A 72089-nucleotide genomic window follows, 5' to 3' on the forward strand; every position below is an offset into this window, starting at 1 on the left:
AAGGAAGCTTATGAGAGGGCTGGGAGAGCTGAGAGGTTGGTGGAGATGGCTCAGGAGAGGTCAGGTGGTGAGAAAAGGAAGTCTGAGAGCGAGGGTGGTGGCCAATCTAATCACAAGAAAGGCAACCACAATCAGTCTAAAGGGTTTTCTTCTGGGTCAGGGTTCAGTGTTGGGGCTTCCTTTGGGCGTGGCCGTGGAAGTGTTAGTGGTAGTTGGGGAGTGACCTGCTATAGTTGTGGTGGTGTAGGCCACAAGAGACATGAGTGCACAAGTGCACCGGGAACTTTCCAGAGACCTGCGCAGAGCTATGCGAGCAATAGACCGGCTGGGTCATGGCCAAACCGGGGAAGTCAGAGCTACCAGAGTGGAGGCAACCGCAACGGCGGTAATTCTTATCAGAAACCACCAACGAACAACAACAACAATCAAGGGTCGGGTGCTAAGCCGACCACATCATCACCAAGATCTTGTCGAGAGGTGGACAAGACCAGTGGAAATTTATTCATGATGGAGAAGAAAGCAGCTGAGGAGGATGCACACGTTATCACCGGTACTTTTCTTGTTAATGGTATTCATACCTTTGTTTTGTTTGATTCGGGGGCTTCTCAGTCGTTTGTATCTTCGAGTCATGTTAAACGGTTGGGTTTGAGGGTATATGAGTCTTTAAGTGAGCAAGTTTTTATACCTTCGGGTGAGTCTGTATCTTGTGGGAGGTTATATAGGGATGTACCTATGATAGTTGGGCAAGTTGATTTCCCTGTAGACTTGCTAGAGTTTCCTTTTGACGGTTTTGAGATGATAGTTGGGATGGATTGGCTGGGAAAGTATAAAGCTAAGATAGACTGTCATCAAAAGAAAGTGTCTTTAAGAGGTCCTAAGGGTGTTAGTGTGTCTTATCGTGGGTTGCTAGTCAAACCCAAAGTTAAGTTGATTGCAGCTGTCACTTTGAAGTCTTACCTGAGGAAGGGATGTCCTTTGATCTTGTGCCATGTGAGAGATGACCGGATAGAGAGTCCGACAGTTGATCAGATACCGGTGGTGGGAGAGTTTGAGGATGTGTTTCCAGAGGAGATTCCGGGGTTGCCGCCGAGAAGAGAGATAGATTTCACAGTAGAGTTGAAACCAGGGACGGGGCCAATCTCTAAGGCACCGTACCGTATGGGTCCTAAGGAGATGGAGGAGCTTAGGAAACAGTTGGATGATCTGATAGAGAAGGGATACATTAGACCTAGTGTATCGCCGTGGGGAGCACCAGTTCTTTTCGTGAAGAACAAAGATGAGAGTTTGAGGTTGTGCATAGATTACAGGGAGCTGAACCGAGTGACGGTGAAGAACAAGTATCCTTTGCCAAGGATAGATGACCTGTTTGATCAGTTGAGTGGTGCATCGGTCTTTTCCAAGATCGATCTGAGGTCGGGGTACCATCAGGTGAAGATTAGAGAGGTGGACATACCAAAGACTGCTTTCACGTCGAGGTATGGCCATTATGAGTATGTGGTGATGCCGTTTGGGTTGTCTAATGCACCGGCAGTGTTTATGGATTTGATGAATAGGGTCTTTAGACAGTTTTTGGACAAGTTTGTAGTGGTGTTTATCGATGACATCTTAGTCTACTCTAAGACTAAGGAGGAGCATGAGGAGCATCTAAGGATCGTGTTGCAAACTTTGAGGGAGCATGAGTTATATGTTAAGCTATCCAAGTGTGAGTTCTGGTTAGAGAAAGTTGCTTTTCTGGGGCATGTGATCTCTAAGGAGGGAGTAGCTGTGGATCCGGCGAAGATTGAGGCAGTGACAAAGTGGGAAGCACCAAAGAATGTTGCTGAGATCAGGAGTTTTCTGGGTTTAGCTGGGTACTATAGACGGTTCGTGAAAGATTTCTCCAAGATAGATAGACCTATGACAGCGTTGATGAGGAAAGAGAACAGGTTTCGTTGGGATGAGAGTTGTGAGACGGCGTTCCAAACGTTAAAGGAGCGTTTGACCATAACTCCTGTCTTAGCATTGCCTGAAGGGATCGAGAACTTTGAGGTTTATACAGATGCCTCAAAGAACGGGTTGGGATGTGTGTTGATGCAGAACGGTAAAGTGATTGCCTATGCTTCTAGGCAATTGAAGCCTTATGAGGAGAACTACCCTACTCATGATCTGGAGTTGGGTGCAGTGGTGTTTGCTCTCAAGATATGGAGACATTACCTTTATGGAGCAATATTTAAGGTATTTTCTGATCACAAGAGTCTCAAGTATATTTTCACTCAAAAGGAGTTGAACATGAGACAGAGGAGGTGGATGGAGCTGATTGGCGATTATGACATGGAAATTATCTACCATGAAGGGAAGGCCAATGTAGTTGATGATGCTTTGAGTAGGAAGAGTGTACATTCTCTGTGTACAGCTCTATCTTTGATGAGGTTGAGAGATGAGGTAGCGAGATTTGGGATACATATGATGCAGAAAGGAGATGCCATGGGTGATATGACAAAGGTGCGGCTTGAGTTTTATGATGACATTCGAAGTAAGCGGCGTTGGATCCTAAGATAGTGGAGTGGAGAGCTGGAGTAGAGAAAGGGACAGTGTCTCGATTCTCCATTCACACAGATGGTAGTTTGAGGTTTGACGGTAGGTGGTGTGTTCCTAATGATGAGGAGTTTAAAAAGACTATCATGACAGAGGCACATTGCACACCGTATTCAGTACATCCAGGTGGTGACAAGCTATATAAGGATTTGAAGAACACGTTTTGGTGGCCTGGGATGAAGAAAGAGACAAATGAGTTTGTGGCCCGTTGTTTGACATGCCGAGAGTTAAGGGGAACAACGACGACCACAAGGTAAGATTCAGTCTTTAACGGTACCTGAGTGGAAGTGGGAATCCATTTCCATGGATTTTATCGTGGGTTTTCCAAAGAGTCAACAAGGTAATAACATGATTTGGGTAATAGTGGATCGACTGACCAAGTCAGCTCACTTTGTTCCAATGAAAGATACATGGACTAAAGCACAATTGGCTATGGCATATCGAAAGAACGTGCTTAAGTTGCATGGAGTCCCTAAGGACATAGTGTCTGACAGAGATGCGAGATTTATATCAAGGTTTTGGAAAGAGTTGCAGGAATCGTTGGGAACAACCTTGAAGATGAGTACAGCATTTCATCCTGCGACAGACGGACAGACTGAGAGAACAATCAAGACTCTTGAGGATATGTTGCGAGCTTGTGTGATGGATTTTGGTGGTAGCTGGGAACAGAGGTTGGACTTGATAGAATTCTCTTACAATAACAGCTATCACACTAGTATTGGTATGGCACCGTTTGAGGCTTTGTATGGGAGGAGATGTAGGAGTCCGATTTGTTGGGACGATAGTCTTTGAGGCGGTGGTTTTAGGACCAGAGATGGTGCATGAGATGGTGGAACAGATTAAGATGATCAGGGAACGGATGAGGGCAGCTCAGGATAGGCAAAAGAGTTATGCAGATCTACATCGCCGGGACATAGAGTTTCAAGTGGGGGACAAGGTTCTTTTGAAAGTGTCTCCTATGCGTGGAGTTATGATATTTGGGAAGAAAGGCAAGCTAAGTCAGAAGTTTATCGGGCCTTATGAGATCTTAGAGCGAGTTGGGGAAGTTGCATATCGCCTGGCTTTACCAGCTGCGCTAGAGAGAGTACATAATGTGTTTCATGTATCGCAGCTGCGGAAGTATGTGAGTGACCCGTCACATGTGTTAGAGGCAGAGAACTTAAAGCTAGATGAGTCCTTATCATATCTTGAGGTGCCTAAGCAGATTCTTGACCGAAAGGTTAGGAAGACCAGGAGTGGTGAGACGGTTTTGCTTAAGATCCTTTGGTCTAACCACGAGACTGAGGAAGCTACATGGGAGCCAGAGGAAGCTATGAAAGAGTGTTACCCTTTTCTTTTTGATCAGGTATGTATGGTTACGGGGACGTAGCCTTGTTTCTTTTAGGGGGGTGTGTAACACCCCCATACTCCAAGTGCCTTACCAGGACCACTCAGGTATAAGGATACTACCATCTCGGTTGCCCGAGGTACTGAATATCATAAGACAATAAAGAAACGTACTTTTAAAGTAATTATAGATTAAGTGATTACATGTTCAAACCAAAACTAATAAAAGGAATTACAAGGTTCTCATACGGTCTACAGCTAAAACTATCAAAGCTACTAGACTTCGTCGACACACAAAGACTTCTAACCGCCACGTGATGCCTCATCCCGGCTATCCCATATGCGTCATATCACACTCCGCTCAATAATCGCTCACCACCCCGAATGGATCACCACGCTTTTTAAAACATTTAAACGGGGTCAGGACTAATCACACAATTCAATACATATATCAACAATAAGATAAACAGACACTTAACCGTCACACACACACACAACCACCCAATTCCAATCATCTCAATCATTGATCGTCCACCGGACCAGCCCCGCGCTGGGGGACCGCAGCCGTTCCCACCTAAGCCCCGCTCATCATACCGAGCGATAACCCCGTCCATTAATGTGCACATCCCCTTCCGTGGCGGGTTCCACGAAGGGCGAAACTAGGGCGTGAAGCCACTCCCGCAAGTGACTCCACTCACCCGAGAACGCATCTCGAGAACCATAGACAACAATTACAATCACAATCACAATCACAACAGTCACAATACAATTACTATATCAAACAATCAATCTCAACACATCAACAATCATCCCATTATGGGACTAATACCGAGTAGGAAATCCTACCCGGAAAGCACAACAATGATCAGACGGTATCAACAAATTTGTATCAAAAGTCTCTTCTACGAACCCTCCTCCTATCATATAACACATAGAGGCTACACATCACAAACTACACACAAAACCCCCAATCTCTAAATTAGGGTTTAACCAAACTTAACAAAACATTATAAAAATTATATTAAAAGCTTACCCTCGACGCAAGGAACTCAACGATACGAATAACGACAAGAACCGACCGTCTCGAACTCCGGAATTGCTAAGGATGCGATTAGGAAGATGAACTGGTTGCTTTCTCTCTTAAACAGGGTTTTAGGTTTTGTAAAAGTGATTTAAAACAATGACGACTATGTTTAAATACCTTAATCGCATAATTAACAAAACCCGAGAAAACTCCCCGTAAAACCGGACACTCGATCGAGTACCCAAGGTACTCGATCGAGTACCCCCTTACTCGATCGAGTACCCCAGCTACTCGATCGAGTACCCAACAGGTCAGAAACTATTTTATCTCGCAACCTACCCTTACTCGACAGAGTAAGGGCTACTCGATAGAGTACCCCAAGACTTATAAATACGGAGTATTAGGTCTTCCCTCCCTCCTAAAAGGAACTTCGTCCCCGAAGTTCAACCCATACATAAAAACAACCATACAGACTCGACCAAGACACAACAACTTAGCTAAGGACTCAAGAACTCGACCGAACATAGAACATGAACTCTTAACACCCACTCCACCAACTATGTTTACTTCCACAACATGACTCACTATATCGTATTTACCACATATATATCTCTCACGACACCAACTCCATACATAACCAACTACCATCCTCTAATGCTGCTAGCTCTATAATATCATCAACTATCAAATCCAATACCAAGACACTCATAGACATCAAACGGGATGTTACATTCTACCACCCTTAAAAGGAACTTCGTCCTCGAAGTTTACTCACACTCGTAACCTCATCATCCAACTCACAATACTAGCGAAATATTCTCACACTCCTAAACATCACGCTACTACAAGCACGGTCATGACCTTTAATAAAATCACCCACAACACGAATCGATCTTTTATTCTACATCAAGACTCAACTTCCGAATATATTACCATATGTACAACCATCAAAATCTGTTTTATCGCATCCTACTCCTCTTAAGACAAATGTTACGTCCTCGTAACTCACTAATACCAAACCATATCTATATCTCATTACCCTCCGTACCACCACATGTCAAAGATAACCGTCTATAAACCAAACACTCACCATTCTTATATCCAAGGCTCCCATACATAAACATTTCTCATTCCTCAACTCATTCGGCAACGCACCTAACCTATACCATAAACTCGTAGCAAATCACCATACCCACTCTTCATTATTATCGCCAAACAACATACCTCTCTACGTAAGGCACTTATCTCCCAGAAGCATAACTCACGGTCCGCACTCGTTACGTACACGCACACTAGATCCTCAAGTTCTTTCTTTCATTACCGCAAAATTCATACACAACTTAACATGACACTAATTTCCCCAACACCCTACACTCACTGTCTCAACAAAAGATTATGAACTACCCGCCGCTTTGCTCATTACAACACATGTTCCACGAATCATTTTCCATTACCATGTCTACCGATGTCTCATCTGAAACAAGATCAAAATTACCGTAACAACCTCTCACAACCGTGTCCCATCAACAGATTATCACTATCCCATGACAACAACGAAACATATACAACTCTATTTCACATCATACTCTACCTCATTCCCAACTTAACCTGGTAAAGAAAACATGAATAAGCAAGACAACTGTCTATCAGCACAAACTGACACTCGCAGAGAGCAACATCAAACAAAACAACAATCTATGTATAACTGGTATGTACTTTCGAAACCCGAATCATAATCATCCCGCCTACTCCACCACAACCGGTGACGGCATCACAACACCGCCACCAACAGCCACACCGTAGTGCGAAAGTACCCGCATCACAGCACTATGTACCGTGCCCGGATCACCACCCGAGGCACCACAACCACACCGATAGACATCACAACTGCATACAATTCCCATAAATACTGACTTAGCATAACTTCTCAGACAAAAAAAAACTTACTCAAATCCACTTTATTAAATCACCACGCAACATATTATATGGATAAACAGATAAGCATCTCATGAACATCCTCTCCGCCATTTCCTAATACACATGTGTTATCAATACACATAAAATTATAACTAGCCATGTCAAATCAATCAAATTATTACCTTTTTGGATATGATTAAATTAAATTACCGTGTCCAACATATATATTACCGAACATTCATAAAACAATTTTATAATTATCATACCATGCCACTTCTTGTGAGGTCAGAACCTCACACAAACATTTACACAAATCACGGACCAGTAATCACAACCAACTAGTCAATCCCGACCACGTAAGTCACCACTCGAAAAAGGTTACCTCGCGCCCCGAGTTTAACTCATATGCCTCTCATAACATATTCCCCCATTCGCACAACCATCACTTCCTGCCAAATATAATCACACCTTCACTATTCAACTAATAGCGTCCGCCTCATCTAACCACATCTTATACCCTCTCACAATCATACACAACAATCAGGTCCCTACCAAATCAACCTCTTTAGAATTGCTACCTTTCTAATATTCCATCACTCTTAGCCATTAGTGATAACACCACAATGCCACCGCTGCTCGTATATCAAATCTCTTACACTCATATCAAAATAACATGGTTTTTCTACCATTTTTGGTTAACATTGCAAATAACAGACATCAAACCCATCCACAAAATTACCTCAACATTATTCCCAATGCAATCTTATTTGTATTGTCATCCAACTCTCCACCAAATATCTCGTATCGTGCCAATACTCCACCAATTTCTTACTCCCTTAATTCCTCGAAACTCATTACCAATCATGTTGCCCTGAAACTCCTATATAACCTTTAGCTAACATCCTCGTGATACCATCACATATTTCGATGATTTCTTATCTTTATATCACATAGCTCCGGTGAACATTTTCCTCAGCTTACTTTTATCCTTCTTTTCTCTTTACACTCAATAATACCAATTAATAGTTCAACTCCTTATTCCTTCTAGCTAACTCTTTAGAAATCTGGTTACCCCTTCGTTGCTCCAAAACTTAATTCCATTATTTTCTACCGACATCATCTCACTCTTTCTTACCATGGATCTTCTCTTATTATGCTATCACTCATACTTGCCACTAATCTATCCATAGAACCAACGTTTAATGTTCAAACAATTGCATCCCCCTTTTTACATCTCTAGAAGTCAGAATTCATTTAATACCGTTAATTACCCAAGGAAATCACACAGTAGTTTCATCTTTTAATAAACCAAACCTCCCAAACTCACTCACTGTCTACAAATACACCTCGCGACATGTCTCCACAAAGTTCACTATATATTACTCTTCTCAACCCCTTTAAACGAACTTTCACTACATAAATCCATAACCCACATGACTCCTAACCATTTCCCTCCTTAACTCTTTACACATCTCAAGCGCCACTATCCACATTCTTACTTTCAATCTTTTCATTCTCACGTTCATTATACTCACATCATCCCTTGTCTATATTCACTTATTTTTACATTACTCAACACACAATCATATCACTCATCCCGTCTCGCAAAACGTGCGCCATGCCTCAATAAACTATACCAATCTTCCTTTTCTTTTTCCACCATCTATCATAATCACATATAACTCATGTCCTCCCCACCGAACTCATACTCATCATAGTGCCACTCTTTACATCATAAGATTGGGTAACTTACGCTTCAAGACCAACACATACGTAAAACAATGCATAAAGAAGTAATACAACACCTTTGAATTAAACATAATATGCAACGAATGTCAAAAGACAAACATATGACCCGAAATACGCATATGACCTGCATGACCCCACTCGATCGAGTACCATAACCTACTCGATCGAGTTGAGGCTACTCGATCGAGTGCCCAACATGCTCGATCGAGTGCCCCGACTCCGAACCCAAACAGACCTTCGATCTTCGACTTACTCGACCGAGTAGCCCGGCTACTCGATCGAGTGACCTCATACTCGATCGAGTGCCAGAGGTACTCGATCGAGTGCCCAAAAACACGATTCTGGTAAAAAAAAAAAATAACGACAAATACCCACTCGATCGAATCAAACCCACTCGATCGAGTCATGCAGACTCGTGAATACTACCCGAATGTTATCTCACATAACCAAACGTACTATGCATTCATTATTATTTCAACATTATGATTACAACTACGCATTCAAATCTGTGCGACTCCTCATACAATTAACAAAATAATCTACTTCGTGTTATCAAGTGCCACGTTATAAACAACCATCATGCTTTTCATCCAATTCGTTATATAAAACACATATCATTGAACCTCTATTCTTCATGTTACTACTTACCAAAAGTCAAACATTACCATCTATCATGCTCATATAACATTCAACTTTCAATCATGTATTACCCGCATGTTTTAAATTTTCATAACTTTTCATAACACAAACCACACCCATACACTACAAATCCTATTTCCATGTTGCTAATACAACAACATTACAAAATCCACTTCATCACACATCATCATATACGAACTACTTTCTTTTTCTACCATATCATTCATCATTCTCATATACTTTTCCAACGATTCCAACCAACATGTCAACCAACTATCATGCAACAAGCTTTCAACAAACCATATACAGCACAATTAACATACACGTCGCACATATACACACGGACTCCACGTTCCCATACCATGTGACTGGCTTAAGTATCATGGGGCCAAGATTTTGAAGTGAGGGCGCCTACTAACCCAAAACCTAGCATCGGTAGGGGCTCCCATTACACATACACCAGGTTCATTTTATTAGACTCCCTATGTTCATTATGTTCATTTGTTACAGTTCCAAAATCGTCGCTCTGATACCATTTGTAACACCCCCATACTCCAAGTGCCTTACCAGACCACTCGGTATAAGGATACTACCATCTCGGTTGCCCGAGGTACTGAATATCATTAGACAATAAAGAAACGTACTTTTAAAGTAATTATAGATTAAGTGATTACATGTTCAAACCAAAACTAATAAAAGGAATTACAAGGTTCTCATACGGTCTACAACTAAAACTATCAAAGCTACTAGACTTCTTCCGACACAAATGAAGACTTCTAACCGCCACGTGATGCCTCATCCCGGCTATCCCATATGCGTCATATCACACTCCGCTCAATAACCGCTCACCACCCCCGAATGGATCACCACAGTTTTTAAAACATTTAAACGGGGTCGATCACTAATCACACAATTCAATACATATATCAACAATAAGATGAACAGACAGCTTAATCACACACACACACACAACCACCCAATTCCAATCATCTCAATCATTGATCGTCCACTTTGGACCAGCCACCCGGTGGGGGACCGCAGCCGTTCCCACCTAAGCCCCGCTCATCATACCGAGCGATAACCCCGTCCATTAATGTGCACATCCCCTTCCGTGGCGGGTTCCACGAAGGGCGAAACTAGGCGTGAAGCCACTCCCGCAAGTGACTCCACTCACCGAGAACGCATCTTGAGAACCATAGACAACAATTACAATCACAATCACAATCACAACAGTCACAATACAATTACTATATCAAACAATCAATCTCAACACATCAACAATCATCCCATTATGGGACTAATACGAGTAGGAAATCCTACCCGGAAAGCACAACAATCGACGGTATCAACAAATTTGTATCAAAAAGTCTCTTCTACGAACCCTCCTCCTATCATATAACACATAGAGGCTACACATCACAAACTACACACAAAACCCCAATCTCTAAATTAGGGTTTAACCAAACTTAACAAAACATTATAAAAATTATATTAAAAGCTTACCCTCGACGCAGGGAACTCAACGATACGAATAACGACAAGAACTGACCGTCTGAACTCCGGGAATTGCTAAGGATGCGATTAGGAAGATGAACTGGTTGCTTTCTCTCTTAAACGGGGTTTTAGGTTTTGTAAAAGTGATTTAAAACAATGACGACTATGTTTAAATACCTTAATCGCATAATTAACAAAACCCGAGAAAACTCCCCGTAAAACCGAACACTCGATCGAGTACCCAAGGTACTCGATCGAGTACCCCCTTACTCGATCGAGTACCCCAGCTACTCGATCGAGTACCCAACAGGTCAGAAACTATTTTATCTCGCAACCTACCCTTACTCGACAGAGTAAGGGCTACTCGATAGAGTACCCCAAGACTTATAAATACGGAGTATTACAGTCTTCTCTCTTTAAAAGGAACTTCGTCCCCGAAGTTCAACCCATACATAAAAACAACCATACAGACTCGACCAAGACACAACAACTTAGCTAAGGACTCAAGAACTCGACCGAACATAGAACATGAACTCTTAACACCCACTCCACCAACCATGTTTACTTCCACAACATGACTCACTATATCGTATTTACCACATATATATCTCTCACGACACCAACTCCATACATAACCAACTACCATCCTCTAATGCTGCTAGCTCCATAATATCATCAACTATCAAATCCAATACCAAGACACTCATAGACATCAAACGGGATGTTACAGGGTGTGCACATTAATGGACAGGGTTATCGCTCGTTATGAGGAGCGGGGATTTGGTGGGTACGGCCGCGTCCCCATCGGGCAGGGATCGGTCCAAAGTGGACGATCGGTGATTGAGATTGTTGGAATTGGTGTGGTTGTGTGTGTGTGACGTTAAGCGTCTCCTTTTATCTTATTGATGATATATATTGAGTTGTGTGATTAGTACTTACCCCGGTTGTTGTTTTGTAAACTGCGGTGATCCATTCGGGGATGGTGAGCAAGAATTTGAGCGAGTTTGAGTTGAGTCTCGGGATAGTTTGGGAGGTGCCACCGTCTGACGATAGAAGTCTTCCGCTGTAGTCTTTTAGTTTTATGACATTTCAGTATTTCAGTAGACAGTTGATTTTAAGAACTTGTACCCGTATTGTGGGATTTGGTTTCAGTTGTACTTTTCACTAAAAGTTATATCATTTAAGTTGTTTCGTTATTGTCTTATGAATATCATGACTCGGGTAACCGAGATGGTAATATCTTCATACCTGAGTGGTCCTGGTAAGGCACTTGGAGTATGGGGGTGTTACAAATTAGCCTTAATAATTGTTCTCGGTAATGACAGCCTACCCTATTAATTAAAAATAATTTTCTCCTAATTTTTTTTTATTTTAACTCTATTTTATAATTAATACATGTATTTATGTATACATTTTTTTTTCGTATATTTATACAGAGAGGCGTATACATTTCTTTTTTATATATATTTGTACTTCAGCTTATACGATATTAATTAGCCCTTTATGTATTTTCTTTGTAATTTTTTTATGTTGTATTATTAATCAATATTAATTAGCCCTTTATATATTTTTCTTTGTAATTTGTTTTTATTGTATTATTATTTACGGTGATTATTTTATCTTTGTAACTAGTCTTAAACCCGTGCAAATTGCACAAGATTGCTATTTCAATTTTTTATTATAAAAATTATATGTAAGATACATTTTCTTAATAGTCAATTATCTCCTTCAAAAGTTGTTTATCATTAAAAATAGAGTTATAAATAAAAGCAATAAACTCTGTCCACTTCTTGTTTAATATTTTCAAATCACAAATGTAATAGTTGAGTTATAGACTTATAATTGAGTTATAAAGTCATACTTAAATTTTTGCCAATTAATATAAATGATGTATTAGGGTCAATTAGCAAGTAGTTATTGCAGTATAATATACCATCTTGTTAACTAAATTTAAGTTACTACTTTAACTTGTTACTTAGGCGACAAAAAGATCTAACTTACATATCAAACAAATTTATTCAGCTAAAAATAAAACAAAATCGGTAAAAGTGTATCGGTCTGAATAATTGGACCCGTGCAAATTGTTAAATCTGTTTTTCATTTAGTCAAATTCGTGCTACTTTGTACTACTCGTGGAAGTTTAAAATTAAATTTTTGACTCGTGCACGTTTGAAATGAAAATTTTGACGGTGGACGTTTAAATCGAAACTTTTGACCCATGCACGTTTAAAATGAAGATTTTAACCCATTTTTCTTTTAATATCGATTTGATTGTTAATTAATGAAACATGACAACATAAAAAATTTGACTCATGTTCAATTAAAACGATTTAATCGAGGTATTAAACATTCAACTCATGATATTATCTTACAAATATTTTGTAACTAAAAAATAAACAATAATAATAATAATAATAATAATAATAATAATAATATATACTTCATAAATTTTATTAAAATATAAAACGCACAATCATCACCTCCTAAAGGGTGGTTGGCCTAATGTATGTGGTTTTCAGGCTATTACGTACACCCAAAGGTTTACCCAGTGCGCACCAAAGGTAGCGGCCGCCCCTTTCCACGTTGTCCAAAAACAAAATTAACGTTATTAACAAACAAATATTGTTCTTTTATAAAAGCACCACTTGTAGACCTGACAAAATTAACCTGACCCGAATAAGCTGCCCGGACACCTCAACTCAAGACCCGAACCCGAATTGAGCCGACCCAATATAAGTCGAATGTTTATTAATGCAAATTGATTATTATCCATAAATAATTTGATAATAGTTCACCTGAACCCGAAATTACCCTATTGTTTAAAAGGTAATATTAAATTTAATTATTTTTACATTGAAAATTTCATTTTTAAGTAATATTTTTACTCTTTAATCATTACCTATATTATCTTTTTTATTTTTAATTATATTTTCACTTTTCTTTTAATTATTTTTGTTGTCATAGTTTTTACCTTTGTAGATCTGGTGCTTTCATCAGTATTGAAGTCATCCCTAATTTTTTTCCACTCTTTTTTAATTTTTTGTTTTAATTATTTCCTGGTAGTTTTTTTATTTTAAATAAATAATTGTCTTTTATAATTTGTAAGCAAAACCCTTTTTCATAGTATTTTTTGCTCTCATATTTATGTTATTACTTCGTACTAAAGCGACTATATTGAACATGTTACTGTTTTTTTTAGTTTAGAATATTATTAAATTGATATACTGGTCACCATTTTAAATGTTTTATTTTAAATGTTTCTATTCACGTATTGTAAACAAATTTGTGTTTTATTTTATAAATGCTTGTATTTTTTACCCTTCAAATTTTCTTATGGTCATGTTATAAAAATTATTAAGTCTACTATTAATGGAATATACAATAATGAAAAAATTGTTTTAAAATTTCTTTCCTTTATTTCTAATCATTTATTTACTTATTTTTTATTTTTAATATTAATGGAGTATTGAGTATATCACTTGTATAAAGTGTCATTGAATCTCATCATATTCTTATTTTTTTGGCTTTATCATTCAATCATCACATTAACACTATTAATTAATGACATAAAATCAATAATTTAATGAATTAATAAGAACTATCATATTTTGAACATTAATCATATTTAGTATTTTAGGTAAATAAAAAAGTTTTATAGAACATGGGTATTGTGGTGGGGCCTTTGGAAAAAAAATAAAAAAAATTGAACTTTCAACCACAGGCTGACACGTCAGCTTTGTGGTTGTTTGTTTAATAAATGGGATTTCTTTGATATAAGGGGTTGTTTGGTTGCCTCAGAAAAACACAGGAATTCCAAAATCCCATGAATTGGGATTTAAGCCTCTTGTTTGGTTACCCATTTTTTTTCAAAATGGAGGAATCTAGAGTTCCATAGGAACTCTAATTCCTACATCATGTAGGAAGTGGCTGACCAACACCCCCCTTGGTCATTCCCAACTCCTGTGTTTTTTAAAGTAATATTTTACTATTCTACCCCTATTAAAAACACAAGTTTAATTTTCTACCTCTTCTATCAGCCGTCATCTTCTTCTTCACACAAATTTTTTTTCCTCCTGTGCAATTTTCATCATCACTTCAGCAGGTACTCTCTCTTTCTCTCTCCCCTACTCCCTTTTTTACCTCAATCTTCCATGTTTTGTTTTACTGTTGTGCTCTTCTGCTATCATTAGTTTAAGAAGTTATGCTACTTTAATGCATATGGTTTTACTTTATTTCATCTGCACAAATACATTAATGTCTAATGAAGGGTAGTTGACCAATTTTCACTCCTGGTAAAATCTCATTGCCATATAGATTCAAGGAAATGTCGTTGAGCTGTGGTGAATAAAAGAATGTGGGAACTTGGGTAATTTTTGCTCAGTTCCCAAATTAAGCAGTCTTGTTTAATTCACAAAATCTCTTTTGTGACGGTGATATCCGTCACAAGCTTGTGACGGATACCATTTCCTCTCACAAAATACCCATGAGAGGTGAGTGGGGAAGCACATGAGGGTGCCCCACCTTGTCCCCTCTCCTTTTTTGTGAGAGGTCACAAGCTTGTGACGGGAGTAGCCCTCCCGTCACAAGCAAGACGCTTTGTAATTCACAAACAATTTTTATTCGTCATGGTTAATATCTATGCTTGAAATAATATGTTACTCCTTATACAGTTGGTTTTTCTTAAGACGGTTATGTTCATCTCAAGTGTTAAACGAGCCAGATACTACCCTATATAGGATTAGATTGAGAAGTACATGATTGATTTTCTTACATCTGATTCAGGGCAATTATATACTCTTTTTGTCATTGCTGCCTATATAGGATTCTTGAATTAGTAGCTATAATATGATAATTGAACACTTGAATTCCAAAGATGACTTGAGGCACATGATTATTTTGTTAGACCCGTATGCAGATGTCCCTCATTCATGATGACAAAATAACATTGCAGTCTGCAAAAACACCCTGCAGAAGATTTTTCTTCTATATCAATAATATAATTTAGACATTTAGCTAATGTTCCATGCTCCTTAATTTGTACTGTCCTAACATTTTCTTTTAGTGTTCCCTGTCTGTGTCATTGTTATGTTAAATTTCTCTTATGCTTACAAGAGGTTGATTTACTTTTTTTTTGTTATCTTATGCAAGTTATAAGACTATGGCGCGCTTACCTTTGAATAACCGGAAGAAGATTGTTGTTTCGTGTATTGCTATATACAGACATATGCTTTTGATGGTTATTGAGACTATTGTCGAGCTCTTATGCCATCTTTCTAGTTTAAACATTACAATTCCTAAGCCGATAACATATACGTTTGACAACTCCATTGATGAAAGAGTTCAGGCTAGGCTTTTTAATATTAGACCAATGATTCAAGGGAGTGATATATCATGCCTAGACAACCTTAGGATGGATAGAGCATGTTTTGGTAAGTTGTGTGAGATGCTAAGAGATGCCGGTAGGCTAGAAGGAAATAGAAATACAAGTTTGGAAGAAATGGTTGCATTATTTCTTTTTATATTGTCTCATGATACAAAAAATAGAAGAACTCAATTATATTTTAGAAGAAGTGGTGAGACAGTATCTAGACACTTCAATTTAGTCCTTCGCGCGATCCTTAGATGTCATCATCTTCTGCTCAAGAAACCCGAGCCAGTGACCGAAAATTGTCAAGACGAAAGGTGGAAATGGTTTAAGGTAAGATAGAAATAATGGTTACATAGTGACTTAATATGACAAACTGTTTTAGTTTTATTAACATTAGATTATTTTTTTGTAGAATTGTTTAGGTGCTTTGGATGGAACTCATATTAAGGTCCATGTTGGAGATAAAGATAAAGTTAGGTTTAGAACTAGGAAAGGAGATCTTACAACAAATGTTTTAGGGGATTGCACTCGAGATTTGCAATTTGTTTATATTTTACCTGGTTGGGAGGGTTCAGCTCATGATAATAGAGTTCTCCGCGATGCACTTTCTAGAAAACATCCTTTGAGAGTACCCCAAGGTAAAAAAAAACACAACTTAACCTTTTGAATTTGTTTACGGGAGAATATCTCCTTTTTAAGTTATAGAACGTTAAAACTTTATTTTGTTACTTTTAGGGCAATACTATCTTTGTGACGCTGGATATATGAATTGTGAGGGATTTTTGACACCATTCAGAGGCCAACGATATCATTTGAGTATTTGGAAGAATGGTGCTGAACCAACATGTGCAGAGGAGTACTTTAATATGAAACATTCTCAAGCAAGAAATGTCATAGAAAGAGCTTTTGGATTGTTGAAAATGAGATGGGGTATTCTAAGAAATGCTACTTGGTACTCTAGAAAGACATTTAGCAAAATCATTTTTGGGTGTGCATTAGTGCATAATTTTATTCGAACGTATATGAGCATAGATCCATTCGAATCTCTTATCCAAGATGGGGAAGAAGAAGATGATGACAATTGCATTGATATTATGGAGACTAGTGCTGCTTGGACTCAGTTTAGAAAGAACTTAGCAGATCAAATGTACAACCACTGGCTACAAACTAGAGGCTGAAACATTATGTTGTTTTATTTTGCTAAGTAGGAAAAACCAATAAGTTGTTGTGTTTGATTGTTGCATAACTTAATATACATTGTTTTATGGATTATTTTTTCAAGCACACATAAATTTAAGTGTTATATGTTTGGTATATTGTATTTCATATGCGTGTAGTGATGGCTCAGTCCAATGAAAAAAGTAAGGATGCTGCAAGTTCGGTAAGAGTTTGCTCAAGATGGTCGCTTGAAGAAGATCGTGCACTTGTTAGTGCAATGCAAGATCTTCTTGATCTTGGAGGTTGGAAAGCAGACAATGGTCAGTTTAAAAATGGAGCTTATGCTAAAATCGAATCTCTTATGGAGCAAAAATTGCCCTAAAAGTGGAAAGAAAGCTAAGCCTCACATTGAATCAAGAGTCAAGACTCTCCGAAAACATTATGATGCAATTACTGACATGTTGAGCCCACAAGCTAATGGATTCGGTTGGAATGACGAAGGAAAGTTTGTGACCTGTGAACAATCTGTTTGGGATAATTGGCTGAAAGTAAGTTCAATTTGTTCAATTCATATTCTTTTATTTCAATGTAAAATCAATGTTTTTGTTGATCATTATTTTATTTTATATATGGCAGAGCCATAAAAATGCTGCAGGTCTGAGAAATAGACCATTTCCCCTGATTGAAGAGATAGGAAGAATTTGGGGAAAAGATAGAGCTACAGGATTGGAGGGTGATAGTATACAAGATGCATTAGAGGAGATGGAGGATCAAGAGAGAGACGACCAAGAGGAAGAGCAAGTGCCTTTATCTAACACTCAAGAGGTACCAAACCATACAGAGGTTGAGCATTCACCTTTATGTGAGCCTTCAAATAGAAAGACCAAAAGGGCTAGAACTGAAACTATTGAAGCTTTGAGACAGTTCTCTTCTACACTTGATAAAATGAGTAATGTAATGGAAGCTGCTGGTGAACATATGGGAAGACTTGCTAACTGCTTTAAACACGAGTCTGAGTCAGCCGATCGAAGAATGCAAGTAACTTCAGAGATAATGAAGATTGAAGGGTTAACTCCCGCTCAAGTTATATCAGCATCAAAACAAATAGCTACAAACCCCCTTGAAGTTGATTTTTTTTTCAACCTTCCAGATGATTTCAAATTTGCTTATGTGCAAGGCTTATTGATTCCTGATCATGCGAATAAGTGATAACTCACTTCTTCTCGAGACATTGGATTACAAACTTACGGATTATTATGTTTTTGAGTTGGTTTAATAGAACTCTTTTAAAGGTTATGTTGTTCTTTTGAAGAGCGTGTTGTAATTAAGTCCTAATTTGGAACATGGTTTTTTATAATTTATGCTACTTTAATTTATTTTTATTAGATTTTCTGATAATAAATGGGAACATCCGGACATAGTCATTTTTTTCATGTTGTTAAATCTTGTAAGCTAAGATCAAATTTTGTATGTCATATATATGAATTAAGGGTGAAGTAATAAATTTTAGCAAAAGGGTAAAATAGTATTTACAACAAAAATTCATAGGAATTGAGTTATCCAACCAAACAACATACAAGAATTTATTTCATGGGAAGTGTCAATTCCTTGATGGCAACCAAACAAGTTTTGGGTATTTCCCATGAATTACATGTAAGAACTCAATTCATGTGAATTCCTACTTCCCACATGAAATTAATTCCCCCATGAACCAAACAACCCCTAATTCTTTTTTTATCTTTACTTTTTATTGACTTAAAAATTAATTATTTAAGATTTTCATTGTTAAACTTTTGGAGATATGATATAATTTCAAATAAATTAGGTGTAATTTCAAGCGACTAAAGTGTAATTTTGAACGGATATTGTGTAACTCCCAATTCACAGAGCAGTACTGAAAATTTAAAAGACTCAATGGTCTACGAAAATATTACCATTGCGTTGGGCTCAAAAAAATAATAAATTTAGGGTTTTGTTTCACTTTAATCGGAGTCTGAATGACGATTTACGGAGTCTTTTACGAACCCGCTTTTATTTTATACGGGTAAAAAATTTCGTTTTTTAAATCCTATATTTTGATATTTGAAATATAAATGGTAGCATTAATTTAATAAATTATTTGATAAGAAGAAGAAAGTAAAATTAATTAGATAAATGGGGAATTGAAATTATGAGAGACAAAGCATTAATTACATGTTGGTCAGTATTTTTTTGGTTTTAATCTCAACCATTCATCGGTAAGATCTAATGGTAGCGATGAGGATTTAGGAACTCAACTAAATTTGGTTTTTTTTACATGTTGCATTATTAATGAAACATTATTTCCTTCTCATCTTACCTTTTTTCAAAATTATCTTTATAAATTAAAATAAATAAAATAACATAAAAAGTGACCCTTATCATTCTCGAATAAAATAGAATTAAAAAAAATGGGTAACTCTTATCATTCTTCATAAAATTAAATTATGAACGTTTGACTTCCCTATGCAGCTTAATTTATTTTAGAGAAAATTACAAATAACCACCACGTATTTGCGTCTTTTTACAAATTACCACCACGTATTTACATTTTTACAAATAACCCCCAAACTTTAATGTTTATTCCCAAATCACCACCGTATTTTTACCCTGAGTTTCGTTTTTCTTATTTTCCGACTTATTAAGTGACAATTTACGCGAAATTCCCAAATTACCCTTATTTACATACAATAGCGAATATAGAAAAATTTCTTTCCGGGGTCCGGATTAATATTTAAAATCTATATACACATAAAAAAGTTATAAATTTATTTTTTTAGCCTGAAAATTAGACAAAATGCGCAAAAGAAATTCTATTTCCAGTGTCCGCGCACCTCGGAAAGTCCTTCATAGATCCGCCGCTGTTTACATATTACACATACTTACCCAAATACATTTCATTTTCCCCAATTTGTTTAATAACCCCTTCTCAATCATAAATTTCCCCCAATGCAAATAATGAAATTCATCTCCCCAATCCAATTTTCAAAACAAAATATGAATTCAAATCAAATAAGCAGAAAGTATAACCCATTTTCTTTCAAAAGATATACATCTGCAATGCTTTACTTCCATCCAATTCGACCATGTTCAGTCATACATAAAATTGATGAACAAAAGTTTGGGAGATTCAAAAATATTCCAGATCTATTGAGCTCTTAGTATTTCCGTACATGGTTATTTTACACTTCTGAAATTCGTTGAAAACAGTTAACAGTCAAAATATGTGAAATACGGAGTAATAGTTAGGCGAGGAACATTCTTCTTGATTCCTCTTGATTTCTGTTAAATTCCTCTTATTATTTTTTGTTAAATTCCTCTTATTATGTCACCAAAATTAACTTCTTCCTTTGTTAAATTAATTCCTCTATATTTTTCCCAACGGCTTGAGTAAGAATGCACATGTATTTGTTATGTTTTGTCACTACACTAGCAGATGGAAAGAGGCTCAATGGAAGATTCATAGATAATTGGGGAAATTTGTGGTGTGAATTTGGAGATTATTGAATTGGAAAAAATGAAATGTATTTGGGTAATGAGTATGTTGTAATAAGTAAATGAGGGTAAATTGGGAATTTTGCGTAAATCGCCACTTAACAAGTCGAGAAATAAGAAAAACGATGCTCAGGATAAAAATACGGTGGTGATTCGGGAATATACATTAAAGTTTGGGGGTTATTCGTAAAAACGCAAATACGTGGTGGTAATTTGTAAAAAAACGGAAATACGTGGTGGTTATTTGTAATTTTTCCTTTATTTTACATTAATCGAGAACGTATTACAGTTAATTGATTTATTTTGTTTATTAAATGAAAATATTAAAATATAAATTATATGTTTGAAAACATAATACAAATGTACTCCGTACTACATAGCTCGTTATGTTCATCCAAGTTTTAGCCCATCTTGGATTTGTTAAAATATAATTTTAGGGTTTGTAGGGTTTTTTAGGGGTTTAGGGTTTGTAGTGTTTTTTAGGGGTTTAGGGTTTGTAGGGTTTTTTAGGGGTTTAGGGTCTGTAGGATTTATTTGGGGTTTTAAGGTTTAGGGGTAATTGTCCCGATGAACATGGTACGACTAGTTATTGTAACGTTTGATCAATATGAGTTTATATACGATCGGAACGTAAGACTTAAGATTAAGATGTCACGCCACTTATGGTTTAAGATGTTATCGATCATACGTTGTTATTGACTAATCATAACAATGTATGATCAATACGGGTTATATACGATCGAAACGTAAGACTCAAATTTAAGACTTAAAGTTAATATGTTATTCTACTTTATTTTAAGATGTTATTGATTGTACGTTGTTATAAATAGTAAATTGTCTCGATCAACAATGTTAGAACAATCATAACAATGTACGATCAATACGGGTTTATATATTATCGGAACGTAAGACGTAAATTTAAGACCTAAGGTTAGGATGTTATTCCACTAATGGTTTAAGATGTTATCAACCGTATGTTGCTATAATTAGTTAATTGTCACGATCAACAGTGTATGACTAATAATAGCAACGTTTGATCAATATGAGTTTATATATGATCAGAATGTAAGACTTAAGATTAAGATGTCATGACACTTATGGTTTAAGATGCTATGATCGTACGTTGTTATTGACTAATCGTGTAACACCCCGATTTATTAAGGAGCCTTTAGCAAGACATTCCCTAATAAACCGGACTGTTACCATCTCGGTTTCCCGAGGTAGTGAATAACAAATTAAACTCCAAGGCAAAATATATAATTACTTTAACTTAATTATTACAAAACCTCTTTTACATCAAATTACAAGGAACTAACATAAATGAAAGTGAAAGTCTTCTAAATGATGATCTAGCTACTAAGCCTTCGATCCAAAGTGTCTCACGCCCATCAAGCTCCCAACCTATCTCATAAACTCCGCAAGCCTCGCTCCCCAATATTTGGATCGTCACAGGTGTTCACGAATACACAGGGTCAACCACGAGATTGAGTAGAGAATACAATGAAACAACAAAATATGATATGCATGCTCCTCCGTCACCTCCATCTCCATCTCAACTCATATCTCATAACCCGGAACACCCAGCCATACCGATCCCCGGTAGACTATATATCAACCGTAGCCGATCTCGCTCACCATTTTGAGGACACCAGGGCAAGTCCTGCAGAACCCGCCTGGGCCTTATCACAACATCATCTTCACCACACCACATCACCACAACATCCTCCATCTCCAATGCATATGAATGCTCAAAAGAAATTAATGCAACACAATATATATATCTTTGAACTGATCAATCATAAAATCATGCCGGTTACCAAATGTTGTGATAACATACTCAATACGATCAATTCAGTCAATCACCTTCCAAAGATATGAATCATAACGTAAATCAACAGCCACGAAGCAAGTCAACGTTCACAGTTTGGTCATACGAAACACAAACAAGTCAACACAATTCAACATCAACGATAATAAGTCAAGTGTATTTCCCTACCTTTTCGCAATCCAAGCACACACAAGCAATCACTTATGATCCTTCACTTATCCATAACCTACATAACATAATTATGTATAATTACCATCTACTTAGTCAATTAATTATGCACATAACCTAGACTCATCATAACTTAATAGGAATATCAATTTAAAGAACAAACACGACTTTTCCTGATTTTCCTGCTCATGGCAGACTCGGTATAAAATGAATAACTAATTCCAGAAAATTCGAATTGATGCAAGGCCAATTGAATTGGAACCCCATGAGTCTTAGCTACAATTTATATATAACATGTTTTTCTCAAATTCCAAACTTATCAAGGGTTTTCAGACTGATTTCCAAAAACTGACAGAAACCGTCGCATAAAAAGTATTGATTCATAAAACGAGTTTGACAAATGATTCTTAAGTAAAACCAACGCCTAACTCATCTAAACTCTTTAAATTAAATATATGAAAAAGACCCAGCACCAATTCAATATCTAAATTATGTTTTAGAAGTAATCTTTCAGCCTCTACTGATTTGCGGACTTTTTAGATAGACGTTCACAAATAATTTCTTCAGGAAAACCTACACGGTGAAATGCTACCAATTTTCACAGGCATAAACTAGGCTTGGAATAAACATGAGTCTCTTCTTTAACTTTTTGTATCCCACGGCTTTAAGACAGGTAAAACACTCAAATAACACAGACCAACGAATCTGTAAATTGCTGTAACTATTCCATTCATTTATCTCATACAATTTATAATAAAAACCCCCAACCAATTCTAGGGTTACGAAAATTATCCCAATACTACTATAATTATGCTAATAATTGAATAAAGAGGTAATAGGATAGTCTACTTACGAAATAGGATGAGAATAGGCTGAGAAATCGCCTCGCAATTCCTCACGCGGCTCCCTTCACACACGGCTCCCTCTTCTCTCTTTTCTCTCTTTTCTCATGGTTAAAATGAATATGGTTATAGGGAGATTAGGGTTTGGTTAGATGGGTTATACATATAGGATAGGTGCTATTAAGACGATACGGGCCTAGCCTAGTTAGATTAATTAAAACCCGAGTCACATAATTACCCGAGTCACAAATACACTACACGACCCAGCTGGTAACTCGACCTAATATAATATCATATTAAAATACCGGGTATTACAGTCTACCCTCCTTAAAAGAAACTTCGTCCCGAAGTTTACCCTCTCTACCAACCAACGCAAACGAATTATGAAACGTATATACAAAAGTATGTAAGACACCCACCAAATTGAATATTAAACGCAGTATTACATTCCACCCTCCTTAAAATAAACTTCGTCCCCGAAGTTTAACCATAACAGAAACACATCATGTAACACTCCAACATAACCCACACAACGCATAACCAATATAGCCAAATTGAGAAATCACACATGAAAGTATAAAGATTTTACAATCCTACCCTCCTTAAACATGGTTACGTCCCCGTAACCTTCATTATTATAACAAAAGTTCTCAAACTACTGCTAACAACTGAAAGAGGATAAAAGATTCACAACTCACGTTCAAGTTAACTAATCCCTACTAAAGACAATCAATATACAAGCTCTCTCAAGGAAGCTACGATTCTTTTGCTCGAAAGACATCGCCACGGATCGGAGCAAAAGCCATGTTGAATAACTTAAGACATTTAAGTATTAATCTAAACACTCTTCATATCAATCAATACATGCAATAACATTCACAGGATCTGCTTGTCAATCTAATTTATACATTACTACTCAGGTTACAAAGATGAAGATGCTTAGGTGCTCACATATGGTTCATGTCAAATAGCATATTTTCCAAGAAATATTGGTCGAATGACGAATGACGAATGCACATTGATTGGCAAATTTTACAAGCTTATTGGTCGAGTCGGTCAAGCGAGTAAACAAATGATATTGGAAAGTTAACATACAATACTATCATACATAAAATTTCATTCTTGGTGTTAAATATATTTAAACTGCACCCAACACCATGGCATAAAAGATTAAATGTATTTAACTACACCAATTTTACAAATATTCATTACATATCATGCTAATATCAACATACCATGTTAACACACAACTCACTTAAATCACCACATTACATTTCCCGTTTTGACATTCGTAACTAACCACAACCCACTAATTCACTACATGAACGAACAACATAACTAAATTAACCCACTATTTGTGACTCCGTTCTAGCTTCATTCCCCCAGGACTAGCAAATATCATGAAACCATACAACCGGATTAATCGGGCCGAAATCTCATTCCGAATTTATACTCACACAACAAAATTTAACTTCATTTTCAAAACTTTTACTTTCATACTGGACGGTGAATAACTTTCTTAACATAAATCTTATAACAGAGTCGTCCATAGAATCCATTCGACTCAAAATCAGATAAACTTAACTCAATTCCTTCAAACAATACAAGCTTAGATGTCGACTCATATTTCGTAATTTACAGGTTCATCTTATTCATTTCAGTCCTATCTTTACTAATGAACGACTATTACCTCAACATCAGGATTTTAGTTGCACTTCTTTACTCAGTTATATTCACGGCTAACACGACTACAACATTTAATCGGAGACCTTTTAGATAGTACACATTCCCCGGTGACGTCTCAAAGAAAGCATACGATTCGTACCATGATGTAAAGCAAGTAACTACAAATTAACTGTGTTCAATCAAAATTTTACCTCTTTATTACAGATCTATTTATCACGGGTTGCATGGTCACACAAAAGTATAAGTACCAACTCAATCACATGTTAAATTTTAAAACGATTTATCACGTCATAAGAACTAGACAAGAGTCTAACCATATAGTCAATATAAGAAGATTATTAGTTTAGATCGGAGGCACATTATAAAATTCCTGTTAAACTCCTTACGGAACCATCTATCAAAGTCATGAGTAATTAACTTAATAATGTAGAAGTCAAACAACTGAAATTACAATTGAGTATTAATGGTTATATGATTCACAATAACAACAAAATTACTTCCATATCACACATATGTTTAACATTTTAGCAACCATACCATTCAATTGTATCCATCAACTCAGTATAATTCATTTTCAGCAAAAAAATAAAAGATATCGCATAAACAACTTAAACATGTACATATACCATCATATAACTTGTAAAACATTATCTATGACAAAAGATTAGCAAGGTGAACAAGTTCTCTGGTTTGCACGGTTTGAACAAATAGGCAACTCGCGGCTCAATTAAACGTAACTATAACGACTATCATTTAAACATACGCATAACATGTGAATCATCAAAGGGTTATCTCATTATAATTCATAGCGACGGTTCGAGAATATATTTCAAATATCGTAACTATATCGTAACTATATCAAACTATATTTCAAATATCGTGACAATTGCAACAATCACCTTAGCATTTCATGACAATACAACTATGAACATATCCAATAAGGAGCAACAATACTATTTTATTATCATATCATAAGTTTAGGTTCAACTGAAATAAATTAATGCAATGAAAGTAATAAGTATAACTATGGCACACAGACTCACATAAAAGACATTAGAACTCAGATGACATCCTACATGTGTGAACATTTAGACATACTCATTACTACCATCCATGTGTAAACATTTGAACATAATTATTATAAATATTCATGCGAGTATATTAGAACAATCAAGTTAACATTTAACGCCACCAACTTTACCAAGATATGACAATATAGTTTTATATTTATATATATCCGACCACTATACAAATATGATGAACACACCAGAGATATTATAACATGCCAAGCATAAAATATGCAAACAACTGGACTCGTATAAAATATTTCACCCTCGATTAAGAATCAAATTAAGCTATTCAATTTCACTCATACTATCATGCCAACAATGTTATAAACTAAACTTTAATTTTTTTTATCACTAGTTAAGATACATAACCAATGAATATGTATGCTACTATCATCATATAAGGACACTATAATTTCACATTAATAAGGCTCATGAAATAATCGAACAACTGCATGAAAACTCAACATAGCATTCACATTTTAAAAGTTATGATTCACGTTGTAACTTCCAAAAAAAATCACGAATAAATAACCGTTCAACGAAAACTTGAATTATATTACTTTTTATAACATACAGAGAGTTAATAATTCGTGAGAAAAAGAATGAGGTCCAAAGCTCAAGAATTCATTTTTTAAAGAATTTTACAACTCAGTTGGTCCAAACAAGTATGTGACAGCAATTGGTCCGAAACTTGGGTCAGTTTGCAAAACTTACCATTTAATATAGAGAAATCAAGAATTTTCGTGGCTTATCAATTTGAAAACATATGCGAATCTTCTGAACGATGGAGTTGGAATTATGCAAAAATTATTAATACAATTTAAATGAGGATTTTTACAAAATCGTTGGTCGAAACATCACTGCACAGGAACTTCCTGACCACAGCCCACTAAAATATTTATTACTCCTAATCCATATATCCTATAAGCATGAAACCAACGCCAAATGAACACTAACTCACGAGGCTATCTCTAATAAAATTTTTATCCATAGGCAATAAACAGAAAAGAAATGCCAGTAAGGTCAATTAAAGAGTAAAATCAAACAAAACGAGTTTCAGCACTAGGTCATTCTTTACTATGTTACAAGCTCTTAAGAACATACTATGTATACTAACTCATCCCAACTTAAATCTCACACGTTGTACTTACGTAAACATCTATCCCATAGAATCCCTTCGCATCTCGATCTACTCCTTACATCTAAATCACGATTGCTATGACTAGAAACAAGCAATTCAATAGTGTTTCTGATTACTATCACAATACTATACTAGCATGGCTTCGGGATCACATAACCGTATATCACTAGACATAATAGCACTATCAACACGTCATTCACATCTATCCAGATAAATATCATCAATTCGCAATTATTTTCACGCTCACGATTACCACAATCCAACACTTCATTGATTATCAATCTGAACACGAAAATTTATTTCTCATCTCCACAACATCATATGATCACGTCATCATTCATACAAAATACTTACTGTGACGTTGTCCTGCAGAATGGTTAGAATATATGGGTCTCAAGGTATACATCAACTCGATTATATCCAAGGTTTTCTTTCTAACTACCCCATTCACTCAATTTTCTCTCGGGTTACCTGGTTCAAAACTGAGAGGGCAAAAGAGCACGTATTAAGGGCGCCTTCTTAACCGCACTATGAGCTCCTAACAGTTTATTCCCAGGGGTTCATTTTATTTAGACACATCCTACGTTCATTGGGTTCATTGGTTTAGGCCTGAGGATCGTTCGCTCTGATACCACTTTGTAACACCCCGATTTATGAAGGAGCCTTTAGCAAGACATTCCCTAATAAACCGGACTATTACCATCTCGGTTTCCCGAGGTAGTGAATAACAAATTAAACTCCAAGGCAAAATATATAATTACTTTAACTTAATTATTACAAAACCTCTTTTACATCAAATTACAAGGAACTAACATAAATGAAAGTGAAAGTCTTCTAAATGATGATCTAGCTACTAAGTCTTCTGATCCAGTGTCTCACGCCCATCAAGCTCCCAGCCTATCTCATAAACCTGTCAAGCCCGCTCCCAATATTTGGATCGTCACAGGTGTTCACGAATACACAGGGTCAACCACGAGGTTGAGTAGGGAATACAATGAAACAACAAAATATGATATGCATGCTCCTTCGTCACCTCCATCTCCATCTCAACTCATATCTCATAACCCGGAACACCTAGCCATACCGATCCCCGGTAGACTATATATCGACCGTAGCCGATCTGCCACCCGCAATGAGGACACCAGGGCAAGTCCTGCAGAACCCGCCTGGGCCTTATCACAACATCATCTTCACCACACCACATCACCACAACATCCTCCATCTCCAATGCATATGAATGCTCAAAAGAAATTAATGCAACACAATATATATATCTTTGAACTGATCAATCATAAAATCATGCCGGTTAACAAATGTTGTGATAACTCAATACGATCAATTCAGTCAATCACCTTCCAGTATATGAATCATAACGTAAATCAACAGCCACGAAGCAAGTCAACGTTCACAGTTTGGTCATACGAAACACAAACAAGTCAACACAATTCAACATCAACGATAATAAGTCAAGTGTATTTCCCTACCTTTTCGCAATCCAAGCACACACAAGCAATCACTTATGATCCTTCACTTATACATCACCTACATAACATAATTATGTATAATTACCATCTACTTAGTCAATTAATTATGCACATAACCTAGACTCATCATAACTTAATAGGAATATCAATTTAAAGAACAAACACGACTTTTCCTGATTTTTCTGCTCATGGCAGACTCGGTATAAAATGAATAACTAATTCCAGAAAATTCGAATTGATGCAAGGCCAATTGAATTGGAACCCCATGAGTCTTAGCTACAATTTATAGCTAACGTGTTTTTCTCAAATTCCAAACTTATCAAGGGTTTTCAGACTGATTTCCAAAAACTGACAGAAACCGTCGCATAAAAAGTATTGATTCATAAAACGAGTTTGACAAATGATTCTTAAGTAAAACCAACGCCTAACTCATCTAAACTCTTTAAATTAAATATATGAAAAAGACCCAGCACCAATTCAATATCTAAATTATGTTTTAGAAGTAATCTTTCAGCCTCTACTGATTTGCGGACTTTTTAGATAGACGTTCACAAATAATTTCTTCAGGAAAAACTACACGGTGAAATGCTACCAATTTGCACAGGCATAAACTAGGCTTGGAATAAACATGAGTCTCTTCTTTAACTTTTTGCGTCCCACGGCTTTAAGACAGGTAAAACACTCAAATAACACAAACCAACGAATCTGTAAATTGCTGTAACTATTCCATTCATTTATCTCATACAATTTATAATAAAAACCCCCAAACCAATTCTAGGGTTACGAAAATTATCCCAATACTACTATAATTATGCTAATAATTGAATAAATAGGTAATAGGATAGTCTACTTACGAAATAGGATGAGAATAGGCTGAGAAATCGCCTCGCAATTCCTCACGCGGCTCCCTTCACACACGGCTCCCTCTTCTCTCTTTTCTCTCTTTTCTCATGGTTAAAATGAATATGGTGATAGGGAGATTAGGGTTTGGTTAGATGGGTTATACATATAGGATAGGTGCTATTAAGACGATACGGGCCTAGCCTAGTTAGATTAATTAAAACCCGAGTCACATAATTACCAGAGTCACAAATACACTACACGACCCAGCTGGTAACTCGGCCTAATATAATATCATATTAAAATACCGGGTATTACAAATCGTTGCAACGTACGATCAATAGGATTGTACGATTTTTTTTTTATATTAACCGGTTGAAAATGTTGCATTTGGCGAAAAAACAACAATTTAGGGTTAGAACAACATAAAAAGTGGATGGTACTTAAGAGTGAATCGTGGCCATTCAGTTGTAAATAAATTATTAGATTATATTCAACATTAAATCGTGGTCGTTCATCCTATGAATGACCAATCACAAAGAAAGCCACGGATTAGTGAATATTACAACCTTTATAAGTATTTTTCGGTGTGGATCATATCAACTAAAACATAATCACACAGACTCTCTCTCTAACTTCTCTCAATAATACTTTCTTCATCTATATTTTATTCAACTTCTCTCTCTGTATTACTTTATTATCCTTTTTATTCAAGTATGACAAAATTTCTCTACTTCTTTTCTAGTTTATTATTTAACTTTTAATGTTAAGTATTATATCCTTTAATTTTCTTTATTATTAATCAATTTCACTTAATTTGAAACTAATTAATTCAATCCTTGTCTTAGTACTGTATGTCAAGATGGAGAACGGCGTCGTTGATATTGTTAAGGGGTCAATCTGAGGAAAACAAGCTTTGGTGGATGAGCTCCGTGTGACGGAGTTGGAGCATATATTCAGGATGAAATCCCTTATGGAACTCCGCAACCATCGGCATGAAAGAGGCGTCAAAGAATTGTTATGAAGAGAAAGATGGGTCAAGTGGTGGTGAAGGGAAAAATGAAGACATTCTTAAGTTGAAGAAAGAAATTGTTGAATTAGCAAATGTTGTCAGTTTTATGTTAAGTTGGTTGGTTTTATGTTAATGTTATTTGTAGTAGCTTTCATCTATAAGTTGTAATTCCTGGGTATTGTGAAATAAAATGAGATTTGCATAAAAATCTGATTTGAACAAGTTGCGATTGTGACCTGAAATGCGATTTGCATAAATTGTCATTACATGTTCTTGAACCAAAGCAGGTACAGTTTTGCTTTTTAAGTTTATCTTAATATTCTTTCATTTAAGTAAAATTGTAGTGGTTTTATCTACTATACTCCCTTTATTTTTAGTTCGAATTAATTGTTGAAATACAGTAATTAAAAAATAACTTCCTAAACAAAAATATACTCCGAATTATATTAATTAATATTTTTTAAAATACAACTCGTTGAATTGGAAGATTAAAGGACACATTGTCATTTCCTAAACATATTAATTAAAAAATAACTTTTTAAACAAAAATATATTAATTTAAATTTATTAACTAAAAAAACTCTTGGCATATGAAATTACACATATTTCATTTAAATACTACATATACAGTAAATGCTAACCACATTTCTCAACCAACCCATTATCTCATTTTTCTTTCAATCTCTCCAAACCCTAAATCTTTAAAACCTAAACTCCAAACTTCCTTCAATAACGTTCTTCATTCAAAAAAGAACCATAATTTGCGATGTGGGATGACTAAATTTAAGCAAAAAAACTCCAGCACAAGATTTGAACACGGGCCGCTACTAAAGCGAGTAAAAAACGCACCACTACAACAATTCCATTCAAAAAAGTGTATTACCCCATTTTCACTATGGGCCCCACCATTTATATTACCAAATATAAATGACCAAAAAAATATTGTCCAATAATAAGTAGGATTTTATAAGTGAAAAATGTTAATTGAATATGTAAAATATTAATCATGATACACTTAACGAAAAATAAATTAAATTTAAAATTTTAATCAGTGTGTAAAAAAAAAACAGAATTTTTAAAAATAAATATTGATGTCATTGTAACACCCCCATACACAAGGTGGCTTACCAGGACCACCTAATGCATGGAAGTGCTACCATCTCGGCTACCCGAGGCAATGTATATCAAATTGACCATAAAGAAACATACTTTAGATAAATAAGTTTAACTGATTACATATCCAAAACCCGAAACGGTAAAGTAAAATACAACTGTTCTCAAAACTGTAAACCAACTAAGTGAAACTGCCATAACAAACACAGCGGATAACTAAAGACTCTTATATGTGATGACTCCATCCCCAGCTAGATCCCGCGCGTATCCAAGATATACCTGCTAAACAACTGCTCACCACCCCCCGAATGGATCACCACAGTTTTTAAAACATTTAAACGGGGTCAGTTACTGCATAAACAATATAAGATAAATAAGAACAGATACACAATCACAAATGATACGGTCGTTATGTACCAAAAATAAAATACCTAGATATTACTAACAGAAGTCAGCGGTAAGTAGGGTCGATCTCCACAGGGAGGCGGTTTACTATCTACTTGTCTATTATATCTGTCTAATGTCACAATAGGGGGTTTGAAATGTTTTGACTAAACTAATAAGACTAAGGTAAGAGAGGAAAGGAACGAGGGAAATTAACAGAAGAAAAGGGAAACTAGGATTTCGGGTCATCAATGAACGTCAGTAAATTGCGGGTAAGGTCACAAATCAGTCGATGTGTCGGTTTAAGGGGCAATGAATATCTCCTTTCGGTCTCAATTCACCCTAAAATGCTATTAGCTTAACTTTCGCCCTCACTAAAGCATCCTATTGTTCACTGCGGGTCTCACCCATTCCAACCTTTCGGTCCAGGTCAAGGTTTACCAATAATAAAAGGCTAATTGCTTCGACTCAACTAGCAAGATACAGTTAAGGGCAGTGATAACAACATAGATTAGACAACAACGACGAATCTAACAACCTAATCAGCAATTAACATTAATCCATCGACTACCCTAATCCTAGCAAGAGAATTAGCTAGACATAAATGAAGGAGTAAGAACAAGGGAAGGGGGAATAATAAACATTAAAATAAGGAGAAAAGGGAGAGAAGAGAGTTACAGTAGAATTAGATCCGAAAAATAGAAAGTAACATTCAACAGTGGAAAAGTAAGGTGCGGTCCAGAAACCGAGAGAGTGAGAGAGATTATAACTGACGTCCTACCTTCCTATTTATAAGAAAATAGGAGTTATTTAACCTAATTGACGGAAATAAACTAAAAAGCCCAAGCCCGTAGGAGAATCTACTCGATCGAATAATTTAAAAACAATCGATCGAATAAACTAGAGATTAAACCACTCGATCGAGTAGAAAATCTACTCGATCGAGTAAATCCTAAAATGCCACTACTCGATCGAGTAGAAAAAGGACTCGATCGAGCAAAATTGTACTCGATCGAGTACTTTCCAGCAACAATTTCCTGCTTTGCGCACTGAACTTCAAACGGCTGCCATTTCTTCGTTACTTGGGCAAACAGGGTGATTCCGGTGGCGTTGGAAAGCTAAGAGGACAAGATTTCATCTCCTATTGGAATCACCTGAATATCAGTTGTAGAACTCGAGATATGGCTCTTCAAAGTAGGCACTAGCAATTTGAAGTTCTTCCTTTGCTCGCCTAGCTATCTTACTTCTTTGCGCATCTCAAAATAGCTACATTCCCGCTCCAAATTCACTCTTCCTCCAAATGCATGCTAAACGGACGGTAAAAGGCTTTATTTCACTATTTTCTGGTTCATTCCTGCAAATAAGACAAAACAAACCAAAGTAGCATATTCGGGGCATTTCGTAGCATAAACTACGATAAAAGCATGGAAATACGTGCATAAAAAGGCCTAAAAAGACTATATAAAATGCACGTATCAAATCTCCCCAAACCAAACCTTTACTCATCCTCGAGTAAACTAAATGCAAGCTAATAGAACGGAAAATATAACTCAGAGCTAGCTACAAATGCCCGCTTAAACCAATTTAAGTTAAGCAACTAACACTTATAGCAAAACAGTCAAATGCAAACGAGTTATAAGATGTTTATAATAAAGTGAACCGTCGACCTTGCAAGACCTTTAATAATGGACTCTCACGGGTCACTCTTCTCTCATGAAGCAAAGGGTGAACATATATACGTAAGAGAGAAGGAAAAATAGTCGCTCACCTAGACTACGACCCACATAACATGCATGCAACTAATATGATAGACAACTCTAGCTATCGTACACACATTCCAACCAAACAAGGTCCCGTCACAGCCGAGGGCTTACAAAAATATGGTAAAGTGAGGCAATGGGTAAGAAAAGGCAAAACATTTATGGGAATGTGGAGGTATAGGTGATCAAGCTAGTACCTAAACAGAACCATATGACAACATCCATTTCTAACTCAATTATGAAATAAGCACATGCGCCCTTCATTCGGCACAAAACTCACCAAACCAAACTGAACTAACTCCTCAAAAGATACAGATAAAGCATAGGAGTGAAACCGTCTCAATACAAACTCTTTTTTTTCTTTCTTTTTCTATTTTTTTTTTTCGGTTTCTTCTTCTTTTTTTTTCGAATTTTTTCTGTTTTTTCATTTTTCATTTCTTTTTTTTCTCTTTTTTTTTTTCTTTTCACGTCTTATTCATCATCCTCCCTTTCTTATTTTCTACCAACTCCAAATCGATATGATATGAAGTATATTTGGCACAATGAAATATATACCGCAAAAACAATCTAAACTAGCTTGACAAGGCAGGCTAAATTTGGAATGTAGTTAAGGGTCAACAGGCAAATTTGGCTAATGTGGAGTTAAATGGGTAAAAATGAAAGAAAAGGGAATGTAAGCACCTCCCTGCATGTGACACCAACCACTAACCCGAATGTATGCAGGCAAAAAGCAATTGAATTTCATATACGTGCAAATTAATGAACATGCTATGCAAGGAGTAACTACTCACAATCCTACATGAAACCGGTCATAAATGACACCAGTTTATACGGCTTTAATCCTTAGAAATTATAAGTAGGTTGCCAAAATTTCAGGTCAAGCCTATTCGTTCAGCTAAATTTTAACATTAACTCGTAGACATGCAAAAGACAAAGCTAAAAAGATATATAGTCTATGCAAGGCTAAAGCAAAAGACAAATAATAGAGCAATTTCATCACTGGAATCTATCGTTCCGACTCAATCTATATGCTAAAATAAACGTGAAATTTTTGAATTTTTAACAATTTATTCAATTTTTTTGAGATTTTAAATTTTATATGAAAAATAAACAACAATGCATACGGAAATAAACGTGATAACAGAAATGCAAATAAAAACAAGATGCAGACACAGATATGGATGCATAACCTCCCCAAACCCAACCGTACAATGCCCCCATTGTACCAAAACATGGAAAGGAAATGCAAACTAAAGAGAAAGAGAGTAAATGCGGAAAACTTATAAGATTGCGCGAATAAGGGACCTCCCCAAACCGACCAGCAACGTGGGAGGTCACTAATAGCTCCGAAACATCGTCACAAGAAGCTAATCCAAGCAATGGGCGTCCAAAACAGCTCGATCGAGAGGAATAGTGGTCGATCGAGTACCTTTTAATTTTTTTTTTTTTGTGTGTGCAGGTACTCGATCGAGTGATATAAGTACTCGATCGAGTGATTTCAGCAGCAAAAAGCTCTCGATCGAGTACAAAAAGTACTCGATCGAGTGATCCTTAGTATATTCCTGCAAAAGATGCAATAAAAACAGCCCGCAAACCAACATAACACGCGTAGCTGAGATAGTCTATGGTATGAAAACCATTTATTACAACTGAAATGAAATAGAAAATAAAAAAAACAAAATCTCCGGGTTGCCTCCCGGGCAGCGCTAGCTTCAGTCAGGTCCCAGCTCGACCTTCTTTTCTTCGAGGCTCTCTAATTAATCACAATCAAAACAGCTCAAAGTGCGCAGCATGAGATCGTACATCTGCGCATGTGCTACACAAAAATGTAAGTAGCACCACAGTGGAATACAAGCATAGGAAATAAAAGTATGTAAACATTTAAGTCTAACAAATTTCCTATGAGAGCTCCTAAATTTATCCACAAAATAAAGGAACTCGGGAGCAATTAATGATAATCTAGGGCTCCATTTCAGATTAACATTTTTGTGATGATAAGTACGGTGAAAGACAGTTAAATTAATTGACCTACTGGGAGAGGGTATATTATTGAAATACGAAGCATGAGTAATATTAGGCATTGTACTGTTCAAACAAACAATAATAAAATTATCGTTTACTACCTCGGGTTGGTCACTCTCAACGATGGAATCATAGATAAAGAAATTTATTACCTCTTCCGTGCTAGGAGCAATTACCGACTCAGCTGCTTCCTCGTCACCCTCCTCAGTGGATTTCATCCCATAAATCGCAGCCTCAAGTGCATCCAACTCGGCTTTGAATAGGGGAGATTCACCGTATCCATTATCATCATCAAAATTGTCGTCTAAAACGAACCCAAGCAACAAATCATTGCTCTCGCTGGCCAACTCACTCGATCGAGCAGAATTATTACTCGATCGAGGACTTCCCTCCTGATTTTCACTCGATCGAGTGCTTTGAACCACTCGATCGAACAGCTTTTCTGGAAATTCACTCGATCGACTAATATAAGTCACTCGATCGAGTGATTCTTCCTGTACATCGCTGAAATCCTCGTGTAAGGCAGTGAAATATGATAGAAATTCGTCATCCGAGTCATAAAAATCATCCTCAGCATTGGGCAACACGGTTTCTTTATGGGGAAAATCGATCTCGGTAAAGTATACCTCTTCTGGTTGCCAACTATCCGACTCAGCAACTAACTGAGCTATTTCAGACTCGAGCTTATCAAATCGCGAAAAAGTGTCTCTATCACCTTCTTGCACTTGGAATGCAAGTGCCTTCATTAAAGACTTCAGCTCCGCCATGTCTTCTTCCCGAATATCAGGAGGATCTTGTTGCGGTGGCCAGACAAACGGAGGCTCTTGGTAGCCATGTTGATAGGGTGGATGTGGTGGCACAACTACAGCTGCTTAACTAGCTCGACTGCGCTGCTGGAACGCGTAAACTTCGTCATTTTCTGCCATACAAAAGGCTGCATTGTGCTCAGCAGCACCACATCTCCCGCAGTAAATCACCTGCTGTGCCATATAATGGGACATAGGTGATGGGTCAAAGGTACTCAAGTCTTCCCTTTGACGATCTTTCACCTAGAACTGTCTAGGTAGAACCTATAAGGCCTATCAAAACAGCACTAAGGAAAAAGATTAGAACGGCCTCAAGGGAAAAATCCCCTGAGGCTAAAAACAGACAGAATTAAACAAATAAATAAATAGTTGCCTCCCCGACAACGGCGCCAAAATTTGATACGGTCGTTATGTACCAAAAATAAAATACCTAGATAATACTAACAGAAGTCAGCGGTAAGTAGGGTCGATCTCCACAGGGAGGCGGTTTACTATCTACTTGTCTATTCTATCTGTCTAATGTTACAATTGGGGATTTGAAATGTTTTGACTAAACTAATAAGACTAAGGTAAGAGAGGAAAGGAACGAGGGAAATTAACAGAAGAAAAGGGAAACTAGGATTTCGGGTCATCAATGAACGTCAGTAAATTGCGGGTAAGGTCACAAATCAGTCGATGTGTCGGTCTAAGGGGCAATGAATATCTCCTTTCGGTCTCAATTCACCCTAAAATGCTATTAGCTTAACTTTTGCCCTCACTAAAGCATCCTATTGTTCACTGCGGGTCTCATCCATTCCAACCTTTCGGTCCAGGTCAAGATTTACCAATAATAAAAGGCTAATTGCTTCGAATCAACTAGCAAGATACAGTTAACGGCAGTGATAACAACATAGATTAGACAACAACGACGAATCTAACAACCTAATCAGCAATTAACATTAATCCATCTACTACCCTAATCCTAGCAAGAGAATTAGCTAGACATAAATAAAGGAGTAAGAACAAGGGAAGGGGGAATAATAAACATTAAAATAAGGAGAAAAGGGAGAGAAGAGAGTTACAGTAGAATTAGATCCGGAAAATAGAAAGTAACATTCAACAGTGGAAAAGTAAGGTGCGGTCCAGAAACCGAGAGAGTGAGAGAGATTACAACTGACGTCCTACCTTCCTATTTATAAGAAAATAGGAGTTATTTAACCTAATTGACGGAAATAAACTAAAAAGCCCAAGCCCGTAGGAGAATCTACTCGATCGAGTGATTTAAAACCACTCGATCGAATAAACTAGAGCTTAAACCACTCGATCGAGTAGAAAATCTACTCGATCGAGTAAATCCTAAAATGTCACTACTCGATCGAGTAGAAAAAGGACTCGATCGAGAAAAATTGTACTCGATCGAGTACTTTCCAGCAACAATTTCCTGCTTTGCGCACTGAACTTCAAACGGCTGCCATTTCTTCGTTACTTGGGCAAATAGGGTGATTCCGGTGGCGTTGGAAAGCTAAGAGGACAAGATTTCATCTCCAATTGGAATCACCTGAATATCAGTTGTAGAACTAGATATATGTCTCTTAAAAGTAGGCACTAGCAATTTGAAGTTCTTCCTTTGCTCGCCTAGCTATCTTACTTCTTTGCGCATCTCAAAATAGCTACATTCCCGCTCCAAATTCACTCTTCCTCCAAATGCATGCTAAATGGACGGTAAAAGGCTTGATTTCACTATTTTCTGGTTCATTCCTGCAAATAAGACAAAACAAACCAAAGTAGCATATTCGGGGCATTTCGTAGCATAAACTACGATAAAAGCATGGAAATACGTGCATGAAAAGGCCTAAAAAGACTATATAAAATGCACGTATCAACAAACTCCAACACCGTCACATCACCAATCATCTGACTACACACTAAAGTGTGTAGCCCTGCCAGAATATCCATCGCAACAGATATTCCTCACCGCCAGTGGGGGACTGCAGACGTTCCCACCTAAGCCCCGCTCATCTCCATCGGCGAATAACCCATGTTCCTTAATGTGAACATCCCCCTTATGATGGGAACCACAAGGGGGCGGATCAAGGGCGTGAAGCCACTCCCGCAAGTGACTCCACTCAGCCGAGGGCGCACCTCGAGAACCACAGACAATCAACAACAACCAATCACATTATCAATGTAAAACAATGCCAATACCAATTACGATATAATCATCATGCCAATCAACCAAACAACCATCTTATAATCATTTATACAATAACTGAGTAGGGAAACCCTACCTAAGATGAAATCACCGATCAAAAATCACAAGAAGCGGATCAAAAGCATTCTTCTACGAATTCACCTCTTATCAAACATACAATCATACAATCACCATCTAATAAACACAATACTCCCAAAACCTCCAATTTACCCAATTAGGGTTTCAACCAAAATCAATTAAACAACATAAAAACTATACTAGGATCTTACCCACAATACGACGGTCTCAACGGCATAAAGAATACAACGATCCGACCACTCTAGCCCTTAGGATTTGATAGCAATGAGAGAGAGAGAGAGAGGGGGGGAGAGAGAGAGAGAGAGAGAGAGAGGGGCAACGTAACTTTGTTTTATCTTTGTGAAGTTTAGAAAAGTGTAAAAATGAAAAGAAACTGACGGATTAAGTTTATATTAACTCCATATACTACCGAATACCATCCACAAACGCTGCTAGCTCCGTCTCACCAACATATTATCCACTAGAAAATCTAATATCAAGACAATCCACCAACCAAGATCAACCACCGAACAGAATGTTACCTTCTACCACCCTTAAAAAGAACTTCGTCCTCAAAGTTCACTCACACTCATAAACATCATCATCCAACTGTTAACACCATCGAACTCATAAACATCATCAGTATTGTGTCAACACTATCGAAGTATTCTCCCATTCCTAAACATCGCACTACTACAAGCACGGCCATGACCTCTTAACAATATCAACCACAATACAAATCCATCCTTTATTCTCCACCAAGGCTCAAACTTCCAATTATACCGCATCATGTACAACCATTAAGCTCTCTTTATCGCATCCTACTCCTCTTAACATAAGTGTTATGTCCTCGTAACCCACTAATACTAAATCCTTTCCTATACTTCCCAAAATCCTCATCACCACCGCATGTCAACGATAACCGGCTAGAACCTCAAAACCTACAACCATCACTATATCAAGGTCTCTCTTCCTGTAACAGTCCTCCTTCCTCAATTCATTCTGCACTCCATCTAATCTATACCACAAAATCCTTAGCATAACCAACACTCCAACTCTTCCACATTACCGCAAAACGACATACCTCTCTATCTAAAGCACCTATCTCCAAAAGCATAACTCACGATCCACGGTTGTTACACACACTCACACTAGATCCTCAAGTTCTTTTCTTTCATTACCGCAAAACTCATCCATAACTTAACATAATACTAATTTTCAATGCCCTATACTCACTGTCCCAATAAAAGATTATGAACCACCAGCAACTTCTAGATCTGTACAACACATGTTACACAAATCACTCGCCATTACTATGTCAACCAATGCCTCCTCTAAAAGAAGATCACAAGTAATCCAACAACCTCTCGCAACTGTGTCCCATCAACAGGATATCACTATACCATGACAACAACGGAAACATACACAACTCTCTTCCATATCATACTCTACCCTCACTCCCAAGCTGAAACTGGTAAGAAACATCAATAAACAAAACAACCGTCTATCTGTCCAAACCGAAACTCACAGAAAACAGCAGTAAACAAAACAACAATCTATGTATAACTGGTATGTACTTTCGAAAACGCGTATCGTAAACATCCCTCATACTCCTGTTGGAAATCATATTTTACATATCATATATTTTAGTTTAAAGTTTTAGTCATAAAAACTTAAGGATCTTATGCATGCAAAACAATTACAATTATAAGGAGAAAATCGGTTCCTTACATTGTAAATTTCGATTTATGGGCACAAGTAAGGTCTCCTACCTTCACTTGTTCTTGAGCTATGATAAGTAATAGGATGATCCTCCAAAGATTTCAAGTATATAAGCCACTCCTCTTGATTGCACCCAAGATTATCTCTTATCTCTACTAAATAATATTTGCTAGATATTTATTTAGTAGTTTACCTTAAAATTGATTACTAATACTCATATATTACACTAATAATATTAGTAATTTGATTTGAACAATTTGATCATGATTTCTCTAATTTTGGAGAAAGATGAACAAGAATAAGAGAGATGAATGCATGTGAATATTAATGAATGGTGAAATGACAAAATGAGAAAACTTCTCATCATAAAAGAGAGAAGGGGAGCCGTGAAAGTGGAGGCTATATGCCAAAATATGGCATCTCCTTTTTCTTTTTCTCTTTTCTAAATATGTAGGTGTGTAAGCTAGTTTTAGGCTTGGCATGATTACATTATTTTATCTCATAAAATAATTCACCCACTAACTACTTCCACACCAATATTTCGGTCCATATACATAAAATGGACTACCATTTTATGTTGTCAATTTGTCATTTGTCACACAATATGTCACATGTAGTATGATACATGTTATTAATTAATTTAATGCATATTTATCACATAAATATCATTTTATGAATTAATTAAATTACATACAACAAATTGACTAGTAATACTTGATCACATTAATAAAATGGGTCATTTAATTATAATTCACAACATCTTGTAATTATAATTAACCATTCATTCTCATCTCTATTGTTTCACAAACAATAAACAATTTTAGTAATAAAATATTTCAATTACTAAAATAAATCTTATTTAATCCCATTATAATAAGATATCAATATTCTCTCTCACAAATTGAATTGTTCAATTTTAAGGAATTGATTAACTTGTATCGTCATACAATTAATCAAATTTACAGATTAGGGCATCATCCTTTAGGTGTGACCTTAAGGGATCAATGACCACCACCGTCCCACCTACGAACGTCAAACTCTAGCAAGCCAACCGTTACCGATTAATGTTGATCAGTTGACTATAAAATGAATCATCCCTTACGTATTCTTAAAAATGAGATTTAAACATGTGATCATCATGATCGACAATTGTGATCGCATTATTGTCGGGGACACTCCAACAATCTCCCACTTGTGCTCGACAAGTGTGCGTTACCAATTCTCTTGTCCTATTACTATCTCCCACTCAATGCAAGGTGTCTTTCAGGTCGTATTTGCAAGTGATCATATCGAGAGTGATTTCCTCGATCTGGAGAATAACTGATTTGACCGAAATTATCTACCATAGATACCTTCCGAGCGTGGCCACGCATTTCCAGTTCATTACTCCTCGAGTGGCCCTGAGATATTGTTTTAACCCTGACAAGGGGGTGGACAATTCCTATCGCACTATTCCCTTCGACTAGCCACAACCATCATAACCCAAAATATGCCCATTTGACCCCATTTACAAAGGTCGTAGTAACATAAATCAAAGTTAATCTGAAACTGTGCCACCTTAGGCGAACAGTCTTTAGTCAAAAGAATCGACTCATTAGAATACTATAGTAGCTCTCGCCACGACCAGGCTTTATAAATTTTCCAGAACTCTATAAGCGGTCACTGCCCGACAGAGTGTTCCTAACAGTCTGCATATGTGATCGACTAGTCATCTCACATGACTCTATGGCACTTGAACTTGCCATCAATCGCATCACACTCTAGTCACTTCAAGACGTCACCTCATACAAGTGATTATGGGCAAATACCATGTTAATCCGAGTTCACTTTAACGGGGTTCAATATTGTCTCTACAACCCGTTTGGATGTAACAAAGTATAAAAGGAGTTTTTAGATTTAAAAACTCGAACGACAAATGTGATTATCACATATGAATAGTCAATACCTGATTACTACTTCATATTCTTATAATCCAATTTGATTATGTATGTAGTTGTTCATCTCAATCCAATTGAAATGACATGACTCATCATGTTAAGCCTATGAGAAGGCTTTGGTTAGTAGGTTTTATCAACTTCTTGTACCTTACTCAACCTTACTACATACTCGTTTTCCTTTGTAATGTATACATTTTCATTACAAAACTTTTTGAGTACGTGTCTATATCCAATCTAGACATAAGCTCTCTAGTCATAGAACATCTCCCACTGTTTTTACAGTGTACGGGACCCATCCCTCTCGCACATCTCATAATTGCAAGTGTACTCAGTTTCCGTTGTAAGCATCTCTCATTGTTCTTAATTGCCTAAAACAATTCTAGCAAATCTATTTCTTAAATAACATAGCCACAATGGTTCCTTAACCATCTTTAGGTGTTTCGAATACGGTTTTTGTCCGAAACCGTATACAATCTCAACAGTCATTAGTGTAAGCCCTTACACAAATTTGTGAATTGCAAAAACACTTAACTTTGCATCTTTAATGCTTCTTCAAACACTTAAGAATAATCAATATGGCTATTTGGTAACTATTACTTAAATTTGATTTTGAAACAATTCATCATACTCAAAGTATATGAAGTGTTGTACATCATTACTCATTTAATTGATCCGGCAGCGGAAACAAATGGAATCAATCAAATATGTTCAACTCGATTGAACTAATCATGAATCTTATCAACATAAGACTTCTTATTTGATGCTAATATCATGTAGATTTATCTCCATAAATCCGGATATTAAATATGTATTATAATACTCCATAAGTGTCAAATCATTCCCAATGATCAATATGTCAACACATATAAGACTAATTAAAAATTACCGTAACTCCCATTAAACTCTATGTATAAACACTACTTCTCGACCTATCGAGAAATGTTCTATAACATGGTCAAAACATTGATTCCAACTCATTGATGTGCTACTTAACAACCTCTCTTAAGTTTCACATTAACTCAAGACATGTATTGAATACATTCCTTCTAATTGAAGAAGTGGGTTTTAGATTCACTCGCTATATGTATATCATCATAATGAAACACAATCCCTAAAAAGATCCAAATAGACTTAAGCATTTCAACTAATGCAAAACCCTTTGCCACCAATCAAGCTTTGATATCTTAACAATTCACTTGGAATTTATTTCGGATTTTCATGGCTCTAAGCCTTGTATTGAGTTGTGACTTAAACACTCTCATGTAAGTCATATATTCATTACTTTCCAGAAGTAACTTGAATCAAACAATTTCTTTGTAAGTTGTAAGCTCTTTACTTTCTTAAAAGCAACATGAATTCATCATCTTCAACAAGTGATGAATTTAACCTCCTAGGTTTCGAAGAAACATTGTCATGTAGCCAAGAAAATACAGTTTCTTGCAACATACAATTTCATAAAATTTTTTGACACAATTCTTTTGTGGCTCTTGAATATTTTCTCCCACTTTGTCTTCTAGAAATAAACTTGTATTCTAGAAAGACAGTTTCACGAGCCACAAACCCGTTGTACTCGTGATTATTGTAGGGAAAAATGAGCATTTGTTTCTTGTGAAAACTTACAAGCATGGTACCCTACCATTTCATATCTCTTATGATTCGTTTTAGATTTAGTAGAAAAATAATTTAGATAAAATGATAAAATCCCCAAAAGGATCAAGTAACTCAAAGTAACTTGATTAAAGTTCAAACCATATCGAATAGCGTTTGATTTCTTTATCCAACCACACATTATCCCATAATGCGTGCTAAGAGAGATTAACTTGTGATACTATATCACATTTCCTTTGGCTTATATCAAAGTCTTCACTTTGATAATCCCATCACGACTAAATCGTGATTCCTGGAACTCTTTGAACTTCTTCAAAGATTTCTCTATTTACCTTATTAAGTGAACACATTAGTGTCAACCTAAATCGTTGGTAAAAGAAAATGATCAACCTATTTTGGATCAATGATTTACAACCTCGATCTCGTTTTCAACCAAAAGGCACGAGACATCTTGCTTTGAATACAAGATACGCATATACCATAAGATCTAATGGTTTCAAGAGTACTCGATAACTCTTTGCGTTCATCATTCCAGAATCTAAGGTTTAATCTTGGGTTACCAATTTGAGTCTTGCATCATCTTCATGATATATCATTCTACTTTGGTTTAGAATATAATCACCTTGATAATGGGCTAGCCATACATCAAATCATGGTGTATAGGGTCACAAAAGTGAAACCTCTTTTGTATCTTAACAAGTTTATATTCTTATTTAGAGTTTATGCACTTAATAGTCACAATTAAGTACAACTCTAAACCCAAAAACTAGATTGAGTACACAATGACTTTATCTCTCAACATCATTGCTGCTAGTCGTCATATTCTAATCATCCTATGTATAAAATACAATGATGAAAACCACCACCGGTTTCTAATATTGACGAAGTAGTACTAGCAAAATTTATGTCAATCAAATAAACATTTAAAGAAGAAGGTCCCATTAGATGTCCCACAACTAACTTGTTGATTCTTCAATAATTTGGGGTAGTTTCCTTTCTAGCATCCAACAATTAAGACAATGGAAACTTTATCGGTCGGGATTGATAGGTTTAGTATCGTTATTCTCAATAACTTTACTTTTAACATTACCTTGTATCAATTCCATTCTAATTTTACTTCTTTGAACCTCGTCCTTTCTTAACGATTAAGAGAATGCTCCCACTCATTTCAATGAATATTTGCTAAGAGAAGCAAAATTGAAATTCATGAAGACTGTTCTTCATTCGTTTATTTAGTCTTAAAACTTTCATTGAAGTGGTTACGGTATTTTGGTCAATTTTGATTTCCAACAAATCTAGTTACCAAAACAATTTAACGTTTCAAAGTACTTAATTCAATTAAGTATATGAATAACTATCCATTGTAATTAGACATGTTATTCAATAATCAAAAGTCTTTTTGATAATGAATAACTTCTATCTACACTTTTCACAAAAAGATCTTTAGCAATGGTTCATATGAGGTTTTAGAAGCAAATTCATATTTGTCTTTAGTTACGATGTTTTAATGGAGATTTGAATCAAAAATCGAAATGATATCGTATATGAATTGTGGTAAAGAAATAGAACAATATGATAACGGAATGGTGGAAAACTTAACATTCATCGTTTTATTACTACTTGTAAATAACAAGTAAAGCATTTACATAGTGACCTCTACCCAACTATGATAAATGATTCCAAGATCCAAATTCATATTAACTTGGGCATCGGTAAAGCCGAATACAACCCTCATAAATATAACTCGGTGGATTAACTCTTTAATCGATTCTACTTTTAGAACTCTTGGTCGATAAAATTACATTAATATTTATCTTTAGCCCGAAACACATCCGGCAACCGTCGAGAATACTTTCGTTGAGTTCAACCCAAATTTCGAATAAATGTGTCCATGATCCAAATTTACATCAACTTGGGTATCGGTAAAGCCGAATACAACCCTTATCTTTATAAATTCGGTGGGTAGACATTTATCACCCACTTCCCCTACGTAACAAGGTTTGTACCCCGGTAGGGCCGAGTGAACTCCTTCATGAAATAGGTTTTCATGGTTTCTACTTTTTGGTAAGGCTAAGTCTCAATTTTTTATTTTAGCGAGAGGTCATGTCAATTTATTATCTATCACGTTTTAAGTGAACTAAAGCGGTGAACTACGATAATTATAATTGACACGGTCGATAAACTCGATTTAAAATGCATGTTTAGTTATGGCGATTTAGCGATGCATGCAACATATAAATAAAATGCAAAGCATAAAAATAAAATCCTAGTATGGCCTTCCTAAAATAGTAAATCTAGTAAACTATTACAAATTCAGAAACCAACTCCTTTGGTCCCTTGAACTTCGGTCTTGGCACGCACTTCAAGGCAACACTTTCTTTGATGGATCGCCTTCTCGAATGGCACCGTCTTCAAGGAACTCCGGAATGTAAATTACAAAATGAATTACATAATTTCCTATTATACATTTTTAATTAAAACAAATCTATTAAATTACAAAATGGTGATACGAGATCACAATAATTACAAACGAATCGATATTCCCATACATTTCGGGTAATACCAATTAAACTAAGGTCATACTAAGTAAAATTACATAAAATTAAAATATGACAATTATAAATAAAATCCAGCATTATAATATATATGAACATGCTAGATTTTATGCTAAATCGCCTTTTAAGAGTCAATATCGTATATTAATCGGTTTTTACGGATTTGCGTGATTTAACTTATTAAAATCACAATAATTACATAAATTCATATTTATGTACAAGTTAATTATCCTAACTATTATTAGGACTCAAAATTAGTCTCCACTAACATTTTGACAATAATTAAACTTGTTTTCTTAATATTGTTCATAAGTGGACCTAAAATACAAAATTATGCTATAAACTTCAAATTAAATTATAAAAATTTCAAATAAATTTGAAATTTGAAATTTAAAAGCATGAATATTCTGGAAAAATACCATGACACTCATAATATATAAAACTTAGGTTAAAAATTTCGAAAATTTATCATGAAAAACAATGTTGCGGTTTATCGATTTTAACAATTATGACCATAAAAAAAATGAGAAAAAATATTTTTTATCAACTTTTCACTTTTAGATGTGAAATATATGATAAAATGCAATATGTGACATTTTTCTTTAGTCATGAAGTATGTTTTAGCATTATTACTAATTAAAGTCACTATTTATGTGATTTTTCATCAAAAATTCATAAATCATGCATAAAAACTTCATTATAGCCAAATATTTTACACACATCTTTTAAAATTTCATTTGATAACATACTAAATTTCTATCACCAGATTCGAAATATAACTCATATTAACCTATTTACCCATTTAAATACGATTTTAACTTGAAAAATCCATATTTCGAGCAAAACAACTCATTTTATCATGAAAATTTACAGGCCATCAGTAGATAATATATGTAAAAACATATCCAAAAACCACTGAAAAATTCAAAGTTTAGCTATTTTTCGTCCAAAAATGACATTTTTCTCATAAAAATCATATTTTAATGCCAATAATATATAAAATGAACAATAAAATCCATAAATAAACCAAAATGTCCTAAAAATCACTTAGGACCAGAAACTTTTAAAATGCAGAGTTATTTCGTGATTTATCAACATAAAACACAAATTTCAAGTTTTATTCGTTAATCGTATTATCTCGGAAAAACGATCCCGATCTTGCATGCAACAACCATAAAGCTCTGATACCACTTGTTGGAAATCATATTTTACATATCAAATATTTTAATTTAAAGTTTTAGTCATAAAAACTTAAGGATCTTATGCATGCAAAACAATTACAATTATAAGGAGAAAATCGGTTCCTTACATTGTAAATTTCGGTTTATGGGCACAAGTATGGTCTCCTACCTTCACTTGTTCTTGAGCTATGATGAGTAATAGAATGATCCTCCAAATACTTCAAGTATATAAGCCACTCCTCTTGATTGCACCCAAGATTATCCCTTATCTCTACTAAATAATATTTGCTAGATATTTGTTTAGTAGTTTACCTTAAAATTGATTACTAATACTCATATATTACACTAATAATATTAGTAATTTGATTTGAACAATTTGATCATGATTTCTCTAATTTTGGAGAAAGATGAACAAAAATAAGAGAGATGAATGCATGTAAATATTAATGAATGGTGAAATAACAAAATGAGAAAACTTCTCATCATAAAAGAGAGAATGGGAGCCGTGAAAGTGGAGGCTATATGCCAAAATATGGCATCTCCTTTTTCTTTTTCTCTTTACTAAATATGTAGGTGTGTAAGCTAGTTTTAGGCTAGGCATGATTACATTATTTTATCTCATAAAATAATTCACCCACTAACTACTTCCACACCAATATTTCGGTCCATATACATAAAATGGACTATCATTTTATTTTGTCAATTTGTCATTTGTCACACAATATGTCACATGTAGTATGATACATGTTATTAATTAATTTAATGCATATTTATCACATAAATATCATTTTATGAATTAATTAAATTACATACAACAAATTGACTAGTAATACTTGATCACATAAATAAAATGGGTCATTTAATTATAATTCGCAACATCTTGTAATTATAATTAACCATTCATTCTCATCTCTATTGTTTCACAAACAATAAACAATTTTAGTAATAAAATATTTCAATTACTAAAATAAATCTTATTTAATCCCATTATAATAAAATATAAATATTCTCTCTCACAAATTGAATTATTCAATTTTAAGGAATTGATTAACTTGTATCATCATACAATTAATCAACTTTACAGATTAGGGCATCATCCTTTAGGTGTGATCTTAAGGGATCAACTGACCACCACCGTCCCACGACAGTAACGTCAAACTCTAGCAAGCCAATTGTTACCGATTAATGTTGATCAGTTGACTATAAAATGAATCATCCCTTACTATTCTTAAAAATGAAATTTAAACATGTGATCATCATGATCGACAATTGTGATCGCATTATTGTCGGGGACACTCCAACAACTCCACCAAAACCGATGACAGCACCGCCACAAACAGCCGCACCGCAGAGCGAAAATACCCGCATCACAACATGAAGTACCGTGCCCGGATCACCACCCGAGGCACAACAACCACATCGATAGTCATCGCAACACATACAATCCCATAAACACTGACTCAGTATAACTTCCCGGACAAGAAAACTTACTCAAAACCGCTTTACTAGATCACAACGCAACATATTACACGGGATAAACAGATAAGAACCTCATGAATATCATCCATACCATTTCACAGAATAAACATATATTATGAATACACATACAAGTATAACTAGCCATGCCAGATCACCCAAACTATTACTTTTGAATATCATTCCATTAGGTTACCGTACCCAACATATATTACAAAACATTCAGATAACAACTTTATAATTATCACACCATACCACTTCTCGTGAGGTCAGAACCTCACACAAACATTTATAAACATCATAGTCCCGTAATCACATCCAACTAGTCAACCCTAATTACGTAAGTTACCACTTGATAAAGGTTACCTCTCGCCTGAGCTTAACTCGTATGCCCCTCATAACACATTCTCCCATTCGCATAACCGTCACTTCCTGCCAAATAGAACCATACCGCTAATACTCCACTACTAATAGCCGTCTCCAATAACCACATCTTATACTTCCTCACAAGTCACAATCATACATATTAATCCGGCCTCTACAAAATCAACCTCTTTAAGATGGCTACCTTTCCTATTAATCATCACCCTTAACCACTAGTGACACACCACAATACCACCACTGTTCGTATAACAAATGTCTTACACTCACCTCTAAATATAACATTTCCTTTCCTATCTTTGGTTATCATTCCAAATAACGAACATCAAATCCATTAACAAAATTTACCTCAACATTCATTCTATCCTTAATTGTATCGTCACCTAATTCTCCACCAAAATCTCATATCGTGCTGATACTCTACCAACTTCTTACTCCCTTAATTCCTCGAAACTCATGACTAACATGTTGTCTTGAGACTCCTATATAACCATTAACTTACATCCTCATGATAGTGTCATACATCTCGACAATTCCTTATTTCTATATCACATACTCCGGTCAACATTCTCCTAGTTTAGTCCCCACATTCTTTTCCTTTTTATACTCGAGCAAATCAATTAACGATTCAACTCCTTATTCCTTCTACCTAACTCTTTAGTGCTCCAGTTACCTTCTCATTGCTCCAAAACTCAAATCCCTTTATTTCATATCAATATCATCTCACTCTTTTTTACCATGGATCTTCTCTCATCATGCAATCACTCACACTTGTCGCCAATCCGTCCACATAAGCAAAGTTCACTCTTCACCTTTTTTTTCGCCTCTAAAAATCAAAACTCATTTCATACCATTAATTGCCCCAAGAAAATCACACATTAGTTTCACCTCTTGATAATCCAAATTCCCAAAATCAAACTCTATTTACAATTCACATCGCGGCATAACTCAATCTACGCTCTTTATACACCATTCGTTTCCATCTATCTACAACGACCTTTCCATTACATATATTCTTAACCAACCCAGTTATAACTATCTCCCTTCATAATCCTTAAACATCCCAACTTACCACCATTCGCATCCCTCATTTCAATCTTTTCATTCTCACGTTACATAAACTTACATCACCCCCTTACCCATATTCACTTACATTTACATTACTCAACACACGACTATATCACTCACCACATCTCATAAAATATGCTCCCTGCCTCGATAAGCTCATCAATCTTCCCTTTCGTTTTTCCACTATCCATCACAATCACATATATCTCATGTCCTCTCCGCCAAACTCATACCCATCATAAGGTGCTACTCTTACATCATAAGATTGGGTAACTTACGCATCAGAACCAACACATACGTAAAACAATGCATAAAGAAGAAAAAGAACACCTTTGAATTAAACATGATATGCGACGAAGTCAAACGATAAGCATATGACCCAAAACAGGGGTTATTAGATCGAGTCCAACCTACTCGATCGAGTAGGTGAAGGTCAGAAGCACGTATAACAAATTACCAGGGCTACTCGATCGAGTAAGGGGTACTCGATCGAGTAACAAGAGGTGCACTCGATCGAGTAAGGGCTACTCGATCGAGTACCCTACGCATTTATCATCACTGTCCAATTTTCGTAAAACGGTCATATCTCAATCATTTACTGGTCATTTGGGGCATGTGACCTATCGTTAGAATCGTAAAAGAACAAAATATCACCACCAAGTGGAATCGCATCAAAATCATATATACATCTCAAGTTATAACAGTTTAAAGACAACTTCTTTGTATTCGGATAACATAACTACTTGATTCTTACTTCCAAACAACTTAAACAACAACAAAGTAAATAAAAACAACTCAATAATCATAAAACCAGTATCTCTAACCGCATGTTACTATCTACAAAAGCCAAACAATAATATCCATCATGATCATATGATATTCAACTTACCACTCATGTAATGTCCGCATGCTTTGACTTTATAACTTTTCGTAAAACAAAACATACTTATACATTACAACTCCTATTCCCATGTTACTAATACAACAATAATAAAACTCCACTTCGTCACCTAAACATATTCTTAATCATGAAATTCATATTCTCATGCAATTGCCACTCCATCTTTTCCGATCAATTAATCCATTTCAACCACATTCATCATCCAACAAATTCATATATATACATATTCATCCAACATATGCAATGGAACATTAGTAAACACATAGCGATCCCATGACACTCCATAGTGACCGGTTTAAAGTTGTAGGGCGAGTTCGCGACTTTAGGACGTCTCCCAAGTCTTTGCATTAGCTCCTAGCAACTCCTACCCGGGTTCATTTTATTTTGACTCCCTGGATTCATTGGGTTCATTAGTTACAGGTTCCAAAATCGTCGCTCTGATACCACTTTGTAACACCCCCATACACCAAGGTACCTTACTAGGACCACCTAATGCATGGAAGTGCTACCATCTCGGTTACCCGAGACAATGTATATCAAATTGACCATAAAGAAACATACTTCAGATAAATAAGTTTAACTGATTACATATCCAAAACCCAAAACGGTAAAGTAAAATACAACTATTCTTAAAACTGTAAACCAACTAAGTGAAACTGCCTTAACAAACACAGCGGAAGACTAAAGACTCTTATATGTGATGACTCCATCCCCAGCTAGATCCCGCGCGTATCCAAGATATACCTGCTAAACAACTGCTCACCACCCCCGAATGGATCACCACAGTTTTTAAAACATTTAAACGAGGTCAGTTACTGCATAAACAATATAAGATAAACAACAGCAGATACACAATCACAAACTCCAACACCGTCACATCACCAATCATCTGACTACACACTAAAGTGTGTAGCCCTGTCAGAATATCCATCGCAACAGATATTCCTCACCGCCAGTGGGGGACCGCAGACGTTCCCACCTAAGCCTCGCTCATCTCCATCGAGCGAATAACCCATGTTCCTTAATGTGCACATCCCCCTTGTGACGGGAACCACAAGGGACGAATCAAGGGCGTGAAGCCACTCCCGCAAGTGACTCCACTCAGCCGAGGGCGCTCCTCGAGAACCACAGACAATCAACAACAACCAATCAAAATATCAATGTAAAACAATGCCAATACCAATTACGATATATTCATCATACCAATCAACCAAACAACCATCTTATAATCATTTATACAATAACTGTGTAGGGAAACCCTACCTGAGATGAAATCACCAATCAACAATCACAAGAAGTGGATCAAAAGCGTTCTTCTACGAATTCACCTCCTATCAAACATACAATCATACAATCACCATCTAATAAACATAATACTCCCAAAACCCCCAATTTACCCAATTAGGGTTTCAACCAAAATCAATTAAAAAACATAAAAACTATACTAGGATCTTACCCACAATATGACGATCTCAACGGCGTAAAGAACACAACGATCCGACGACTCTAGCCCTTAGGATTTGATAGCAATGAGAGAGAGAAGCAATGTAACTTTGTTTTATCTTTGTGAAGTTTCGAAAAGTTTAAAAATGAAAAGAAACTGGCGGATTAAGTTTATATATCTTCCTCGCGTTGCTATCAAAATCCGTCAAAAATAACCCGTAAAACCAACTTACTCGATCGAGTGACCCTTACTCGATCGAGTCCCCAACATACTCGATCGAGTACCCTACAGCAGAACACTGTTTCGTAAACCAAACATACTTACTCGACAGAGTAAGCCCCACTCGATAGAGTACCCAAAGACATAGAAAAGTATTACAGTCATCGCAAAAAAAAAAAAATTACAAACAAAAATTAATCATAACACAACATAAGAATAAACTACAAAATTTAAGATAAAATAAATTTAATTACAAAATAACCGCAAATTAACAAAACTACCGTAATCTTAAAAAAAAGTACAAAGAAAAATACAGATAAGGGGTAATAAATATCGTATAAGCAAAGTACAAATATACGATATACGAAATGTATACGATGAAATTTAAATACACGCAATATTACTTAAATACTGAAAATAATAATGTATTATTAATAGATTAGAGTTAAATAAAAAATTAGTTAAAAAGTAATATTAATTAATAAGGTAGGCTGTCAATACCGAGAACATTGATTAAAGGGCAATTAAGGAAGGAATCTTGGAAATTAATGACTAAAATACGATTCTTCAAGTTTGACAAGTGGCGCGTGTTAATTGGTGGTGTATGAGAGCCCTCATACACCTGGTGTAACTCTAACATCTTCCAAATAAAGTACGGAGATCGGAGTAATAAATTAATAGCACATTCATTATTTCATTTATTGTCTTTAAAAAAAGCTAGAGTAATAAAGATAATAGTAAAAATATTGTTTACAAAATAACATGCCTAGCAATTCGGTCGGGTTGCAGATATATACACAAATTAAATCTCAGAGTTTGACTTCATTGATGTTGCTGGTAGTAGAGTTTTATGTTATCTCCACCTCTGTTACGTCAAAAATATTATTATATTATATATATTGTATTTAATCACTAATCTTTTATATATAAGTTTTTTAAATTAAAGTAGTTTATCGAAGTTGGAGACTCTGTAATCGCTCGAAAAAAGCTTTCTTTAATAATATAGATAGATATATACTAGATGCTCAAAAATAAAATATTTATCGTTTTGGGTCGGTTTTAAAATTATTTGTCAAAATGGTCTCCACGTAGTCTCGGATTTTTGAAACCTGAAACAAGGAACAAACACGTCATTAGCAATGGCGTGTTTATAGTGTCTAAGAAGGCAGTAGCAAAAGTAATTAGGGAGCAAAAACACGCCACTGCCATCGGCAGATCTCCTTCACAAAAGACGCCACTCACATTGGCACATATAAACAGGCACATTAAACCCAACTTCTGATGTCTAGGAATCAAAAAAAGGCAATAATCGAGCTTTCGTCAATAAAGATTAACGCTTTGTACCTTGAAGCTCAAGGCAATAAGAGCATTGAGTTGGACACGGGTTTTAACACTTCCCAACTCAAAGACACAACTATTGAATCATTGCTTATGATCGAAATGGTACTCGTTTGTACGTCGTATTATTTACTCTGTATATTCTTTACAGAATTAGTGATGTATGAACTCAGTTTTGCTATTCACATCTTGAATTACTTCCAATAATGGATGGGTAGTTATCGTATACAATACGGAATGCTACATACGTGCTAAGTTAATTATAAGATATGGAAGTGTGCTAGTGTGTTTTGTATTGATAATTAAGCTCAGTAAAGTGTATATATATATATATATATATATATATATATATATATATATATATATATATATATATATATATATAGAGAGAGATTGGATTTGGTGATTTTGGTTAACATGGTGAGTTGTGAGTTGGGGGAATCTCAAATGCACTGATTATATTAGAGATGAGTGGTCAAGATCAAATCTTACATGTCATATAAAACCATTGTCATTTACTTATTTTCTCTTTTTTTCTAATGTTACTTTTTTTTTTACTTTAATTTTTTTTCCTCTTTTTTTTACCTCGTGTTATTATGATTTTTTTTACCACTTTGATTTTTGTTTTCTCTTATGTTTTTCTTTAATTTACTCATTATGTTACCTTTTTTTTCTTTTTCTTTTTGTACCGGATTTTTTTTACTCTTATTTTTTTTACCTCGTGTTATTATGCTATTATTGTGCTTTTTTTTACCTGGATTTTTTTTACAACTTTGATTTTTTTCTCTCTTTTTTTTTTACCACATGTTATTGTGTTGTTATTGTTATTTATTTGTTATTGTGATGTTATTCTCTCATTATTTTTGATTTTTTTACGATTTTGATGTTTTTTTTCTCTTTTTTACCATATGTTATTGTCTTTGTTATTGTTATTCCGTTTGTTATTGTGATGTTATTCTCATTCTTCTTGTGAATTTTTTTACGACTTTGATTTTTTTTTATTTTTTTACCACGTATTATTGTCTTTGTTATTCTATTGTTATTGTCTTTGTTATTGTGATGTTATTCCTGTCACTTTGACTTTTTTACTACTTTGATTTTTTTCTCTTTTTTTAGCGCATGTTATTATCTTCATATTCGATGTTATTGTGATGTTATTTCGGCCAAATAAATGACAAAAGACACCAATTTTACTCTTTTTTGTACCGTATGTTATTGTGCTGTTATTCTGGTATTATTGTGCTATTATTCTGGTGTAATAGCAATGAAGCATGAAGCATGACTTGACAGACGCGACGGTAGGGTGACTATAATAGCAATGAGCATTGAGCTTGATAGAAACCCCAGAGCAGCAGCAGGAACAGGAGTTGGAATCGTTATATTTGAGTCACCTATACGACAACGAATCAACAGAAAGCACACTCACAAATTAAACATAGCCTTTGATCAATAACACTAGCAATCCCAGTATTTGGAAATTAAACATCGCCTTTGATTGCCTAAAATCAAATCAGAAAAACTAGTACAAATAGCACACAAACAAAGCAGTTGAAACTCGAATCAAATCAAAATAAAATTTAACACAACAAGATTATAAACTACTCCTTCATTCCATTAATTGAACACGACTCAAATTACAAAACACAAAGAATTTAATTACATAAAATGAAGCAAAAACACGATCGATCATTGGAGAGTGGAAGAAGACGATATTTATAATAAGAAGAAGATACAAAAGCTCTAGTAATGGGAACTAGACCTTCAGTAGACGCCATTAAAATCAATGATGACGACGATGCGATGGTGCGACGAACTAACAATGCTGAAATGACTCCAGCAATGATGAAGGTGATGGAGAACTAGCTTTTTCACAGAAATTTGTGTTTTCTAATTGAGGGATTTAATGGCGGAAATCGTGAGATTTTTAAATTAATCAAATAACATCAACAAAATCAAAAATCAATCAAATAACATCAACAAAATCAAAAATCAAAAATCAAAAATCTAAAATTTAAAATCAATCAAATAACATCAAGAGAATAAAAAATCTCACTCGTAGAAGCTTCTTATGGATTTCTAACGAAAGAGCGGTGAGATAAGCACGCCTTCGAAAATCCGAATTTTGCTCCATTTCTAATCACAGATCATTAAATCACAACCCTAAGATTTTAATTTCCGCGAAATCGAATACAAATTACTCCATACAATATGATTTAAATGTTTATATTTCCAGATGACGGTGAAGTATATGATGAAACGACGAGTTTTAGCATGAAATGATGAATTTGAATGTGAATTGAAGGAGTAGATGAGAATGCATTCAATGGAAGGAATTTGATGTGGCGTAAAAAGGAAGGAAGTAAGTTGATGGAATTAATAACTTATTTTGATTTCTGGAAAAGTGGAGATGGAAACAGACCAAACAGTGACAGCCGGGCCCACAGGTATTGAGAGGGAGATAGCTGAGATTTTTTTTAGTCTGATGAGTACGACTTATGAGATCTAATCTCAGCCCTTATTTTTGTTCATCCAATGGCTGAGATTTTCCAAACTCACAACTCACCGTAAGACCCCAACTCACGAGATCCCGCCTCTATATATATTATATATATATATATATATATATATAGAGAGAGAGAGAGAGAGAGCAGTTCTCGTAAGTCCCTCATATATAATGAGTCCCTAAGTCCTTATATGGATCATTGGATGAGGGGAATGGAAGGATGGGATTGCATCTCATTGGATGGCTACAAACTAATCTAGTCTAATTACTTCCTCAACTTAATTATCTCCCTCATTAATCTCTTCATTCTCCTCTCATTATCACAAACTCCTACCCTCTCTACATCTCACATCTACCTTCTCTCATTTACTCTCATAAAACAAAACCAAACAAAAGCCAAACAATAAAAAAAAAACCACCTTCAGCCAGCCCGACAACCTTCAGTCGGACCAACACACCACCACCACCTCCTCTCCCTCTATCCACGACACATCCACAACCGCGAACACCGCGACCCACATCCACGACACCACACACCACCAAACGACTGTCACAACCTCTCGGATCTGCAACAACCGTCACCACAGGCCCGACAACACCAACACCGCACCACTACACCATCAGCTTCGCCGCAACCACCTCCATTCACGAACTCCCTTCTCCTCTTCCCCAAGCCGCCTCTGCCGCACACCACCAGACCCGACTACCACCGCCAACCGTAGTTCTCCTTCTCACCTGCCGCCACCACTACAACCAACAACAACAGCCGAGATCTTCTCCGGCACACACCGTCCCCGACCAAAAACCAACCGTGTCAAATCTGGTTTTTTATTGCTCTTTTTTCTAAGTTTTTCGTTTGTTTATGCTTTTTTTTATTGTTCTTTTTTTTATGCTTTTTTTATTGGGTTTCTTTATTTTTTCACTAGAAATGAATGAAGTTATAAAAATGTATAACTTCACTAGAAATTTTGATGGTTTTCAAATTTTTTTTATTGGCTTTCTTTATTTTTTTAGATTTGGTCTTAGTCGTTCAATATTTCGTTTGTTTATTTTTTTATTTCAGATTTCGATCTAATTTTTTTTGTTTAAGTTTCGTTTTTTTTATATTTCAGAATTTCGTCACATGTTCGTCTCTTTTTGTAAAATTTCATATTTTATATATAATTTGAAAAAAATAATTTTAGATGGGTGCTGGTTGTTTATTTTATTTCAGATTTCGTTTGCTCTTTTCGTATTCGTTGATGTCGTTGGTGTTGTCGTGGAGGTTGTCGCCTGGTGATGTCATGGAGGTGGTCGTTGGTGTTGTTATTGTTGTCGGTTTTTTTTTTTTCTTTTTTTTTCAGATTTGGTTTTTTTATTGGGTGTTAGTGTTATTATTTATATATGAAAAAAAGAAACGTTACACTGTTTACGACTAAAGTTATACACTTAAACATTAAAGTTATACTATTTACGACTAAAGTTATACACTTAAAACATTAAAGTTATACTATTTACGACTAAAGTTATACCCTTAAAACATAAAAGTTATACAATTTACGACTCAAATTATACCCTTTAAACATTAAAGTTATACTATTTTTTGTTATTTGGTTTTTTCTTTGATTTACGATTTTTTTTGTTATTATGGATTAATGTAGTATTGTTTAGTTTGTTTCTTCTTCTCATTTGTTTTTATTTTTCAGATTTAAAATTTAAACTTATATGTGCAACTTCAGTGGTTATTGTGTACAACTTCAATGCCCTTATGTACAACTTCATTGATCATTGTTATTTGGTTTTTTTTTTGAACTAAAGTTATACATCTTGTCTATTAAAGTTATACACTGCGTGCATTAAAGTTATACGCACGATATATAATTAAATTTGTCAATTTAAATATTTAAATGTTTAGATATGACCTTTTTTATTTCAATTATTGTTATTGTATTGTATTTCATTGTTATTTGGTTTTTTTCTTAGACGGGTTTTTTTTGTTAGATTGGCGGGTTTTTTTATTTTAGATCTAGTATTGGCGAGATTTGGTTTTTATTTTTTCAGTTTTGTTGGTTTTTTATTTTTGGACTAAATTTATACAATTTTTGGACTAAAGTTATACAATTTTGGACTAAAGTTATACATTTGGACAAAAGTTATAAGTTTGTTGGATTAAAGTTGGATTTTGGACTAAAGTTACACGCTTTTGGACTAAAGTTATACATATGAAGGACTAAAGTTATACAAATAAGGACTAGAGTTATACAAAAATTGACTAAAGTTATAAAAATATGGACAAAAGTTATACAAAAATGGACTAAAGTTATACAAATATGGACTAAAGTTATACAAAAATGGACTAAAGTTATACAAATATGGACTAAAGTTATACAAATATGGACTAAAGTCATACAAAAATGGGCTAAAGTTATACAAATAAAGACTAAAGTTATACAAAAATTGACTAAAGTTATACAAAAATGGGCTAAAGTTATACAAAAATTGACTAAAGTTATGCAAAAATGGACTAAAGTTATACAAATAAAGACTAAAGTTATACAAAAATTGACTAAAGTCATACAAAAATGGACTAAAGTTATACAATTAAGGACTAAAGTTATACAAAAATGGACTAAAGTTATACAAATATGGACTAAATATGTATAACTTTAGTCCTTATTTGTATAACTTTAGTCCATTTTTGTATAACTTTAGTCCTTTTTTGTATAACTTTAGTCCATATTTGTATAACTTTAGTCGTTTTTTGTATAACTTTAGTTCATTTTTGTATAACTTTAGGCTTTATTTGTATAACTTTAGTTCATATTGGTATAACTTTAGTCCATTTTTGAATAACTTTGGTTCAGTTTTGTATAACTTTACTCCATATTTGTATAACTTTAGTTCATTTTTGTATAACTTTAGACTTTATTTGTATAACTTTAGTTCATATTGGTATAACTTTAGTCCATTTTTGAATAACTTTGGTCCAGTTTTGTATAACTTTACTCCATATTTGTATAACTTTAGTCCATTTTTGTATAACTTTAGTCCATTTTTGTATAACTTTAGACTTTATTTGTATAACTTTAGTTCATATTGGTATAACTTTAGTCCATTTTTGTATAACTTTGGTCCAGTTTTGTATAACTTTACTCCATATTTGTATAACTTTAGTCCATTTTTGTATAACTTTAGTCCTTATTTGTATAACTTTAGTCCATATTTGTATAACTTTAGTCCTTATTTGTATAACTTTAGTCAATATATTAGTAGATCTTACTCATCTTAGTTGGAAAAAAGTACATCACCAAAAAAAACGATATTTAAAACCCGAATTTTTTATTTAAAAAACGTATAATAAGAATAGATTTGAAAAGAATAAATAACAACAAAAACTAACAAAAATTAAGAAATAGAATAAACCGACCCCAAACAACTAATTTAACACAAAATCTGGAAAAAAAAAAAGTGACGAAAAAATCCGAGACGCAAAATCTGGGGAAAAAAAAACGAGTTTATATAATTACCGACGGCGGTGGTGGAGGTGGCGGTGGATGTGGGCGGTGGGTGGTGTCGGGTGGGATAGTGGTGGGTGGTGGTGAATGAGGAAGAGAGAAATGAATGATTTATTTGGTTTTTTGATTTATTTGGATTTTTTGGGTTTTTGATATGTTTGGATTTTTTATTTTTTGGATTTTCTATTTATTTGGTTTTGTTGGGTTTTTTTTTTATTTATTTGGATTTTTTGGGTTTTTTTTATTTATTTGGATTTTTGGTTTTTTTTATTTATTTGGATTTTTTGGGTTTTTTATTTATTTGGATTTTTTGGGGTTTTTTTTTTGAGATTTTGAGAGAAGAGAAGAGTGAAATGTGTGAGATGAGAGAGAAATGGGTGGGTAGAAAACAAATATATAGTAAATTAGTGGTTAATTAGGGTGGATTAGTAAAGTGTGTTAATTAGCTTGTATAATGACTTTGGGTGGGTTCATCTCATCCCTCCATCTCCCTCCATCCAATGGCTCACAATAGGACTTATGGACTCAAATATATAAGTGGCCTTAGTTGATCCTTCCCTCTATATATATATATATATACATATATATATATATGTATATATATATATGTATATATATATATATATATATATGTATGTATATATATATGGTACATTGAGAGCGATATTTACGGAAGCAAAATAAGTTGTTACATGGTACATTGAGGGACAAGGAACCGTTGGACCTTCGTAATATTAAGAAGCTGGAGTAAGCTCTCGTGATGTAAGAAGGTGCTCCATCTCCATGGCTTATTAATACGCAGTTAATGTCTTTGTAAACACATCAATACGAGGAACCAAATTCCGAGGTTGTTGAAATCTATGTTGCATAGAATAATTGTGCAGGAAGTAGAAGACATATGCAAGCATAGTTTGTGAGAAGTTTATTAAGTGTGAATTGAATAAGTTAATTGAATGAATACAGAAGAAGTACATATACAGCTAGTGCTAGATATTAACCAAAGGACAGTGCAATGCTTTATGCAAAAAACTACGCTAAAGTACAGCTGACTCTATTTTATGTCAACTGCACTGCTCAATGCTTTCATGTAGGGTCTTTGTCACTTCTTTTTGTTGGCCCATGGCTTGTACTTGGTTGAATAGTTTTATTATTATTATTATTTCTTCAACACTCCTCCTCAAGATGTGAGCGGAGGCCTGACGAAACTCCTGTTGGGGTTGGTGTCCTTAACAGTTAGTGCAAGGACTTATAAACCTCTAAAAGGATCAAAGGGTATACTTTGTATCATAATCAGTTGATCCACGTTTATCAATAACGGTTGGCTTGCTAGATAAGTTTGACGTTATTGTCATACGGATACGGTGATCAACCTGGTCCCCTAAAAGTCACACCTATAGGATACGTCTTGAGTGACGTGATTCGGTATGAAAATACAAATCATGTAGATGCTAAATTTGACTAACCAGGTTAATTCGAGTTATTTGACTAATAATTAGTCAAAATGTGATGGTGAGATATTATATTTAATACGGATTAAATATCATGAGCTAAAGCGAATTAACTTTAATTAAGTAAATTTAAATATAAGCGTTTTATATTTAAATTAAATGTATATTGAATATAATTATACAATACTGTTTTGTCGGACATGTATTAATAATTCAACTAACCCGTATTATTAGTTGATGCATTAATTTCCGATAACCGATAACAGTTTATAATGAAACCGCGTCGTATACATTTAGTAAGCTATGGACCGGACCGCAAGTTTAAGTGAAGAGAAAATGAAAAGCCCAAATGGGCTCCTCTCACTCGGTTTGGCCGAGACACACAAGGACAAAAGGAGAGCTTCTCCTCTTTGTCTAACCTAATTCATTTTTGCAAAATAATTAGGGTTTTTGGGAATTGTGCCTCCTAAATTCCGGATCTCTCATCCTACACAAATTCACAAAAAAAAAAAAACTAATCCCCTCGATATTGCAAGCCAATTAGGGGATTGTCTCTAGCACAAGGGCATTACTCGGACATCTTGGGTGCATCGTTTAGGAGGAGATTTGCTTTAATCTCTCATTGCCTTATTGCACTAGGACCGAAGGTTATTTCTACATCTTTGTCGTTTCTTTATGTTTATCGTTTTATGACAATATTCACATGTAAATTTTGCGTTATAATCCTATAATTAAAGGGCATTATACGGATATTACCCTACAAGTGGTATCAGAGCGAGGCCACGTAAATTTTTATATGTGTTTTTCATTGAACGATTTTGAAATCGATGAATTTTGTATAAATTTTGGTGCGGCTGATAATTTTTTTTAATCGGCACAAAATTTTTTTGCCCTCGGCAATTTGTAAATTGTCTTTGCGTTTTTTGGGATCCGTGTCTAGTTTACACGGTTGTGATTTTGTCTTATTTTAATTTTGATCTTTGCATATTGTCTATGTAATCGATATTCATCGCTATATGTTAAAGATCGGTTAAAATCATTGCTTAAAATTTCGTGTGGTACAAATTTTGGTTCGAAAATTTTTATTGAAAACCGTGCGGCCTTCTTGATATCACGGCCTGTTTTTCTGTTTTTTTTGCATTGATTTGCGTGCCACACAATTTTGTTAGATCGTTCGATCTCTTGTTTTCATGTTGTTCTTAGCGATTTGTTGTTTTAATCGATAATTACAACAAAATGTAAAGAACATGTCTATTGTATTTTTATTTTAATCCGGATTAGAGTAAATTGCAATTGTGTTTTAATCAAACCGTTTTGTTTTGATCTTGAGCTGCTCACGTTTTGAGCCGTGTAAAATTTTTTTTTTTTTGCCTTAAAGGCTCTCGGCATTTCTGCCAAAATATAAAAAAAAAAAAAAAATTTCAGGCCCTGGTACTGTTCACGTACAGTACAGAGAAGAAAAAAAAAAAAAAAAATTTCTTTTGTTTTTTTCGGCCTTTTTAATGCATAAAACGCTTTTTTATGCTCTCGCTTGATTAGTGAAACGGTTCACCCACGTAAAATAAAGTTACTTTAACATGATTTATTGTAACGGATTATCTCGGATTAAAATTAACTTGACTAAAGCGGTTTTGTCATGTAATTTTAATTATCTTTGGTGGTTTGGATAAAAATTTAACATAATTACGGAATTATGTCACGAATAAATTTAATTTTTAGTTGATGCATTTTATTTTATCGTTCTTGTTTATATTTTGAATGTTTTGAATGCCTTTTTATTACGTATTTAATTATTTTGCAAACGGTTGTAACTTAGTGTGGCCTTAGTAGAACGTGTTACCGTAATGATGGAACACGGTCTTGGTTGTATTTTGAGATCTCGTATCTCCATTTTATTTCTTTTAATTACAGCTTTTATTTAGAATGTAAATAGGTTTATATTTGTAAATTTTAAATTGTAATTCTTGAGAAGACTAAAGATGGAGACCGGATGCTCACTCCCGCTACTTGGACAAAGATGGAACATCAAGACAAGCTTTTCGGGTCCAACGGTGGATTCCAAAGTTGTATTTTGTTCTTTTTACTAGGATAGGCCACACTAGGATTTTTATTTACGTATCGCATTCATTTATTTATTTTTATGTAACGATAGTATGCATCATATTCCGCCTAAAAACCAAACCACCTAATTATTGCATGAAAACTGACACATATAGAGGTCGCGAGTTAGTTTTCATTGACATTCGTATGTCACACGATCATGCTAAGCCATCACCTAAATTGATTCATTCACGCAGACGCTAGTTATTTGTTCACTTAAAATGAATTATAATTAAGCTGATGGGATCTTCCTCGTATAAACCAAAATTGAGAACAGTCTTTATAGGTCAAACTCCAATGACTCCCTTCTTCGTCGGTAGGCATACTATGACCCCTTCTACGTCGGGTAAATTGGAACCGATTGACCTATTTTATCTCAACACTATGGTCACTCGTACGATCCTGTGACTATGGTGGACTATAGATAGGATTTACGGAAATCTATCGACCAAGAGTTCTTCCGGAAGAATTAGCTAAACAGTTGGCTTATCAATTTACAGAAATTGAGTCTTGGGATCACTTGCATCATTCTTGAGGGAGATCAATTATGCAAGTGGGAGAGTCTACATGTTTAAAATGAATTTTAAAATAGACTTAAATCACCTCGATGAGTTGCTTATTTCGTTTTGTTTTTCTTTCTTTTTCGATGTAGATCACGTTCTTTAACCGCAAAATAACAAATGGTCTGTCACTTGAACGACCCAATGCCAAGTGCCACATTGGACCGTGAGTCCCGGCTTCGGATCTTCATGAATCGGATGAATCGATCAACTCGATGAAGAATGATGGATCAAACTTCGCGGACTGGGAGGCGGCATTACGGAATGCTGCCGCTGCTGACGGGAAGCTCAGATATCTGCTTGAGCCCATGCCGTCACACCCGGGCCCCACGGCCGGAGTTAACGAGATCGACAAGTATAACGATTTCGCCTTGGAAGCGGGTGCGATTAAAAACGTACTCATTTTTGCAATGGAACCCAATTTGCAGAAACGCTTCATAGCCCAAGGTGCAAACAAGATTTTCACCACGCTCACCAAGGAATTCTCGAAAGCACCGAGAATCGTGACCTATGAGCATACCACTCGCTTCTTTGATGCGAGACTCCGAAAGGGCCAACCTTTAGCCCACACATTCTCAGCATGATTGAGAATGTCGAGAAACTGGAGACCTTTAACTGTAACATCAGCGAGAATATTGTTATCGACCGTATTCTTCATTCACTCCACGATGGTTATTCGCAATTTAGAGCGAATTACTATATGAATGATTTGAAGAAAACTCCCCATGAACTGCACTCCCTTCTCGTACAGACCGAGAAGGACATGAAGTTCAGTGGGAGCATGAAACAGGATGTTCTCGTTGTGTCAAATAAAGGGAAAGGTAAGGGCAAGGCTCAGGCAAACCTAGCAGTAGGTAAACCGAAGTTTAAGAAGTCGGGTCCAGGTAAGAGTGGGCCTGGTGAGTCGAGCAACTCATCAGGCGCGACAAAGAGCAAAACCGAAAACATGGAATGCCATCACCGCCACAAGATCGGGCATTGGAGGCGGACATGTCCTGTTTATCATGAGGACATAAAAGCGGGTCGCGTTAAACCGGTTGGTATGTCTTCTTCTTCTACTTTTATTCATATGATTGAGATTAACCATGCAAGTTACGGAACTTGGGTACTAGATACTGGTTGTGGTTCTCATCTGTGTAATCATGTGCAGGGCCTCCGAAATCTCGAACCTCTCGTAAAGGGTGAGGTTGACCTGCGTGTTGGGAATGGAGCAAGAGTGGCTGCCATCTCAAAGGGGACATATGTGATCCAGCTTCCTAGCGGATTTGAGTTATCATTATATGATTGCTATTATGTTCCTAGTCTTTCGAAGAACATTATTTCGCTTTACGCACTTGACAAACTTGGTTTTTCATTTGTAATAGAAAATAATGCTTGCATTTTCTCTTTACACAATATGATTTATGGCAAGGCAGTCTCCTTGAACGGAATTTATGTTTTAGATCAGACGACCGAAATATTACACGTAATGAATAAAAAGTTAAAGGTAGGTGATAAAGATCAAACATATCTATGGCACTGCCGCATGGGACACATTAATGAGAAACGCGTAAAACAGCTCATTAAAAATGGAGCTATCTCGGCCTTTGATTTTCAATCATTTGGCACGTGTGAATCATGTCTCATCGGTAAGATGACTCGTATTTCCTTCAAAGGTGTTGGAATGCGCGCTGCTGACCTATTAGGGCTCATACACACAGATGTATGTGGTCCTATGTCAATCACCGCACGAGAAGGCTATAGGTATTTCATCACTTTCACGGATGATTTAAGTAGATATGGCTATGTCTATTTAATGAAGCACAAAAGTGAATCTTTTGAGAAATTCAAAGAATACCAAAATAGGGTACAGAACCTACTTGGTAGAAAGATAAAAACACTACGTTCAGATCGTGGTGGCGAGTATCTTTCTCACGAGTTTGATCAACACCTTAAAGACTCGGGGATCGCCCCTACGCTTAACTCCACCTGGAACACCTCACCAATGGTGTGTCCGAACGGAGAAATCGAACACTACTTGATATGGTTCGATCCATGATGAGTCACACGGTTTTACCCGATTCATTATGGGGTTATGCTCTTTGTCACCGCTCTAATACTTAACCGAAGTCCGTCTAAAGCTCATGACAAGACTCCATATGAACTATGGAAGGGAACGGTCCCTAACTTGTCCTTTATACGGGTTTGGGGCTGCGAGGCTTATGTCAAGTGGAGACCTAAAGATAAGCTCGGCCCGCGATCGGTCAAGACATACTTTATAGGTTATCCTAAAGGATCACGTGGTCATTACTTCTATTCGCCAACCGAACAACGTGTTTTTGTTGCGGCTAGTGCGACATTCTTAGAGAAGGAATTTCTCGAGAATGCAAAGAGTGATAGAACCTTCGACCTGTCGGAGATTCCAGAACCAAACACCGAGCAACTATTGGAGGAACCTATTCCTTCAATCCCGGCTGCGGTAAATATTCCCGAGGAACCTAGAAGGTCGGGAAGAGTCTCTATTCCTCCGACATGATACATTGGTATGGTCGAGGAACATGATATAGATGATGTTCTACTCTTGACGAGTAGTGAACCCGCAACCTATAAAGGTGCCATGACTAGTTTCGACTCAAAGCTATGGCTTGAGGCCATGCAATCCGAGATGGACTCTATGTATGAGAACAACGTATGGGATCTTGTTGACTTACCTGCTAAGGTTCGTCCCCTTCAATGCAAATGGCTTTACAAGATAAAGCATTCTATGGAAGGTCAACAAGATATCTACAAAGCACGACTAGTTGCTAAAGGTTTCACCCAAGTGCCAGGTTTGCACTACGATGAGATTTTTGCACCCGTAGTCATGTTGCGTTCCATCCGGATTATCTTAGCGATTGCCGCGTTTCATGACTATGAAATTTGGCAAATGGACGTTAAAACCGCCTTCTTAAACGGCTTTTTGGAGGAAGAGTTGTACATGGTACAACCTGAAGGTTTTATCGATCCAGCACATCCTAAGAAAGTGTGCAAGCTTAAGCGTTCCATTTATGGACTTAAGCAAGCATCAAGGAGTTGGAATCATCGCTTCGACCAAGTGATAAAAGAAAATGGATTCACTCGATCGGTCGAGGAACCATGTTTATATATCAAGTCGAGTGGGAGCAAGATTGTCTTCCTAATATTGTATGTTGACGACATACTCCTGATTGGGAACGACATACCTCTCTTAACTTCGGTGAAAGTATGGTTGAAAAACCATTTCCAGATGAAAGATCTGGGAGAGGCACAAAGAATTCTAGGCATCCGTATCTATCGAGATAGATCACGACGGATGCTATCTCTCGATCAGAGTCTTACATAGACAAAGTCCTAGAGAGATTCAAAGATGACTAACTCCAAGAAGGGGTTCCTTCCTATGTCTCCAGGGGTGCATTTGAGCAAATCTCATGCACCAGAGACACCGGAAGAGAAAGAGCGCATGGCACGGATACCTTATGCCTCGGCAATAGGATCTATCATGTATGCCATGATATGCACACGTCCCGACGTGGCATATGCATTGAGTATGACAAGTCGATTCCAACAAAGATCCAGGTGAATCACATTGGTTGGCTGTCAAGAACATTCTTAAGTACCTACGGAGGACTAAAGATTGGGCTTTGACTTATGGAGGCGAACAAAAGCTATGCGCAACCGGTTACGTAGATGCTAGCTTCCAAACGGATCGTGATGACTCGAAATCTCGGTCCAGATTCGTTTTTACTCTTAATGGCGCCGCAGTCATTCACCTGGAAGAGTTCAAACAAATCACTGTTAAAGATTCTACGACCGAGTCCGAGTACTATGCCGCGTCTGAAGCTACAAAGGAAGCGATATGGATGCGTCAATTCTTACATGGGCTATCCGTAGTGCCTAGTTCGAATGACCCGATCACCATCTATTATGACAATAGTGGTGCCATCTTCCAAGCTAAGGAGCCAAAGTCTAGCAACAAGTCTAGACATGTACAACGGAAAGCTCATCTAATCCGGGATTACGTGGAGCAAAAGACAGTAGTGATAGAAAAGATTGCTACAGATGACAACATAGCAGATCCTCTCACTAAAGCATTACGACAAGATAAGCATGAAGGGCACGTTAATTCCATGGGAATTAAACGTGTTCCTAAGTTGTAGTACTCTTTTATGGATTAGATTCATTCGGTTTTGTACTCTATACAACATCATCGTTTTGATATTTTATATATATATTTTGTTTTTCATGTGGATTTGTACGACAAATTTTGAACACCACAAAGTGAACTGCAAAAACATTATATTTTTTTAGTCCTTAATTGCCCACATGAGTGATAACTCGCAATTATTTTGTGACGTTGGTTGATGGTGGGTTCAACTAGCCATAAGTCAACAAAGTTGACCGACCAATCACAGAGGCGTTTTATACGGATATTTCGTAGGACACAATTGTGACACCGACGTGGAGTCCTAAATGTTTTATAACATTCGATGCCCGGTCGTGGATAGGACCTCCATGGTGATCCTAAGAGTCGATTCTTTTGACTATCGACTGTCTCTAGAGACTAAGGCAGATTTTGGGTGACTTTGGTTTCTTTCTCACGGTCATCCGTAACAGGGGGCCAAGTAGATTGTTTCTGGGTCATTTCATGCTGTGCTTAGATCGGAAGGAGTTCGAGTTGAAGGAAATATTCAGCCTTTATCGTGTACTCGATATTTCTCGGGGCCACTCGAGGAGTCAGAATCGAAATGCATGGCCATGCTCGGATATGGATTCGTTTTATCGCTTAAGTTACTCTCTAGTCTGGGAAACCACTCTTGATACAGATCGATTGTAAAATACGACCTTTGCGGATCCGTATCTGCAAATTGTTTTACATTGAGTGGGAGAAATTTTAAATGAATATGAGAATCGGTTATCGCACATACACTTGTTCGGACAAGTGGGAGTTTGTTGGAGGTAGTGTCCTCCGATTAGTGCGGATAACGTCATTGCACATACACTTGTACGGACAAGTGGGAGCTTGTTGGGGTTGGTGTCCTTAACGCTTAGTGCAAGGACTTATAAACCTCTAAAAGGATCAAAGGGTATACTTTGTATCATAATCAGTTGATCCACGTTTATCAATAACGGTTGGCTTGCTAGATAAGTTTGACGTTATTGTCATACAGATGGCGGTGATCAACTGGTCCCTAAAAGTCACACCTATAGGATACGTCTTGAGTGACGTGACGGTATGAAAATACAGTCATGTAGATGCCAAATTTGACTAACCAGTTAGTCTGAGTTATTTGACTAATAATTAGTCAAAATGTGATGGTGAGATATTATATTTAATACGGATTAAATATCATGAGCTAAAGGCGAATTAACCAGTTAATTCGTAAATTTAAATATAAGCGTTTTATATTTAAATTAAATGTATATTGAATATAATTATACAATACTGTTTTGTCGGACATGTATTAATAATTCAACTAACCCGTATTATTAGTTGATGCATTAATTTCCGATAACCGATAACAGTTTATAATGAAACCGCGTCGTATACATTTAGTAAGCTATGGACCGGACCGCAAGTTTAAGTGAAGAGAAAATGAAAAGCCCAAATGGGCTCCTCTCACTCGGTTTGGCCGAGACACACAAGGACAAAAGGAGAGCTTCTCCTCTTTGTCTAACCTAATTCATTTTTGCAAAATAATTAGGGTTTTTGGGAATTGTGCCTCCTAAATTCCGGATCTCTCATCCTACACAAATTCACAAAAAAAAAAAAACTAATCCCCTCGATATTGCAAGCCAATTAGGGGATTGTCTCTAGCACAAGGGCATTACTCGGACATCTTGGGTGCATCGTTTAGGAGGAGATTTGCTTTAATCTCTCATTGCCTTATTGCACTAGGACCGAAGGTTATTTCTACATCTTTGTCGTTTCTTTATGTTTATCGTTTTATGACAATATTCACATGTAAATTTTGCGTTATAATCCTATAATTAAAGGGCATTATACGGATATTACCCTACAACTCCCATCTTGGAAAGGAGATTCTGATGTTGAGACACAGTGCAAGACTTTGTGAACACTCTGCTACCTGCTCTTTGGTATTGACATGCGAGGTAGTAAGGAGCCTTTGCTGGATTTTTTCTCGAACAAAATGACAGTCTACCTCAATGTGTTTGGTGCGTTCATGATAGACTGGATTGGCTGCTATTGCAAGATCAGCTTGATTGTCACACTTGAGAGAGGCTGGCCCCAGATGGGTTAGACCTAAGTCATGGAGAAGCTGGAATGGCAAAGTGACTTCACAGGTGGTCATGGCCATGGCCCTATACTCCGCCTGTGCAGATGATCTGGACACAACAGTTTGTTTCTTAGACTTCCAGGAAATAGGTGAATTGCCAAGTAGGATGCAAAAGCCTATGGTGGACCTTGATGCGTGCATTTTATATAGGTATTTTATACTTCATTTGCATGCATTCTAATGCATATTTAGTAGTGTTTAGCTACAAATGTCCCCCGAATAGTTTACTTTGGTTTGTCTTGTATTATTTGCAGGTATGAACTGGAAAGGAGCATAATCAAGTCTAAAACATGTCCCTATGCATGCATTTAGGAGATGAGTTGAGTCGGAGTATGGAAACTACTAATTGTGATGCGCAAAGAAGTAAGATAGCTAGGCGAGCAAAGGAAGAACTTTAATTTACTAGTGCCTAGTTTGAAGAGCCATATCTCGAGTTCTACAACTGATTTTCAGGTGATTCCAATTGGAGATGAAACTTATCCTCTTAGATTTCCAACGCCACCGGAAACGCTCTATTTGCCAAAGTAACGAAGAAATGGAAGCCGTTTGAAGTTAAGTGCGCGAAGCAGGAATTATGCACTGGAAACCACGCGATCGACTAGAATACTGTTCGATCGAGTAGTTTAAGTCCTTGATCGAATAGCTTATTTTAGATAGTGTTCGATCGAGTAGGTTTTCTACTCGATCGAGAGGTT

The 72089-nt window shown here is 35.9% G+C and overlaps 1 protein-coding gene and 1 pseudogene across 1 annotated transcript; both read left to right on the forward strand.

The window, feature by feature from the left end:
* The first annotated feature begins 15881 nt into the window (after positions 1–15881).
* LOC141627813 (uncharacterized) lies at positions 15882–17269 on the forward strand. Its single transcript, XM_074441030.1, has 3 exons — positions 15882–16421; positions 16504–16729; positions 16827–17269. The coding sequence occupies exons 1-3, from the start codon at positions 15882–15884 to the stop codon at positions 17267–17269; spliced, it is 1209 nt and encodes a 402-aa protein (XP_074297131.1).
* LOC141626762 (uncharacterized) lies at positions 15883–18514 on the forward strand (annotated as a pseudogene).
* Positions 18515–72089: the final 53575 nt, after the last annotated feature.

Source organism: Silene latifolia, chromosome Y (assembly GCF_048544455.1).
Source record: "Silene latifolia isolate original U9 population chromosome Y, ASM4854445v1, whole genome shotgun sequence".
Taxonomy (NCBI): Eukaryota; Viridiplantae; Streptophyta; class Magnoliopsida; order Caryophyllales; family Caryophyllaceae; genus Silene; species Silene latifolia.

Excerpts from the sequence above, each read along its gene's own strand:
- LOC141627813 (XM_074441030.1), top strand. The coding sequence starts at position 15,882 with ATGGCGCGCTTACCTTTGAATAACCGGAAGAAGATTGTTGTTTCGTGT. Across the intron at positions 16,422-16,503 it reads AAAGGTGGAAATGGTTTAAG|AATTGTTTAGGTGCTTTGGA; the intron begins GTAAGATAGAAA and ends ATTTTTTTGTAG. Across the intron at positions 16,730-16,826 it reads TCCTTTGAGAGTACCCCAAG|GGCAATACTATCTTTGTGAC; the intron begins GTAAAAAAAAAC and ends TGTTACTTTTAG.